General features: G+C 42.4%; 1 protein-coding gene across 1 annotated transcript; it reads left to right on the forward strand.

Annotated features, from left to right (window-relative positions):
* The first annotated feature begins 5,111 nt into the window (after positions 1-5,111).
* On the forward strand, positions 5,112-54,206 carry KBTBD2 (kelch repeat and BTB domain containing 2). Its single transcript, XM_073678282.1, has 4 exons — positions 5,112-5,614; positions 48,323-48,816; positions 50,794-50,959; positions 51,153-54,206. Exons 2-4 carry the CDS (start codon positions 48,647-48,649, stop codon positions 52,683-52,685), a joined length of 1,869 nt encoding a protein of 622 aa, XP_073534383.1. The 5' UTR covers positions 5,112-5,614; positions 48,323-48,646; the 3' UTR covers positions 52,686-54,206.
* Positions 54,207-72,089: the final 17,883 nt, after the last annotated feature.

A 72,089-nucleotide genomic window follows, 5' to 3' on the forward strand; every position in this document is an offset into this window, starting at 1 on the left:
CATTAAAGCTCATTTGCCATTTATCAGCCCAAGCTTATAGTTTACATAGATCCTCCTGTAATATAAAATTGTCCTCCTCTGTATTGATTACCCTGCAGAGTTTAGTGTCATCTGCAAATATTGAAATATTACTCTGTATGCCCCCTACAAGGTCATTAATAAATATGTTAAAAAGAAGGGGGCCCAATACTGACCCCTGTGGTACCCCACTGTTAACTGAGACCCAGTCTGAGTGTTTTCCATTAATAACCACCCTTTGTTTCCTATCACTGAGCCAATTCTTAACCCACATACATATATTTTCCCCTATCCCCATTGTTCTCATTTTATGTATCAACCTTTTGTGTGGAACCGTATGAAAAGCTTTTGAAAAGTCCATATACACAACATCCACTGCATTTCCTTGGTCCAGACCAGAACTTGCCTCCTCATAAAAACTGATCAGATTAGTTTGACAGGAACGGTCCCTCGTAAACCCATGTTGATATTGGGTCATGAGGTTATTCTTCTTCAGATACTCTAGTATAGCATCTCTTAGGAAACCCTCCAGGATTTTACCCACAGTAGAGGTTAAGCTTACTAGCCTATAATTTCCAAGTTCAGTTTTTGTCCCCTTTTTGAATATTGGCACCACATTTGCTATACGCTAGTCGTGTGGTACAGACCCTGCTATTATGGAATCTTTAAAGATTAAAAATAATGGTCTATCTATGACCTTACTTAATTCCTGCAGTACTCGCAGGTGTATCCCATCCGGGCCCGGGGATTTGTCAACTTTAGTGGTTTTTAGACGCCGCCGTACTTCCTGCTGGGTTAAGCAAGTGACATTTAATGGAGAATTTTTGTTATCACTAATCATGTTTTCTGTCATGCGATTTTCTTGTGTAAATACGGTTGAAAAAAAATCATTTAGCATATTGGCTTTTTCCTCATCCACCATTTCACCCAGACTATTTTTAAGGGGGCCAACACTATCATTTTTTAGTTTTTTACTATTTATGTAGTTAAAGAATATTTTGGGATTATTTTTACTTTCTCTGGCAATGATTCTCTCTGCCTCAATCTTTGCTGCCTTGATTTGTTTTTTACATAATTTATTTAATTTTCTATATTTATTTAATGCCTCATCACTACCTACTCGGTTTAGTTCTCTAAATGCTTTCTTTTTGTCACTTATTGCGCCCCTTACAGCTCTATTTAACCATAGTGGTTTCCTCCTATTTGTAGCATGTTTATTCCCAAATGGTATATATTGTGCACAGATCCTATTCAGGATGCTAATAAATGTCTCCCATTTGCTTTTGTGTAGCTTTATGTCTCAGGATATCGGATATCGTCCCAGTTTATTGCACTAAGATCATCTCTCAACCGTTGGAAATTTGCCTTCCTGAAGTTTAGTGTCCTTGTAACCCCTCTACTACACATCTTATTAAAGGTTACATGAAAACATATTATTTTGTGATCACTATTACCCAAGTGACCCCCAACTCGTATATTTGATATGCGGTCTGGCCTATTGGTTAATATTAGGTCTAGCAGTGCCCCCCTTCTTGTTGGGTCCTGAACCAGTTGTGAAAGGTAATTGTCTCTCATAGTTGTCAAAAACCTATTACCTTTGCTTGAACTACATGTTTCTGTCCCCCAATGTATTTCAGGGTAGTTGAAGTCTCCCATAATAATGACTTTTCCTTGAGTCGCTGCTTCATCTATTTGCTTTACGAGGATATTCTCCGCTACTTCCATTATTTTTGGAGACTTATAACAAACCCCTATCAGTAATTTATTATTTTTTCCCCCTCCCCTTATCTCCACCCACAGGGACTCTACATTTTCATTAGATTCACCTATATCCTCCCGCAAGACTGGTTTTAAGGATGATTTTACATATAAACACACACCCCCCCTCGCTTGTTTGTACAGTCATTTCTGAACAGACTATAGCCCTGTAAATTAACTGCCCAGTCATGGCTCTCGTCCAGCCACGTCTCAGATATCCATACCATGTCATAATTATTTTCCAACAAAATTAATTCTAATTCCTCCATTTTGTTGGTGAGGCTTCTGGCATTAGTGTACATGCATTTTATGTATCTCTCTGTACTTCTATTCCTTCTTACTTTATTGACTGTTCTAACCCCACCCCCAATTTCTTTATTTGTGCCCAGGTCACTATCTGCACTATCTTCCCCACCTATAAAATGAATACCCTCCCCCCAATCCCTAGTTTAAACACTCTTCCAACCTTCTAGCCATTTTCTCCCCCAGCACAGCTGCACCCTCCCCATTGAGGTGCAGCCGGTCCCTAGCGTAGAGTCTGTAGCCAACTGAGAAGTCGGCCCAGTTCTCCAGGAACCCAAATCCCTCCTTCCTACACCAGTTCTTGAGCCACTTATTTATCTCCCTAATCTCCCGTTGCCTCTCTGGCGTGGCACGTGGTACTGGTAGTATTTCAGAGAATACCACCTTGGAGGTCCTTGCTTTCAGCTAGCAGCCTAATTCCCTGAAATCATCTTTAAGGACCTTCCACCTACCTCTAACTTTGTCATTTGTGCCAATGTGCACCATGACCGCTGGGTCCTCACCAGCCCCTCCCAGTAATCTGTCAACCCGATCAGCGATGTGCCAGACTCGAGCGCCAGGTAGGCAGCACACTGTTCGACGATCCCTGTCTTTGTGACAGATTGCCCTATCTGTTCCTCTAATAATTGAGTCCCCCACTACCAGCACCTGCCTGGCCTGCCCTGCTCTCCTATTTCCCTCTTTACTGGAGCTGACACTCCTCCGGCTTTCAGGGGACATGCCTTGCTGCAGCAGTGCTACCCCTGTACCGTCACTCCCCTCATCTGCCAACTTTGCAAATTTATTGGCGTGTGCCAGATCAGGACTAGCCTCCCTGGCACTCTTCCCTCTACCCCCCCTTCTAACTGTCACCCAACTAACGGCCTCACTGTCCTGCAGCTCCCGACTACCACCCTCCCCCACATCTACCCCAGTGAGGTGCTGCTCAGTGAGCAGCAGACTCCTTTCCATATTGTCAATGGATCTCAGTGTTGCCAGCTGCTCATTTAGATCCAGTACCTGGGCTTACAAACGCACAACGTGCACACATCTCGCACAGCAGTAAGCCACCCCGACCGGCTGTTCAAGGAATGCATACATGTGGCAAGATGTACACTGGATAGCATTGTCAATAATGGAGCTCATTTCCTAATGGGGATTGCAATAGACAGAATGTTAAGTAAAAAGAAAAGTAAAGAATTAATAAAATACAGACAGCAATTCAGTCCAAAGTCCTCCCTTCCAAACTCCCTGAATCCAAAGTCACTGAATCACAAGTCACACACTTACTTTCGTTCGCACGTATGCTCCGATCACACTCGCAAACTAAGAGATTTAAAGAGTTGTTTTTCGTTTTTTCCCCCCCTTTTCCAGCAATGCACCCTACAGCTCAATGCACTTCCAAAAAAAATGGTAAAATGAATGGTGTCATTCAAAAGTACAACTTGTTCAGCACAAAAACAAGCCATCACACGTCTATGTGGATGGAAAGACAAAAAGAAAACAAAGGATAAAAGACCTTTATCCGCTAAATGATGATTTACTGATCGCTGCGACCACAGCCACCTCTACAGTCCCATAGACAATGAGTGGAAATCGAGTATGCGCACCTCCACTCCAGGGCTCTGCAGAGTATGGTGTCCAGGGCTCTGATCTCGGGATCGCTGGGGTCCAGTGGTCGGATCTGCAGTGCTCAGTCAGCAGTCCTGTGATACCTCGATCATGTCAATATGGAATCGGTAATACCATTTAAGTGTTGCTTTTTTACTTCCACTTAAACCTTCTATATCTACTTTTCCTTTATTCTTATTCATTCTTTATTCATATGTCGCTCTATATTCTGCTCAATTAGTCTAGGACTCATTTTGGGTGGGTAGGTGGGGTGGTCATCTGTATTATTGCCACCAATGCTATAAGGTATGTCTTCGATGAATGCGTGAGAAATAAAAGGCTCCAGGGGTGGACATATCATTGGTGTATCCACCCAGGGGCCCAAGAGGTAAGGGGGCCACGTTGCAGAAATGAAGCAGAAAATTTCTGCTTCATTTCTGCAAGTCCTCTCCCGGAAAAACGCATGCGGAATTCCGCAAGCGTTTTTCGCGCGTTTTCGACATGCGGAATTGCCTTGCGTTTTTTCATGCATTGAATAAGGCAATTCCGCTTGCGGAAACGCAAAATTAATGAACATGCTGCAGATTTTTGAACGCAGCATAAACGCTGCGGAAAAATCCACAGCGTGGGCATAGAACTTGCGGATTCTCATTGGGGACCATGGGAGGCGGATTACTAAGAGTTTTACAAGCGTTTCCGCTGCGGAAATTCCGCATAAAAAACGCTTTTAATCCGCAACGTGGGCACGCAGCCTTAAGCAGCTTCTGTCATAGACACATCATTGGACTGCAAAAGGGGCCATTTACTGTTCTTGCATGGGAGCCCTGTATTATGTTTGCCCCTATAAATAATCTTTTTATTTATATAGTGCCAACATATTCTGCAGCGCTTTACAATTAAATACAGACTTTAATCGGCACTGTCCTCATTGGGGCTCACAATCTACATTCCTTTCCAGTATGTCTTTGGAGTGTGGGAGGAAACCCATGCAAACACAGGGAGAACATACAAACTCCTTGCAGATGTTGTCCTTGGTGGCATTTGAACCCAGGACCACAGAGCTGCAAGGCTGCAGTGCTAACCACTGAGACACCGTGAGGCCCCTGACTAACGCCACCTTCAGCGAGGACTGCAGCCCACAATTCAGTGCAGGACCCCAGAACAAAGCCAGCAGAGGTACAGCGCTGAGTATTCCCGATGACTCATGCACTGGGCTAGAACCCTCCACACGCGGGAGGAGGAGGGGGCGGCTGTTGCCAATCACGTGCTCATGAAATGACGTCAAAACAAAGCCTGGAGGAGCTGAGGGGACGACGCTCGGAATGTCGTGACGTCACGAGCGCAGCACTCCATTACTTCCACACACCAGAGATGACGCTGCGGTGTCCCCGCCCAGTCACTACTGGCGCCATTTTAGTGTAGGCGCTATTACCGCGCTCTAGTGGCCGCTGAGGGAAGTCGGCTGTGTACTGTATGAGTGTGCCGGCGTTGCCCTGGAGCACGACGTTAGCACAATGCCTTGTACGCTTAAAAACGCACGGGGACGTCCCCTAATCAAATATGTCCGCCGCAGCACTGCAGCTCTGAAATGAGAGGTGCCACACGCAGCAATCAGTGGGCGTGGCTGAGTCCGGGGCCATCATCAATCACTGGCTGCAGACGCTCTTGCGCACTTCCGAAAGCTTCTTCCGATTTTTTTTTTTTTATTTTATTCTGCGAAAACTTTATTGAAAATTCACAAAATAGTCCCAAAATTGCACCACCGCCTTCCTGCTTTCTCCGCCTCGGTGTTTGTCTGCTCTCTTCCTCTCTCACGCAGCGCTGGTTGGTGGAAGGGGGCGGCGGTGGCAACAACGGCACAGCGAGGTCACACCCGGAAGGAAGAGGAAAAGAGACAGAGCGCCGGGGAAGTGTCAGGACGTGAGCGCAGCGCCGCCAGCACCCGGTGAGTATCATCATCATCAGTGGCTGCGGCGAGCTGTGCTTCTCTGGTGATCGCAGGGCATCAGCTGGGGGTATCGGGGTATGATACACAGCTGCGGTCTCCCCAGATCACACATTATACCGGCGGGATAGGTAGCAGGGGTCCACGCTGTGCTCCAGGAGCTGAGTACAAGACTGCCTCCTCACAGTGTGCTAGTAATGCCGGCTGCCTCCTCACGGTGTGCTAGTAGTGCCGGCTGCCTCCTCACGGTGTGCTAGTAGTGCCGGCTGCCTCCTCACGGTGTGCTAGTAGTGCCGGCTGCCTCCTCACGGTGTGCTAGTAGTGCCGGCTGCCTCCTGGCCACGGTGTGCTAGTAGTGCCGGCTGCCTCCTGGCCACGGTGTGCTAGTAGTGCCGGCTGCCTCCTGGCCACGGTGTGCTAGTAGTGCCGGCTGCCTCCTGGCCACGGTGTGCTAGTAGTGCCGGCTGCCTCCTGGCCACGGTGTGCTAGTAGTGCCGGCTGCCTCCTGGCCACGGTGTGCTAGTAGTGCCGGCTGCCTCCTGGCCACGGTGTGCTAGTAGTGCCGGCTGCCTCCTGGCCACGGTGTGCTAGTAGTGCCGGCTGCCTCCTGGCCACGGTGTGCTAGTAGTGCCGGCTGCCTCCTGGCCACGGTGTGCTAGTAGTGCCGGCTGCCTCCTGGCCACGGTGTGCTAGTAGTGCCGGCTGCCTCCTGGCCACGGTGTGCTAGTAGTGCCGGCTGCCTCCTGGCCACGGTGTGCTAGTAGTGCCGGCTGCCTCCTGGCCACGGTGTGCTAGTAGTGCCGGCTGCCTCCTGGCCACGGTGTGCTAGTAGTGCCGGCTGCCTCCTGGCCACGGTGTGCTAGTAGTGCCGGCTGCCTCCTGGCCACGGTGTGCTAGTAGTGCCGGCTGCCTCCTGGCCACGGTGTGCTAGTAGTGCCGGCTGCCTCCTGGCCACGGTGTGCTAGTAGTGCCGGCTGCCTCCTGGCCACGGTGTGCTAGTAGTGCCGGCTGCCTCCTGGCCACGGTGTGCTAGTAGTGCCGGCTGCCTCCTGGCCACGGTGTGCTAGTAGTGCCGGCTGCCTCCTGGCCACGGTGTGCTAGTAGTGCCGGCTGCCTCCTGGCCACGGTGTGCTAGTAGTGCCGGCTGCCTCCTGGCCACGGTGTGCTAGTAGTGCCGGCTGCCTCCTGGCCACGGTGTGCTAGTAGTGCCGGCTGCCTCCTGGCCACGGTGTGCTAGTAGTGCCGGCTGCCTCCTGGCCACGGTGTGCTAGTAGTGCCGGCTGCCTCCTGGCCACGGTGTGCTAGTAGTGCCGGCTGCCTCCTGGCCACGGTGTGCTAGTAGTGCCGGCTGCCTCCTGGCCACGGTGTGCTAGTAGTGCCGGCTGCCTCCTGGCCACGGTGTGCTAGTAGTGCCGGCTGCCTCCTGGCCACGGTGTGCTAGTAGTGCCGGCTGCCTCCTGGCCACGGTGTGCTAGTAGTGCCGGCTGCCTCCTGGCCACGGTGTGCTAGTAGTGCCGGCTGCCTCCTGGCCACGGTGTGCTAGTAGTGCCGGCTGCCTCCTGGCCACGGTGTGCTAGTAGTGCCGGCTGCCTCCTGGCCACGGTGTGCTAGTAGTGCCGGCTGCCTCCTGGCCACGGTGTGCTAGTAGTGCCGGCTGCCTCCTGGCCACGGTGTGCTAGTAGTGCCGGCTGCCTCCTGGCCACGGTGTGCTAGTAGTGCCGGCTGCCTCCTGGCCACGGTGTGCTAGTAGTGCCGGCTGCCTCCTGGCCACGGTGTGCTAGTAGTGCCGGCTGCCTCCTGGCCACGGTGTGCTAGTAGTGCCGGCTGCCTCCTGGCCACGGTGTGCTAGTAGTGCCGGCTGCCTCCTGGCCACGGTGTGCTAGTAGTGCCGGCTGCCTCCTGGCCACGGTGTGCTAGTAGTGCCGGCTGCCTCCTGGCCACGGTGTGCTGGCGACGCGCTGAGGCAGTGGATGAGTTCTCCTGTGTATTTGTGTAAGGCTTTTTTTGCGTCACTGTCAATGGTGTGATGTCATACAGGCCGATCAGTGGTCCCTGGAGTGCGGCAGGTCTCCCCCATTAACATGGGAGGTCTCACAAGTGTCCACCATCCCCTATTTCATGTCTACATGACAAGTTATAACCACCGTCCAAGAGGTGCAAAGCTGGTGTTCTGCCCAGTGCATAGCCCGAGGGGGCAAGGATGCACATCAGAGAGAGCCCCCTGGGTCCCTCACCCATGTACCACCTGGCATAACCCACCCATTATGTTATAGACCAGATGGAAAGGTATTGTCCGGTTACAAATAATCCATCCCAGCATGCTATTAGGGCCATGGATAAAGGGGGCACTTAGTTACGCTGCCCCTTTAAGACTACATAATTTCTGCCTGGTATGTGATGTCAGCAGCCTAGTGCGAATGTGTTTAATATCCAGTATTTTTAGAGTTGATATGCTAAAGTTTGGAGCGTTGAGGACCCTCCGCCCACCCGTCATTAATTGACGGGTCCTCCCTATTGCTGTAAGGAGAATGTATTAATCAGTGACGGGGGGGAGGGGAGTCACATATCAGGAATACACCGGACGTCTGGCTCCCAGCGAATTCCTCGCTGGCTGCTTTCTGTGAGGTTTTGTGAGGCTGGTCATACAGATTTGATACCGTTTTTATCATTTGTGTGATGTAACTTTCTTATGCCAAGCATTCTTATGTTCTCTATGGGGAGAGAGGGGTAAGCCATTCTCAGAATCATCTGGCAGCCATCCATCTGCACACAGAACAAGAGGATCAGCCGATTGCGTTGTAACTACCCGATCCTCATCTCCCCCTGCGTAACTTGTCAAGGAGAGTCAGGAGGCCCCCCATGCACATCAGATAGATAGTCGGCTGACACTTATCTGTGCATGGGGGGGTCTTAAAGAGGTCCTGTCACTTGATTCATAGGCACCAAGAATCGGAGCTTGTATGGAGGACTGCAGCCAGTTATGCTTTCTCAGAAACACTCTGGCAGTTGAAAGAAAACATTGAGGCTGTGTGCCCACGATGCTTTTTTTAAGCGGCAATTCCGCTGCTGAAACGCTTAAAAAAACGCATGGTGGAAGGCCTGCCATGTTTCCCAATGATAATCCGCACGTGCTGTGCACATGCTGAGGAAATTTCCGCTGCGGATTATCATTGCGGAAAAATGTGCAGCACTACCAATTATTTTGCGGAAGCGCATCGTTTTCGCCGCCATTGACTTGCACTGAATCGCTTGGATTCCGCATCACTGTATATGTACATGCGGAATCCATGCGTTTCAATGTGCGGATGGTACCCAGGTCTGGAGGAGAGGAGACTCTCCTCCGGACCCGGGACCATAGAACCTGTAAAAAAAAAAAAGAATAAAATAAATACTATATTTACCTTCTGATGGCCCCTGCTCTCCTTGTCTTCACTTGCCGGCAGATTGCGGTGGACTGAAGGACCTGTTTTTCTTCCATAGGGCATGTGTGTTGTGTGACTGGTTAGACTGTTCGCATGGGAGTCACAAGAGTATGTCGCTTGTTTTTCCTATGACAGCCATGATGCGGCTGCAGGTCGGGGGGGTGTAATGCGAGCTCTTTGCTATTCTTTAGATATGAAGATGGCTGCATTTTACTGCGATATCCTATTGCATAACCAGTGTCGCATTGTAGCCCTGGCTAAAGGCCAATTAATAAGCTATGTCATCAGTGTATGATAAAAACAGAATTGCAGCCATACTGGAAGTGCCAATTTATCATGGATTATTATAAGTCAGTTCATACACATTGTAATGGCACTTCCAGCCTGATGAAGGATAGCGCCATATTAGCGGGAGGAGATGAATCCAGGCATCTTACCTTTCTATACCCCTTTGCTCACTTGGTTCTGGCTTTTTTTTACACTGTCTGCTACACTGTATTACTGTGCCGAATCACTTGGTGCTTGTTACAGGTATCGGCATACTTGCCTTTATTACCACATATCTATTACTAGTGGATAATATATTCTTACATTTACAGTGCTTCATCTCCTCTGCATGTTATGTCGCCTTCCTCTGTGCAATCATCTGATTTTATTTTTAATCTTGATGACTTTTTGTAATGTATCTAATAAAACATACTCTTTTTGTCTACCTATGACTGTAAATCCTTTTGTGTATAGGCCTTTTATAAATGTATGGTAGTTTCTGCCTGGTTCCACCCCAAGAATACCCTGATTTATCAATTTTCCCAGTTTATAGCCATTGGGAATGGAGATGTATCTTCACATGCCTGGTAATATTGCTCACTGTTGCAAAGTGTCATTAAAATGAATAGGACTGGAATATAAAACACATTCTAAAAAACGCAAGGCACGTGGCCAATACATCAGTTTTACCCCAGTTTTCTAGCATAAAAGCACTTAAAATGTCACAATTTTTGGGCAACTAGTAGTAAAATTTAGCAATTTTTGGTGTTTACTCTCGTCCCGGCCAGATCCTCCAACATCTTGATGTGACTCTAGTCACTACTCATGGACAAGCTGTGAGGCTGGGTAGTCTAGGTCCGGGGTCAGATACAGAGAGGGCTCGTAATATTCAAAGAGATAAGGAAAAAGACATAGTCAGGTCACGGTCCAAGTGCGTCAAGACAAAAGGGGTAATATAAATGGGTATTCAATAGGAAAATCCAGGGTCCAGCAACAAAATATCAGAATGCTGAGAACAATGCACAGAGGAAAAGCCACACACAGCTGAAGGCTACGACTGGCAGCTATCTGGAACAGACAGCTTGGTTAAGTAGCTGAGTAATCACTATGAACGGGGAACAGCTGAAGGAAGCTCAGCACCTCCCAGTCCCAGACTCGACAGCCAAGCTGTCTATCAAAATAGCGACAGCTCAGCACGCTCCTGCACTAGCTCGGACGACTGAGCTGTCAGTCACTGCCTCCAAGACACTGAGTGGTGGAATCGGGACACTTGGATTAGTGTGTGCAGTTCGCCTGGGCCAAGCACAGTTAACAAATAATTTATGTACAAAATTAGCTTAAATTACGATGCAACTGTATGTTAGTTTCCTGACTAGTGTACGTTTCTTGCTGTACTACACTGCAGATGAAAGATGTACCAAATTCTTCAACAGGCACATGCCTCTTAGTCTTCACTCAGACGTCCATGAATTACGTATTTTAGTCTTGGTTTTCATGGATATCATATGTACCCATTACAATAATAAATAAAAATCAGACATTTGCTATTTGATTTTGATCGGAATCACGGATCATTACCCATACAAGTCTGAGTCCATGAAAATCATTGATGGCCCACAGATGCCTGTGTCTGCTGGTATTCCGCAATTAACACTATAATATATAGGAGATGATTTGCAATTTATTCATTTTATTCATGTGAAAAGCACTAATGAACAACTTTTCATGTTTTATGTATGAGAAAATCATGTGAATGAGGCCTTAAAGTGGTTGCCCAAAATGAAGTGAATTTCATGCTGTATTTCTATTTAATAATCTTTACATTTTCTAATGTATGATACTTCAATTCAAAATTCTCTACCCCTCCCTCTCTCCTTTAAGTTCCTGTCTGGTTTTCTTTATTTTTTTTTCTTCTGATGACGGTTGGTGTGCGTCTCCCAGGCTGCACTGGGGTTGCTGCCATTCCCGCTGCTTCCTTTTCCGTCGTTACTTACCACAGCTTCTGTCACTACCATCCCCTGAGGACGTCCTGTTTCTGTAGTGGTGAAGGATGAAAGAAAACGCAGAGTTAGCGCAGAGAGGGAACGGTATAGAATTTTAGATTGAAGTAGATTGGAAAAAAGTGGTTAGATCATTACATGAAATAGCTTGCATGTAGTATGAAATTTGCCTAGCTTCAGACAACCCCTTTAATGAATTTGGCTCATCTTACTCCAGCGGACACATCATCAAGATTGGCATACAAAATGCTAGTCTTGGTGAATCGGGGACAGTGTGTTGGGTTAACAATGTAGAGGATGTGGTGCTCACTGAGGTGGCTTCGTATCCTCAGTCAGCTACTGGCGGTGCGTGCTGTTGACACTCCATTCATCTTATTGGTGGCATATACTGGTAAAATATATGCCTAATGATCTATGCAATGATCACTATACCATGAGTTCTATTAATGCAGAGAGTAGAATAGAGGGTGATATTTCATGTAAAGTAGTTATCTGACACATTGCCTATAGACATTGACAGCTTTTAGCGACTGTCACCACACAGTACTTTTCATGCCTGGATTTCTGTATGAATCTAGTGTAGTTTCACCACCAGCCTGTGCTCCAGTGTGGGTATGTGAGGCGTTGGACTATGTGGCGAGCCCACTTCTAGCTACACAGATTCCTTGGCACATGGTCTACATGAATCTTGGGTATTATCCAGTCCATAGATGGATATCTTGTTTTAATCAGTAATCTGATTTCACAGATAATCAAATACTTTGGATGTTTCCATGGAATGTCTGTCACTGCATCACCTATAGGTTCCCATTGTAAAAATACTGTGCGTGATATGCAGTGGGTCAATTAAGTATTGAACATGTCACCTATTTTGTAAGTAAATAGGTATCGAAATTTAATATTGCCATGAAATTCTCACGAGATGTCTGTAACAACCCTTTCAATCCAGACAGGCAAATAAATCAAACCATCAATGTCCATAAATTACATTTTGTGTAATAATGAGAAGACACAGGGAAAAAGTATTGAACACTCTTACTGAGATTCATTTAATACTTCATACAAAAGCCTTTGTTGGTGATAGATTTAAGACGCATCCTGTATTAAGAAACTAGTCGCATGCATTGCTCAGGTGTTACTGTATTTTGTCCCATTATTCATCACAAGCACTCTTCAAATCCTGAAGGTCCCGTGAGCTCATTCTATGAACTCTGAACTTTAGTTCCTTCCATAAATTTTTCGATTGGATTTAGGTCAGGTGATTGGCTGGCCCATTCTAGCAGCTTTATTTTATTTCTCTGAAACCAATTGAAAGTTTCCTTGACTGTGTGTTTGGGATCATTGTCTTGCTGAAATGTCCACTTTTGTTTCATCTTCACTAGCCTGGTAGATGGCAGCATGTGTATTTTTATCAAGAGTGTCTCTGTACATTGGTCCATTCATCATCCTTTCTTCAATTATATGAAATTTGCCAGTGCTGTATGCTGAAAAACAGCCCCACAGCATGATGTTCACATGTCCAAACTTCACTGTTATGGTGTTTTTGGGGTGATATGCCGTGCATTTTGGCCTCCAAACACGGTGTGCATTATGGCATCCAAATAATTCAATTCTGGTCTCATCCAACCAGACTATATTCTCCCAGTATTTCACAGGCTTGTCTAAGGCTGAGTTCACACGATGCGTATTTCATGCGTTTCCGCGGCGTTTTTGCAGTTGCGTAAACGCCGCGGAAACGCATGAAAAACGCATGGTAGAAGGGAAGCAATGTTCCCCAATGGAAATCCGCATGTGCTGTGCCCATGATGCGGATTTTTCCGCAGCGTTAACGCTGCGGTCAAAAATCCGCAGCATGTCAATTAATTTTGCGGAAACGCGGCGATTTCGCCGCCATTGACTTGCATTAGAACGCGCCAATTCCGCAAGACAGCATTTGTACTTGCGTAATTGGTGGGTTCTAATGTGCGGATGGTACCCGGGTGTAGAGGAGAGGAGAGTCTCATCCACACCCAGGTACCATTAAAAAAGCTGTAAAAGAAGAATAAAATAAAAAATAAATGTATTCTTACCATCTGTCGGCCCGCGCAGCGCTCCCGCTTGGTTCCCGGCACTTGCAGTGAGTTGTAGGACCTGCGGTGACGTCAGAGTCATGTGACGGGTCACGTGACGCTGACGTCGGCAGGTCTTTCAATTCAAAGTTGCCGGCGAGGGAGAACAGATTGAGCAGGACAGCGCAGGCCATCGGAGGTAAGTATATACACTCTCTCGGTTCACACTGTATAAATCCATGCTGTTTGCATGGATTTATATAGTGTGACCTAGTTATCAAGCACTTTCCAGGTGATGCTAACATCGCCTGGAAAGCGCTTGTCAATCTGCATGCGGAAACGCATGTGAATCTGCATGTATTCTGCAGGAAAAACGCATGCACAATCTGCATGCGTTTTTTCTGCCAGGGAGATGCAGAAATGATGCAGAAATTTTCTGCTTCATTTCTGCATCGTGTGCACATACCCTAAATGTTGATGAGAAAACTTTAAATACTCTTGAACATTCTTTTTGTTAAGCAATGGAGTCTTGTCTGGTGAGCATGCATACATAACCAGAGGAAAATCAATACACTAGTGATGAGCACACCTAAGAAAAGCATGCATACAGGCAATGGAGGTTGGGTGCATTACTTAGTTTTCTTTGAAACGATTGTAACTGCAGCTACCAGGTCTTTTGTAGCTCTCATCAAGTGGTACTTGGCTCTTGGACAACTCTTCTGATAATTCTTTTCAATACTATGTCTGGAATCTTGTGGGAAACACCTGGTCGTGGCCGATTTATAGTGAAATTATGTGCTTTCCACTTCCAGATTATGGCCCCAACAGAGCTCACTGAAATTCTTCTGTAACCAATGCCATCAGTATGTTTTGCAATAATAAGGCTGCGAACGTCTTGAGACAGCTCACTGGATTTACCCATTATGAGATCTTTTTTGTGTGGCATGTTGGTAATAGCCTATAAAAAGGTGGGTCATCTGTTGAACCAGCTGATATTATTTTTCACTAATTGGCAGGATTGCTTTCTAATTACTGATAGATTTGAAAGGGTTGTCCACTACTTTTTTTTATCCCCTAATGTATTCCCCCCAGGGCCCATAAGGGTTTTTGTAAATACCTTGCATTGCAGTTACTGCCTGTGAGCCGCGCTATCACTGGCCGCTCACAGGCATCACATGACCCCCGGCTGCAGTCGGCTCTGACATCCGCTGTTGTCACGTCAAGTTCCCGCTGCAGCCAGGGAATACTTCTGTGTTCCACGGTGAGTGATGGGCTGCGGGCGTGGTCACCCCGCGCGTCATATCCGGCATCCACCGCACGCTCTCCCTCTCCCCATTCATTGGGAAAGCGCGTGGAGGATGCCGGGTGTGATGCGCGGGGTAACCCCGCCCACAACCCAGCATCCACCGCAGGGACCGCGTCACTGATGTCACACCTCACTGATGTCACACCTCACTTGACGTGAAATTAGTGGCGGGTCACACCTCACTTGACGTGACATCAGTGGTGGGTCACCTGATGCCTGTGAGTGGCCCGCGATAGCGCTGCTCACAGGCAGTAACTGCAACGCAAGGTAATTACAAAAACACTTATGGGCCCCGGGGGGGATAATAAGCTATGGACATCTTCTTTAAGCTGGTGTCATGACTTTCCATGGCTTTTTGCACCTCTTTCTTCATGTGTGCAATACTTTTTTTTTACCTTGTGTTATGCCTTGTTATTGCACATAATGTATGGACTTCTATGGTTTGATCTCTTTGCCTATGTGGATTGGACGGGTTGTTACCGACACCTGGTGTGAATTTCATATCAATAGCACCTCTAGAAATATATTTACTTAGAAAATTGCTGACGTGTTGAATACTTATTTCACCAGCTGTATGTTCATTACTCCATGCCTCTGTATAGAGGAGAGCAGAAGTCCATCCTCTATATTAGGAAGAAAAATGAATGTCAAGAGTCTTTTCAGCTGATAAAATGAACATAGTGAAGAAATAAATATAGCCTATGGCTGTGTGCCCACAATGCATTTTTTAAGCGTTTCCGCAGCGGCAAAAGCGCTGCAGAAATGCTTAAACGCTTGGTAGAAGGCCTGCCATGTCCCCCAATGATAATCCACATGTGCTGTGCACATGCTGCGGAAATTTCAGCTGCGGATTATCATTGCGGAAAAAAACCCAATTATTTTGCAGAAGTGCTGCGTTTTCGCCGCCATTGACCTTGCTTTGGAACGCATGGATTGTGCTACACACTGCATATGTAGATGCGCATTCCACGCTATTCAATGTGCGGAGGACAGGAGACTCTCCTCCAGACCCGGGTACCATAGACCCTGTAAAAAAAGAAAAAGAAAAATTAAATGTTATATTTACCTTCTGATAGCCTCCGCTGCGCTCGTCCTCCCATGCCGGCAGATCGCGGTGGACTAAAGGACCTGCGCTGACATCATTTAGTCATGTGACGGCAGGTCCTTCAGTGTAGTGTACCGTGAGCTGCCAGCAGCCAGGACGGAGCGAAGCAAGACTGCGGGGGCCATCAGAAGGTAAATATAATATTATTTTTGTTATTTTTAACCATTCTTTAGGTCACAGTATATAAATCCATGCCGGTTACATGGATTTATATAGTGTGACCAAGTTGTCAAGCACTTTCCAAGTGATGCTAAAATCTCTTGGAAAGTGCTAGACAACCCGCATGCGGAAATGCAAGTGAAGAACTCTTCACATCCGCATGTCCCTGGCAGGAAAAACGCATGTACAATCCACATGCATTTTTTCTGCCAGGGAGATGCAGAAACGCTCAGGAAAAATCCTGAGCATTTCTGCATTGTGGGCACATAGCCTAAATGCTGACATAAATAGGATTGTATGACTTTATTAAAGGGTAACTAAACTGATATATTTTATTTTCAAATAATTTTCTCCAAAATGGAAAGTTATGACATTTTGCAAATCACTTTAGGGGGATTTGTTGTCATTCCTGTTAAAGGAAAAAAAAAAAAAAAAAGTGACTCTCCAACCCCTGCTTTTTCCCAGTCTATTTGCCTATCTTCAGAATGTACTTATTTGGAGTACTGATGCTTGCAGTAAAAGGGTCTTCTCCTCTGAGTGTCTTGCTAATCAGAATGTTCTCCTGCAACCGCTTATCATCAGTTGGGGTTCCTTTAGATGTCTGTGATTTGTCTCGTACGCAAAAAAAAATTGGTCTGTTTCATCAGTGTTTTGATAGGCGTGTCATCAGTTTTGTCAGTGTGTTTCATACGCTTTTCTTGGATAAAACTGATGGAGGTTTCTCCTATCAAACAGTCCATGAAAAATGGACAGCACTCAGATGGAATTTAAGTGCTATCCAATATTTTGCACGGACCCATAAACTTTTATTGGCAAGTTTAATCCGATACTTGGATCAAAATCAGACATCTCTCCGTGATTTTGTGTGGACCCCTCACTCGGTCTACAAAAGTACACACGCATATGAACAGCTACATAAACTACAATAGGTACTAGTTTTATCCGCGAAAACCACAGAGAGAACTCGTAGAAGACAAACTGACGTCTGAATGAGATCTTAGTGAGACACAGGTCATGAGCTAAAACTTTCACTGCCATCATCTGTACTCCAAATGAGAACGTTCTGATATTTATGCAGCTAAATGGAGACAAATATATTGCAGAAAATCAAGGGTTTGAAAGTTAAACATGATATTTTTTTACAGGAAAGAAGACCAATCCGTAAGTCCATGTTCACCAACGCCAGTCCTCAGGGCCCCCCAATGCCAGTCCTCAGGGCCAATGAACAGATCATGTTTTCAGGATTTAGTATTGCACAGTTGATGGATTTATCACCTGTGCAAGACTAAGAAAATCCTGAGAACATTATCTGTTGCTGGGCTTTGAGGACTGGAGCTGGGACTTATTTTTGTGGTGGTCTCCATATAGTACAGACTGCTAAATAAATTGTGCTCAGATGGAGGCCAGAAGGATGATCTTTTGTCTGGTGAAAGGGGGACTATGGCAACATAATGTATATCCAGAAGCTTATTACGGCATAGACCTTCGGCTGAGTGCGCAGACGCTGCCTAAGATCCACTGCTAAATCTTTGGCACATACAGTATATCCTAGATACAATAGAAACACAGCTTTTGCAGGATCTCAACATTTACAGCCTGTCGTTCATATAATATGGGCCTTTTCTGTTGTAACCCTAAACTGCAACTAAACCTTATGTATTAAATTACTTTGTGACTGCACGCTTATGTGCACTATTTTATATTAAATACAAAGGATGATCCTGATACACAACCTCAATCCTAAAAAAAAAAGTTGGAACGCTCTGTAAAATGTAAAGAAAACAAGAATGTAACAATTAGAAATCTCTTCTAGCCATATCTTATGCAGTACATAGAACACATATCAGAAGCTGAAAGTTACTTAATTTTTTCAAATGAAATGGAAAAAATAACTCCTTTAGAAATTGATGACAGCAAAACATCTAAAAAAAAAAAGTTGCTGGAAAAGTGGTGCCAATGAAAAACCGCTTTTCAAGTAAGTCGCATGACTGTGTATTAAGGGAATGTTAGAGAGGCAGAGTCTCAGAAGCAAAGATGGTCAGAGATTCACCAATCTGTGAATAACTATGTAAAAATTATGGAACAATTTTAGAACAAATGTTCCTCAAAGTAAAATTGCAAAAATTTTGAATATTCCACCATCTAAAGTACATAATATCATCAAGAGATTCTGGAGAAATCCATGTGGACAAGAGACAAGGCTGATGGTCAATACTGGATGCTCATGATCTATGGGTCCTCAGGTGGCACTGTTTTAAAAATGGGCGCAATTGAGTGGTGCAACTCTCTGCATGAGCTCAGGAATACTTCCAGAAATCATTGTCTGTGAACACAGTTAACCCTGCAATTCACAAATGCAAGTTAATACTCAATCATGCAAAAAATAAGCCATATATCAATACAATCCAGAAAACCTGCCGTCTTCTCTGGGCCAAAGCTCATTTAAAATGTGCGGAGACAAAATGGAAAAATGTTCTGTGGTCAGATGAGGCAAAATTTGAAATTCTTTATGGACACCTCCGGTCTCAAGAGCAGGGCTGTGGAGTCAGAGTTGGTATAAAATGGACCTACTCCTAAAATCTATAATAAATTGGGTTGAGTAGTTCAATGCAGGATGTGCTGGAAATGTTTCCATAAGAATTTGGGAAAGTTATGAAATGTCCTATAAAATGTCTGTCCTATTCCTGATCTAAGGGTCTAGACTTTTAGCTGAGATGAATCTGTGCTACAGTAAATTTATCACTTAAACATGAGCCATGTATGAGGAAGTCCGAGTCGTGGAGTCGGTGTCACACAGAAATTGAGTAGTCGTAGTCGAAGGTTCGGCTTACCGACTCCACAGCTCTGCTCAAGAGGAAGAGGCCATTCAGCTTATCAGTGCATAGTTCAGTCCAAAGTTTTCTGGTATGGGGTTGGATTAGTGCCTATGGCATGGACAGCTTACCCACCTTGAAAAGCACTATCAAAGCTGAGCATTACATAGAGGTGTTAGAACAACATATGCTTCCATCCAGACAGTGTCTATTTCAGAGAATAGAAGGACTTTGGCGCATTAAGAATAAAAAAATAAAAAAAAAAATCCGGTAAAGAAGGACTGTTGACTAGCTAGAATCCTACATCAGACAAGAATGGGACAACTTTTCTCTTCCAAAACTCCAGAAATTGGACTCTTCAATTTTGAGATGTTAACAGCTTGTTGTAAAAAGAGGACATACTGCACAATGGTAGATATGGCCCTGTCCCAACTTTTTATGAGATTTGTTGTTGCCATCAATTTCTAAATGAGTTAATATTTTCGAACGAAATGTAAAAATGTCTCCATTTTAGCTTCTGATCTGTGTTCTAGGTGAACAAAATATGGCTTTAAGAGATTTCCAAATTTAATTCTTGTTTTCTTTACATTTTACACAGCATCCCAATTTTTTGGATTTGGGGTTGAATTTAATTCCATGCAAACTTTATTAATCAGGATGTATAGAACAGGATCTTTTTCTACACATGGCAAATTTAAAAACTACTATTGATTTTTGAAGTCCAGGACAAGGGCTAGGCTGACTGGAGGTGTAAGGGGGTGGGGTGGCGTGGGGTTCATGTAGTTCCATACTTTGCTTTTTATGTATCCAGGAAGCAGAATGGAGCTGTGTGTGGGAGAGGAGATCTTGCATTACGTCTCCACTCTGACATTTCAATGGATTGTTTTATACCGTTTAAAAGCTTCATCTCTCTTGCAGCATGACATGAGGGGCCATGTAAGGACACCACTTATGTCTATGCTATAGATGGGTGGTGTGATCTAGGCGGGCGTTTAAGGACGCTGTGCCATGTCTGTTTATACACGGATAGTGTCATATGCCAGAATTTTACTTCTTTGAGCTTTGACTCTTTTGAAGTGTTTCAAATGATTGAAGCTACACATCTCTATACAACAGCCAGGATTCCCACACAGCATTTCTATCTTCATATTATTAACACCTGAAAACAGAATGTGGGGCAGAAATGCTGATCCCATTCTAATGAGTAGATAACATAAACTTAGACTAGCCAGTAGATAATACACCTTTGCCTTACATTGCTGCATTTATTGGTTAACTTAGTTTTTACAAATATTTTTGTGCCAAAATATACAAAATATTAGGGCAAGCAGGTGGGAAGGTGTATATACAGTACGGGCCAAAAGTTTGGACACACCTTCTCATTTAAAAATGTTTCTGTATTTTCATATCTATGAAAATTGTACATTCACACTGAAGGCATCAAAACTATGAACACATGTGGAATTATATACTTAACAAAAAAGTGTGAAACAACTGAAAATATGTCTTATATTGTAGGTTCTTCAAAGTAGCCACCTTTTGCTTTGATGACTGCTTTGCACACTCTTGGCATTCTCTTGATGAGCTTCAAGTGGTAGTCACCGGAAATGGTTTTCACTTCACAGGTGTGCCCTGTCTGGTTTAATAAGTGGGATTTATTGCCTTATAAATGGGGTTGGGACCATCAGTTGTGTTGTGCAGAAGTCTGGTGGATACACAGCTGATAGTCCTTCTGAATAGACTGTTAGAATTTGTATTATGGCAAGAAAAAAGCAGCTAAGTAAAGAAAAACGAGTGGCCATCAGTACTTTAAGAAATGAAGGTCAGTCAGTGTGAAAAATTGGGCTAACTTTGAAAGTGTCCCCAAGTGCAGTTGCAAAAACCATCAAGCGCTACAAAGAAACTGGGTTACATGAGGACCGCCCCAGGAAAGGAAGACCAAGAGTCACCTCTGCTTCTGAGGATAAGTTTATCCGAGTCACCAGCCTCAGAAATCGCAGGTTAACAGCAGCTCAGATTAGAGACCATGTCAATGCCACACAGAGTTCTAGCAGCAGACACATCTCTACAACAACTGTTAAGAGGAGACTTTGTGCAGCAGGCCTTCATGGTAAAATAACTGCTAGGAAACCACTGCTAATGACAGGCAACAAGCAGAAGACTTGTTTGGGCTAAAGAACACAAGGAATGGACATTAGACCAGTGGAAATATGTGCTTTGGTCTGATGAGTCCATATTTGAGATCTTTGGTTCCAACCACCGTGTCTTTGTACGACACAGAAAAGGTGAATGGATGGACTCTAAATGCCTGGTTCCCACCGTGAAGCATGGAGGAGGAGGTGTGATGGTGTGGGGGTGCTTTGCTTGTGACACTGTTGGGGATTTATTCAAAATTGAAGGCATACTGAACCAGCATGGCTACCACAGCATCTTGCAGCGGCATGCTATTCCATCCGGTTTGCGTTTTAGTTGGACCATCATTTATTTTTCAACAGGACAATGACCCCAAACACACCTCCAGGCTGTGTAAGGGCTATTTGACCAAGAGGGAGAGTGATGGGGTACTACGCCAGATGACCTGGCCTCCACAGTCACCAGACCTGAACCCAGATGGTTTGGGGTGAGCTGGACCGCAGAATGAAGGCAAAAGGGCCAACAAGTGCTAAGCATCTCTGGGAACTCCTTCAAGATTGTTGGAAGACTATTTCCGGTGACTACCTCTTGAAGCTCATCAAGAGAATGCTAAGAGTGTGCAAAGCAGTCATCAAAGCAAAAGGTGGCTACTTTGAAGAACCTAGAATATAAGACATATTTTCAGTTGTTTCACACTTTTTTGTTAACTATATAATTCCACATGTGTTAATTCATAGTTTTGATGCTTTCAGTGTGAATGTACAATCTTCATAGTCATGAAAATACAGAAAAATCTTTAAATGAGAAGGTGTGTCCAAACTTTTGGTCTGTACTGTAAATGATTGGCCACACCATAATGCAACAAGCGCCTATACTGGGTTGAAACAGTCATTCTGTGCCGACAGTCCCTTTTAAAATCAAACTTCCTGCCCCCCCCTAAACTTGGTTATTAGTAACATTTACACAATTTCTGCAGTTTGCAATATAGCATTAAAGAAAACTATTTAAATACTCAACACAACTAATATAGTAAGTGCTTACTCCAAAATCCACAGTAAATGATACTTGTAATGCCTTCTGCAGTCTCAGAATTATTCAACCTTTCCATAAGCATCTTTAATGCTGAGAGCCCCCTTTGGCTGAGTTGCGGCTAGTGTCCCTGAGAAATCTTAGTACAGGCATTTTCCAATTTAGGAACATTGGACTTTCGCACCACCCCTAGTTACAGATGACAGATGTTCAGAAATAAAACCTAATGTACTCTCCTCACTGCTGACCTGTCTGGTCTTTTTCCTTCTGATGTCGCGCATCTCATCTCTGGACTCCAGGCCGGAGCGTGCTGTGCGTAATTAGGTTGTAACACTGTAGGCGGCCTGCAGTCCTGACCTATAGTGAAGAGGCCTGAGATGCGACACAGCCACTCAATGTTGATGTTGCAACCTTATGATGCACAGTAACCTTCAAGTCCTGGATGCTGCCATAAGTCTTGGCCTATGGTGAACAAGTCAAAGATGCAGTGCACTTGATGACTGAAAGCTGAAGACAAAAGAGGTGAGTATTTTAGTTTTTAATTTCTTTTTTTTTTTAAATTTTAACTATGCTTCTCCGGTGGCCTTGCTGTTCGACACTCTGTCCTAATTTTTGCATTATTGCGCAGCGTATCTTTAAAACTTCCTGCTGCGTCCAGACCTTGGAGGTCACCGCGTATCATAACCTCCAAAGCCTGGACACGTCAGGAAGTTCTGGTCTATAGAGAAGAGGCCAGAGATGCGGTGAGTGACGATGGAAAGAAGAGGACCGAATGGCAGGCGGCGAGCAGCAGGGCAGATCAGGTGAGTATTAATTTTTTTGTTTTTCCCTGGCCTTGATCCAACTTGCATACATATCCGGGTTGGTAACAAATCTATAGAAAATATCTAGTTCATAACCTGGGACCCAGCAAATATTCTGAGAACCACTGCAAAAGTGGTTGACCATGCACACCTCTGCTTCTTCAACCTCTAGGGGCCTGCCAAAGATGGCAGTGTACAGCACTAGGCAATCTTGGGCAGTTGTATAGAGAATGATTGGAATGGAGGTGTGCATAGTCAACACCTGCAGAGCCCAGTTCTCTGGATCAGCGGGGGCCCAACATTTTCACTTCTTGTGATCAGTAGGTTATGCGCTAGCCAATGGGTAGCAGATAACTTAGCAACTTGTACAAGACTTTTACATGTTGTGTGCAAGTCACATTTGCATTTTACTTAGTCTATGGGAGCAAAGTGTTGGGCAACCTGTGTCCAAAAACCCAACAGTTTAAATTCTTGTAAGTGTTGAGTCACCTGGGATTCCACTGACAAACAGTATATGCATTTACAGTGCAGTGACTGATTTAAAGTGTACAAGCGTGATATTTTATTAAATGGTGGATGTTCAGCAGGATGTAATGTGGGGGCCTTAAAGTGTTAATCGCAAAATCACAATGTGATCTCTTAAAAAATGTACACACACTTTTATGCATTTGTTTCAATATAACCTATTTTTAAATCTGCCCCAGTTTGCATTTATAACCCCCTCCTCCAGGATGCCCTCCCACGCTCTATTTACCCTCAGATGCCATTGAAACTGACCTTTAGTAGTTCCAGATCATGCTCAAAGCTACGCCGTGCCGTCTCTCTTAGCTGGTTTCCTACCAGCATAGCTCTGTATCTTGAATGGAGTTTCTCCTGTGAGGGATGATGTCACAGAAATGAGTGGAACATCTCACACTACAGTACAGAGCTCATACCAGGAAGTATTGGTGTGCATGTTCTGGTAACAGAGTGGAGCATTATACTGCAGGATGGGGCTGTGTATATAGGGAAAGAAAGGAGAGACACTCTGGGATGGGCAGTATAAAGAGGGCTCAGAGAGCATTTGTACTGCAGGATGGGGCTTTGAATAGAGCGTTGACGGGCGATCGATACTACAGATTGGGGCTGAAAGGAGCAATGGACTGCAGGAACTGACTTTATGGAGGGTCTGAGAGGTTGATATACGGAATGATGGGACTGAGATTAGTTGAGCTGTTTTTGTTGCCTGCTGGTGAGAGGCCAGTAACTTGAAATTGCAAATGCTGAATTATTGATGTGTATGAATTATTAGCACATGCTTTGCAGTTTTACAACACTGATCTCTCCACAACAGCTCTGTTCTGCCATTGTTGAGTAATGCAGGAGAGTTGAGCTCTACTTTTACCATCTAAGTGCAGTGCGGTGTGGTTTTACATCCTGATTTAGATGGCCGAAAATAAAATCGGACACACATGGTAATGTACATGAGCAGACCAAGCACCGAGGCACAATGGCAATTCTACACTTGGATTATATTGAGGATAAATCGGGTAGGGCTAGTCAGCAGTCCACAGGAGGGGTCTACAGCACTGAGGAGAAGCAAGTTCTCCTTGTAAATGTAGCTTTAGCCAGGGCCGTGGAGTCGGTAAGCCAAACCTCCCACTCAGACTCCTCCATTTCCCTGACTATGACTCCAACTCCCACATACAAGTCTCGTGTTTACGTTATAAATTTACTGTAGTAAAATGGGAACATCAGGCTTTTCATCACCATTATGATACAATAATCAAGCTATTTCCTGTTTACTCTAGCAGTTCTGAGATGAGTGCAGGCTTTCCTTCCCAGCGCCTTTTTTCCTCTGATCTGTAGAGGAGCTTCACTACTGAATCTGTGCTGCACTTTATGTACATGCTCATCTCCACTAAAAGCCGAGATCCTTAGATCAGGAATAGCACAGGCATTTATAGGACATTTCATAACTTTCCCAAATTCTTATGAAAAAATATTCAGCACATCCTGCATTGAACTGCTGAATGTATTATATATTTTCGGAGTCTGAGTTGGTCCATTTTATACCGACACCACTGAAATGGACTCTGAGTCCACAGCACTGTGTTTTGGCATTTCAGAGAACACCATATCTTGAAGAGCTATCCAGGGACTATAGGGAGGGACCCGACTACCCCCTGAGCGGCCCTCTATCTTCTCATCACCTTGCTCCAGTTGATTGACAGGTTTCTCCCTTTGGACACACATGATAGAGACCTGTTAATTGGCTAGAGGCTGGAGCTTTTCAGAGAAAAACATACTTTTCTGCCATCATGCAGGCAGGCTCTGATTCATGCTCATCATGGTTTGGGCAGCATAAATAAAGTACAAGTTCCCTTTTAAGCATTTTGTACATCCTTCGTCTGTAAATGGGATGATGATAAAAACCCAGATACTTGTATTTGGGCTCAAATTAAAGAAGTATTCCTGTTTCCTAGGTAAGTTCCAGGTGCATTACTGGTTACATTACAGTGAGCATTTTAAGAAGTGTCCCACTGGACTGCATCCATAAACCTATCCTACAGCCGCGGTGTAACCTTCCTAGCACTTGAAACACTATCATCTGCCGATAATCTAGTTCAAATCTGTCAGCATAGTTCTCCCTCCACTTATGTGAGAGTTTTTCACAAGTGTCACCCATCAGACCTTGGAGTTTGGTTGCAGGAAGCGGCCTGTTCAATTTTTTTTTTTCCCTCTCCAGCATTCCTGGCAACAAGTTGTTCTGCAAATAATGTAGGAGAAGTTTTAATCATTGGCTCCTTGTTTATAGATATTGAGAAAGGAAGTCCTGTGTTCCCAGGAGTTTTCCGACTGAGCTTTTACTGATTATGTTTCAGGCCAAGCCTTGTCTAGTGTATGACTATAACAGTATTGTCTCTTCTTCCACTCCTAAAGTCTGATGCAGACATACACTATAAATGTTTACAAGTGTATTGCTTCTCGCCAAAAATGTCTACAGGATGATGATCTATGCATCTGCCTAAGAAGAGTTCACATTTAAACATCTGACATATCATTGATACTGTAATGCAGCGACTTGCTGGCATTACGGTAATGGTCCAGGATGTGTTTTACCTGACCATGTACCTTCCACCTCAGGTGACTGGTCACATGACTGTGACATAGCACAGGTCCTGCGCGCACAGAATGTCTGTCTGATCACATGACTGTGACATCAGCAAGGTACTGTCTGTGTGTGTACGGGATGGATATATAAACCCTGCTTGATGGGAGACAGGTGTGAGAGGCATGAGGCCTGTTCCCCATGTGTGTGGGACACCGTTCGTGTGAGGCCTAGTGAGGCTGAGTGAAGCCTGGCAGCCTGAAAGGCCGAGACTGGATCCTGTGAGTGGATGCTAGTGACCTTGGAAGGCAGAGGCTTGCCGAAGAGTCCTGAAAGGCGCAGGCTGGATGTGAGTGAAAACATACCAGTAGCCTTCGAAGGTACGAGGGCTGGAGACCCCCACCTGGGAAGCCTAAAAGCTGAAGTGGTAGCAAACTAAACCTGAAACCGTAAAGACCCTGCAAAAGGTAAAAGCGGTACGTTATATGGACATTGTGATATATGGACATTGTTATAGTTTGCTGAAGCCAAGTGTTATAGTTTACCTGGAGCCAAGTGGGCATAGCTGCCACTGGAAAGGCTCGTGGACATTGTGTGTGAACAGCGGTTTATGATAACATAATAAACTGCTGAATTGTGAAATACCGGAAGGACATTGCACGTGTGCTTAATTTACCCGGTGCAGCGAGTATCCCCCAGTATGATGACTAGCGCTGCCTTACAATACACATAAAATATCTTCACTATTATAAAGGAGTATTCCCAAAACTCATTCCCGTTTATGTACAAGATTTTTAGACTAAGTGAAGCTTCACATCCTTTGAGATGCAATGGTTTTTGAAGCACTATAGTGCTGTAATTTTGACCAAAAAAAAATCCTAATATAGTGAGATATTACTCATGCAATAGGTGGTGCAAAAATAGTTGAAGGCACTGCTTTACCTCTGTCTACATGTAAACCTGGAGCCAGTCTAGAGTCATGACCTGGACAGTTTTCTAGATATCCACTCATTAGAGAATACTCTGATTTACTGTACAAGCAGAAGCAGAATTCAAATGGCATGGGTGGTGCCAACCCTGACTAAATGCGAGGCATCACACCCCTATGACTAAACTAGCAGGTATGATATAAATTTACAAAGTGGGTTTTACACATATTAGCACCGATTTTAATGAAAAAATCGTGTTAGTGATGCACATTGCATCATGAACAATACAGTGAGGGCAGTTTAGATACTACACAGGACATGACGGGTTCCCTTTAAATGCTGCCTTCATAGATTGGCAGTGACGTATAACAGGTGAACGCCCTCGGTGGAGCACCGCCCTACAAACAGCCATTAGAGGCAGATGATGGCTGCCTACTACAGCCATCATCTGTTGCCGAAGCTGCAGACTCAGTTCCAAAGCGAGGGAGCCAACATATATGTTATATGTTGGTAAGGGGCTACATTGCCTTTTTATTCATGTACAGCAGATGTCAACAAAAAATCTTTCACATGTTGTCCTTTTTTTTAACGTGTGCATTATATACATACATGTTGTAAGGTGGCTGTCTGACTCATAGTGGATGGGAGATATGTATCACAGAGGTGGATGTCCTCTGTGATGTAAAACCTGGAGTAATGCTCTATTATACACAGTACTGAGAGGGGTTAATCTGCCATGACAGGGCTGGGTTATAATGTGAGCATCTGAAGAGTTGGGTGGGACAGCTGCCCATCATATCTCCACCCCTGGGTGTGGTTCACGTTGTAAAATGAGGCCTGTTTGTCTCACACATGTCTTTGTGTATGGAGGTGTGCAGACCCCCAGGATTGTGTGTCTTTGCTAAAGGACTAAACAGCTGGACTCAAACTCAAGCCTGCGAATCTGCACTATTGTATGGACTTGTTACTTTGTGTTTCACTTTGGGCCAGACAAGGGCTGTATTTAAGTTTTCCTGTGATGAGGTTTATATACACTGCTCAAAAAAACAAAGGGATCACTCAAATAACACATCCTAGATCTGAATGAATGAAATATTCTCATTGAATACTTTGTTCTGTACCAAGTTGAATGTGCTGACAACAAAATCACACAAAAATCATCAATGAAAATCAAATATATTATCCAATGGAGGCCTGGATTTGGCGTCACCCCCAAAATTAAAGTGGAAAAACACACTACAGGCTGATCCAACTTTGATGTAATGTCCTTAAAACAAGTCAAAATGAGGCTCAGTATTGTGTGTGGCCTCCATGTGCCTGTATGACCTCCCTACAACGCCTGGGCATGCTCTTGATGAGGTTGCGGATGGTCTCCTGTGGGATCTCCTCCCAGACCTGGACTAAAGCATCTGCCAACTCCTGGACAGTCTGTGGTGCAACGTGACGTTGGTGGATGGAGCAAGACATGATGTCCCAGATGTGCTCAATCGGATTCTGGTCTGGGGAACGGGCGGGCCAGTCCATAGCTTCAATGCCTTCATCTTGCAGGAACTGCTAACACACTCCAGCCACATGAGGTCTGGCATTGTCCTGCATTAGGAGGAACCCAGGGCCAACAGCACCAACATATGGTCTCACAAGGGGTCTGAGGATCTCATCTCTGTACCTAACGGCAGTCAGGCTACCTCTGGCGAGCACATGGAGGGCTGTGCGGCCCTCCAAAGAAATGCTACCCCACACCATTACTGACCCACTGCCAAACCGATCATGCTGAAGGATGTTACAGGCAGCAGATCGCTCTCCGCGGCGTCTCCTGACTCTCACGTCTGTCACATGTGCTCAGTGTGAACCTGATTTCATCTGTGAAGAGCACATGGCTCCAGTGGTGACTTTGCCAATCCTGGTGTTCTGTGGCAAATGCCAAGTGTCCTGCACAGTGTTGGGCTGTGAGCACAACCCCCCCCATCTGTGGACGTCTGGCCCTCATACCACCCTCATGGAGTCGGTTTCTAACTGTCTGGGCAGACACATGCACATTTGTGGCCTGCTGGAGGTGATTTTGCAGGGCTCTAGCAGTACTCTTCCTGTTCCTCCTTGCACAAAGGGTGAGGTAGTGGTCCTGCTGCTGGGCTGTTGCCCTCCTACGGCCCCCTCAACGTCTCCTGGTGTACTGGCCTGTCTCCTGGTAGCGCCTCCAGCCTCTGGACACTACGCTGACAGACACAGCAAACCTTCTTGCCACAGCTCGCATTGATGTGCCATCCTGGATGAGCTGCACTACCTGAGCAACATCTGTGGGTTGTAGAGTCCGTCTCATGCTACCACGAGTGTGCAAGCACAACCAACATTCAAAAGTGACCAAAACATCAGCCAGAAAGCATTGGTACTGAGATGTGGTCTGTGGTCCCCACCTGCAGAACCACTCCTTTATTGAGGGTGTCTTGATAATTGCCAATAATTTCCATATATTGTCTATTCCATTTGCACAACAGCATGTGAAATTGATTGTCAATCAGTGTTGCTTCCTAAGTGGACAGTTTGATTTCACAAAAGTTTGATTTACTTGGAGTTATATTCTGTTATTTAAGTGTTCCCTTTATTTTTTGAGCAGTGTATATTACACACACTCTCACTCACTCACACTCATGGCCGCAACTGTTGACAACATTGAAATTGTTCCAGTAGATGAATTATTTCTCCCAGAAAAATATTGCAATTACACTATATTTCTTTTGTGTGTATTGGAATAACACAAAAAAAAGAGAAGAAAAGGCAAATTGGACATCTTTTCACACACAACCCCCAAAATGGGCCAGACAAAATTGTTGGCACCCTCAACTTAATATTTGGTTTCACACCCTTTGGAATAAATAACTGCATTCATTCGTTTCCTATAACCATCAACCAAATTCTTATACCTCTCAACTGGAATTTTTGACCATTCTTCTTTTGCAAACTTCTTCAGGTCTCTTATATTTGAAGGGTGCCTTCTCCCAACAGCAATTTTAAGATCTCTCCACAGGTGTTCAATAGGATTTTGATCTGAACTCATTGTTGGCCACTTCAGAACTCTCCAGCGATATGTTTCCATCCATTGAGTGCTTCTTGGGGCATTGTCCTGCTGGAAGACCCATAACCTAAGAAGCCAACCCAACTTTTTGATACTGTGTGCTACATTACTACTGAAAATCCTGGTAATCTTAAGATTTCATGATGTGTGGCACACAGTCAAGGCACCCAGTGCCAGAGGCAGCTAAATAACCCAAAAATATCGTTGAATCTCCACCATATTTGACTTTAGGAACTGTTTTCTTTTGTTTATAGGTCTCATTCCATTTTCGGTAACCAGTAGAATTATTATAGCCCCATTTATTCCATGGTGCTTTACATATGAAAAGGGGTATATATAATAAAAAGCAAGTACAATAATCTTGTACAATATAAGTCACCGACTGGTACAGGAGGAGAGAGGACCCTGCCCGTGAGAGCTCAGTCTACAAGGATGTAGAATGTATTTTACCAAAAAGCACTATCTTGGCCTCGTCTGTCCTCAAGACGCTCTCCCAGAAGGGGTTTTGGCTTACTCGCGTAGATTTTTTGTGTCTGTCAGCAGTTAGATGAAAGAGAAAAACCAGCAACACTGTCCTTATGTTTAAAAAAATATAGTGTGCTTGAGGAAGAGACTTATGGTCCAGATTAATTGAAGTTGGAACCTCAGCACCACAAAAGAAAATGAGACTGTAAGTGTTGCAGTGTTAATTTATTTGATCCAGCAAGGAGTCAAAAAACAGATATAGTTCAACGTTTTGACCAAGAGCAGTTTTTGTCAAGGACATCAAGCAGGGTGTGGCCGGTTTTATCATCTGCCATAATTTTCTTCTGTGTCAGCAGTGGGGTCCTTCTGGGTCTCCTGCAATTTCATTTCATTCAAATGTCGACGGATAGTTCACGCTGATACTGATGGACATTGAGCCTGCAGGACAGCTTGAATTTCTTTGGAACTTGATTGGGGCTGCTTATCTATCATCCAGACTATCCTGCATTGCAGCCTTGCATCAATTTTTCTCTGCCGTCTTAAATCCAGGGAGATTAGCTACAATGCCATGGGTTGTAAACGACTTGATTATGTTGCGCACCATGGACAAAAGAACATCATGATCTCTGAAAATGGGCTTGTAACCTTGAAACTGTTGATATTGTTCAACAATTTTGGTTCTCAAGTCCTCAGGCAGTTCTTTCCTCTTTCTGTTCTCCATGCTTAGTGGGGCACACGCAGACACACAATGCATAGATTAAGTCAACTTCTCTCCTTTTTATCTAGTTTCAGGTGTGATTTTTGTATTGCCCACACCTGTTACTTTTCACAGGTGAGTTTGAATGAACATCACATTCTTTATACAAAGGTGTTTACCCACAATTTTGGAAAGGTGCCAACAATTTGGTCAGGCCCATTTTTGGGGTTTGTGTGAAATTATGTCTAATTTGCCTTTTTTCTCTATTTCTTTGTGTTGTTCCAATGCACCCATAGGAGATAAACTTGTGTGATTTTCTGGATCCATTTAAGGGTGTCAACACTTGCAGTGATGTGTGTGTATATAATATATATTTATTTACATTTTCATTCTCTTTTAACGTTTCCCATTTAACCGCTTCCCGACTGCCCACTGTACATAAACGTCGGCGCTTGCTGGGCTATGTGCAGCGCCGACGTTTATAATCTGTCTGTGGTCCCACAGCGCTCAGGACCCCCAAGGTCCTACAAGTGCTTCGGGTGCGGTGCAGAACAGTGGCTCTGACAGGGGACATCATCGGGACCTGATTGTTAACACTTTGCTGTCTTCTAGATGCAGCGATCCATAGCGATCGCGGCATTTAGGAGATAGTGAGAGGAGAGGGGGGTCATCCAGTCACCTTTCCGACGGGCCCCGTAATAGCTGATGGGACCTGGCGTTGTCATGGGAGCTGGAGGTCACATGACCACCTCCGGGTCTGCATGCACGGTGTCCTGCTAGACCCAGCCTGCAGCTGAGCCTAGCAGGATATCTGACAGTGTAAAACTGTCAGGTCTCATGCAGTGCAATACATGTCTATTGCATTGCATGAGACCAGTGATCAGAAAAATGAAAATCGAAGTCTCATACAGGTACTAAGTAAAGTAAAAAAAAAAAAAAAAAAAAAAACCATAGAAAAAAAAATGAAACCAATAAATCTGTATATTTATGCAGAAACAAAAAATGTACGCATTGGGTTGTACGGACGAGGCAATACCAAATCTATAAAAGTCACACTAATTAACCCCTTCTATGCACACCCATAAAAAAAAAAAAAAGCGGAGCAAAAAACTGCTTTTTTCATCATATTGCCAAACAAAGTGGAATAAAATGCGATCAAAAAGCCAAATGTAAATATAAACGTTACCGCTAAAAATGTCATCTTGTCCCGCAAAAAAAAGCCGCCATGCCGCTCCATCAGCCGAAAAATAAAAAAGTTATAGCTCGCAGAACAAAGCGATACAAAAACAATTTTTTTCTATAAAATAGTTTTTATTGTGTAAAAGCGCCAAAACAGACTATATAAATGTGGTATCGCTATAAACATACTGAGCAGAAGAATAATGCTGCCTTATCACTTTTAACACACGTGGAACGACATTAAAAAAAAAAAAAAAAAACGCAAAAAGCAAAGCCTGAATTGTTGTTTTTTGTTAATTTTACCTCCCAAAAAACGGAATAGAAAGCGATCAAAAAATGTCACGTTCCCTAAATTGGTACCAATAAAAACGTCAACTCGTCCCGCCAAAAAACAAACAGTCACATGACTGTCGGCTGAAATATTGTACCTCATAATATGGTGATGCAAAAACTAGATTTTGCTGAAAAAAAGCGTCTTTTAGTGTGTGACAGCTGTCAATCATAAAAACCGATATCAATCTGGTATCTGTAATCGCACCGACCCGAAGAATAAAGTTGCTAATCACTTATACCGCACAAGGAACATTGTAAGAAATAAATAAAAACAATTCTTCACCTGCTGCTGATTTGTTCATTTTGCTTCCCAAAACAACGCTGTAAGCCGCGGCTCACGTTTGTCCTGCGTTGAGCGCTTACACCGGGTTTTCCGTGTAAATCTCTGAAATACGTGATTCAGATGGAACCCCCGGCGGATGTAATGAGGCAGATGGAGACAATGAATGGACGCTGCCTGCCCTGTGATCTGGTGGTGTACATCTTTTTAGGCATTTTTAAAAGCACCATTGGCAACAGTTTTGTGCACTTCTGAAAAAAAGGATACCGCTGAACAGAGGCCACACTGAGTCCAGAGTAATTCTGCTGCCTCATTATAGTGAATGGATCCCTCGGGGGTTTCATCTGAATTGCATCACTTGGAGATTCAGATGGAAACCCCGATGTAAGTGCTCAGCCTAGAGCGCTGGATAAACGTTATGTAAAATGTTCCCAATAAAAGCTTCAACTCGGTCCTCAAAAAAAGCAAGTCCCCACTCAGGTCCGTCTTCTGTTAACGGAAATATAAGGAACTTCCAAGTTACTGGTAGCACAAAGGCTCTGGAAAAACGAAATGGCCCTTGCCCCCCAAAAGAAATTCAGAAAATTCTGTGCTCCCAAATCCAAATCCCCTCCCTTTTGAGCCTCACAATGTGCCTAAACTACATTTAGGGTCCACATGTTTGGCATTACTGTAGCGATGAGAGCCTGCCTAATATACAGGTGCATGTCTCCAGAAGCAAGAGCTGGGCACAACGTACTGGTCACTTCATCGATAGTTTGAAATTTTCTCTCATCCGCTGCTGCTTGTTTTTGGAAACACCCACAAAGTCAAAATTGTCACTACACCTGTAGGTAAATTCAGAAAGAGGTATAATTTCCAAAATGCGGTCACTTGAGGAGGGATTCTGCTCTTCTACCACTTAGGGGCTCTGTTTATGGAGTCAGTATACCAGGGGTCGACAAAGTTGTTCAGAATCTAGGAGCCAGCCAGAATTTTTTTTAAGCAAACTTGGTTTTTAATTTAACAAAAAAAACATTACAAACGTTATAAACAACATTTTACTTTTAAAGATAATAAATATTATATTTTGATATTTTAGATTTTAGGCAAGATTCTAGTGTTTTTCACTTTGCTTTTTGTGGCCATGAACATGCCTTGTGATTTTAGAGCTGAAGTACCAGTGGTCCACAGCCTTGGCAGGATCAAACGCCTTCACAGATGGCCCATTCATGGTGATCATAAACAGGTCACTTAAACTTTCTTCTTGCATCCTTGATCTGAATTTATTTTTGACCATGTTCATCAAACTAAATCCTCTTTCACAACATGAGGTTGAGACAGGGAGCACCGCCACAATCGACAACAGGTTTCCCAGAACTGGAAATCTCTCGGTGTTGGAGAGTGCCAAATCCAGAAGCTCACACAGTTTCTTTCCTTTTCCAAGGACCTTAAACTCATACCACTCATTGAGGAGTGAGTGAATGCATTGGTCATCACTTTCAGGTGGAGATAGCTGTTTACGAAAATGATGAGCCAATGCAGTAATCTCAACCACACCGTAGTCTTGCAATGTTGTTCCTGCTGGCCAGGCAAAGGTGTCAAACACTGCGGTGGATCTTTCAATATTTATATCACTTAGAAATCGCACTGTCAAGTATTTAACTGCATGATTAATTAAATTAGCTTTTTCCTGCTGAATTGATGCAGCTACAGTGTTGCTCAGTCCATGTAGCTGTACATTTTGAAACAGTCCTTGAAGAGATGTTCCTGAGACAAATCTGGCCTCATGTTGTTTTGGTGCATCTCTAAGTGAATTGATTGTTGAAATTGTGCTTTTCACATGCAACTCAATTGTGCTTAAAAAAAGCTCTTCCCTTTGAAATATGTGACAAGTTTTTAAGAATTTCCAGATAGTCCAGTAGAAAATGGAGCATGTGAACAAATTTAAAATCTGTGAGCTTTCTCAGTAAACCATGGGCAGCTACAGAGGCACTGTCTTTTTCCACAGCCACACTTTCTATGTGGATTGTCACGCATTTCCAGTCTTTGACAAGTGCAGACAGAGCACCGACTTTGCTTGCTACCCATCTGACATTATGCAAGTATTGGAATTTCAGAATTGTAAGCTGCATTTTTTCTGCTACTTGCTTCAGCTGTCGCATTCTCTTAGGTGAGTATTGATGAAATTGGTAGAGTTTCTTTAAAATAGAGTCAAAATCATCAATTAATTTAGCTTGTTTTACTGAACTTAATACACTTAAGTTCAATCGGTGTGCAACACAGTGAATGCCAATTAAATGACTGATGTTTTGGCGTATTTTCTGCACCAAGCCATTTTCGGTCCCAATCATGCTGGCAGCACCATCTGTACCAATGGCAATCAAGTGACTTGAAGAAAGCCAGCCTACAAGACCAAGTGTTCTAAGTTCTTCTGTGAGCGCTTCTAAATATCCATCTGCAGTAGCCATTTCAAGAGGAGAAACAGAAAGAAATACTTCTTTGACCCTGTTGTCCTTGATGTACCTGACATACAGAATCAGTTGTTCAACCCCTGCTTTGTCAGTTGAGCCATCTAGCATCAAGCTGACATATTTTGCCTCTTTGAGCTCACTGATTAGGTTTTTCCTGATTATTTCTGCAATATGGGAAATGAATTCTTTGCATCTTTTATCGTTTGCATATTCCTGTCGCACAGCACTCCCTAATTTCTCTGTCAACTCTAACAACCCTTCAAAATCTGTGAAAGGTCTGTTGTTTTTGGCAATATAATAGGCCACATTAAATAGAATGGTCATATGTTTAAAAATGTCTTCATCCATTTTCCTTATACAAGCAGCCAATGGAGTAGCTTCTGGAGCCAACGCTGCATGTTTAGCCTCCACACAATTTAGATGCTGGAGAGACTTTGCTGCTTTTTGAAGGTTTCAAGTTTAAAGGGTCCTGAAAATCCTTTTACTATCCTAGATGCTTGGTCAGCAATGCCAGGGAAGGAAGCACAAATCTCGCATATAGCTATACCAGTTGTATGGTCAAATTTAAGCCATGCGAGTTCTTTACACCACTCTTGCCTAAATCTCCTGGGTCCAGCAGTTTGACAACGGCTTGTTGATGGGGACTCCTCTGCTGGTGGGTCAACTCTTGTTTCTTCAGTTACCTGTTGCCCGGCACTTTCTACCTGTTGCACTGCGCTTTCAAGAGAGGTCTTTGTAAAGAACTGTGTCATTTTCAGTTGCTTTTCATTTTCTGGTATTCTCTCTGTTGCTCTGCGCTTCATTTTTTTCCTGAACCCAGAAAAGAAAAAAAAAAGTGCACTTTGCTCTGCTATGCCAATTATAACTTACACATGATCTCTTTACCCTTCTTTGTCCGAGTGGACGAGGCAGTACTCCGCCTTCGTTCTCCCTGCGGCACCCGACTTTGTTCTTCCAGCAGCACTCCGCAGTCCGCCATATAGTACCCATATAATAATGGGATACACTGTGAATATACTGCCATATAGTAACCATATAATTACAGCATATACTGTGTATATACTGCTATACCCTACTTACAAAAAGATTTAGCAATGTAGGACACTCCATTCAGTGGTGGTCCAGCAGGATAGGGTCTCTCAGCACTTCTAGAGAAGATTAAAAATCAATCTGCCTTATTATCCATATATTTTATTTTCTAACCATAAGAAGTTTCAAATCCTTTTTTGTAGGAACAACACTTTTCTAAATCAATGAAACAACATACTCACCTTTAAATGTTTTTTGGAGGGAAAAGTAAAGATAAATTGTTGTTCCGTTTTTTTCTTGACATTTTTTTTTAAATTTTTACGAATGCTTTAAAAATTGCTTTTTAAAAAAAAATAAATAGATGTCATTACATTTATAAATTTTTTATATTCTCAGTTTTTTTCTCAGAAAAATCAAAGAAACTAATTTTTTTAAAAAAATGCCTGTTCTGTTTTTTTGTTGACAAACTGTACATATAGACCCCCTCACACACGGCGTCTCCCCGGGGAGCACGGCCTTTGTATGTACTTACACAGGTAGCGGGAGATGAGAACGGGCCCCCGGCCACAGCGATCCTTCCCCCGTAACCCAACTCTCCCTGTCCAGTCCCGGAGCATAAGGGGGGCGGAGCAAAGTGGAGAAGGCGGCCTGAGCGATACTGTCCCTGCTTCCTCCGATTGGATGACTCCGTGCAGGAGGTGGGATTGGATTGAGAGTATTTTTTTTTTCTTCTCAACTCCTCAAGCACCAGGCAACATTTTCTAGGCGCCTGGGTTTGTCGAGCCCTGCAGTATACTATTCTACAATAATTTGTTCTCCAAGAGTCAAATAGCGCTCTTTCCCTCCCGGGTCTCGCCGTATGGCTATGCGGTACTATGCAGCCACATATGGGGTATTACCACGTTTAGAAGAAATTGTGTGACACATTTCGGCACCATTTTTTCTCATTGCCCTGTGTGAAAATGTAAAATCTGAGGCTAAAACCATTTTTTTGTGGTAAAAATAGAATTATTTTTTCTTCACTGCTCAATGGTACAAATTTCTGTGAGTCACATGTAGTGTCAATATGATCACTCACCCCTAGATGAATTCATTGAGAAGTATAGTTTGTAAAATGGGATCACTTATGGAGGGGTTTCTGCTGTTCTGGGACCGCAGGGCTCTACCAGTGGGTCATGTCTCCTGCAAACCACACCAGTAAAATCTGCACTGTAATATGGCGCTCCTTCCCTTATGAGCTTTGTATTGTTCCTGAAAAGTAGTTTTCCACCACATATGGGGTATCAGCGTACTCAGGAGAAATTGCACAACAATTTTTGGGGTCTACTTTTTCCTCTTACCCTTGTGAAAATAAAAATTGGGGCTAAAAGATCATTTTTGTGGAAAAAGTTTTTTTTTGTTTGTTTTTCACGGCTCTACGTTATGAAGTTCTGTGAAGCACCTGTGCATTCAAGGTGCCTACCACACATCTAGATAAGTTCATTGAGGGGTCTAGTTTCCAAAATAAGGTCACTTGTGTTTTTTTTTTCACTGCTTATGCATATCAGGGGCTCCGTAAACATGAAATGGTGTTCGCTAATTATTCAAGCAAATTTTACATTAAAAAAATCAAATGCCGCTCCTTCCCTTCCAAGCCTTGCCGTGCGCCCCAACAGTGGTTTTCTCCCACATATGGGGTACCAACGTATTCAGGAGAAATTGCCCAACAAATTTCATAGTGCAATTTTTCCGGTTACCCTTGTGATAATGCAAAATTGGGGCTGAAAACATTTTTGTGGGAAAAATGTGAAAATTTTATTTTTGCTACTCAATGTTATCTTCTGTGAAGCACCTGGGGGTTCAAGGTGCTCACCTTACATCTAGATAAGTTTCCTGAGGAGTCTAGTTTCCAAAATGGAGTCACTTGTGGGGTTTTTCCACTGTTTAGGCACATCAGGGGCTCTCCAAACATGACATGGCGTCCGCTATTTATTCAGGCAAATTTTACATTCAAAAAGTCAAATTGCGCTCATTCCTTTCCAAGCCCAGCCGTGCGCCCCAACAGTGGTTTTCTCCCACATATGGGGTATCGGCGTACTCAGGAGAAATTGTACAAAAAATTTTGTAGTCCATTTTATCCTGTTACCCTTGCGAAAGTAAAAAAAAATGTGGGTCTAAAGTAAGTTTTGTGAAAAAAAAGTTAAATCTTCATTGTTTTCTTCCACATTCCAAAAATTCCTGTGAAGCAACTAAAAGGGTTAATAAACTTCTAGAATGTGGTTTTGAGCACCTTGAGGGGTGCAGTTTTTAGAATGGTGTCACTTTTGGGTATTTTCTGTCATAAAGGCCCCTCTGTCACTTCAAATAAGATGTGGTCCCTAAAAAAAATGGTTTTGTAAATTTTGTTGGAAAAATGAGAAATCAATGGTGAACTTTTAACCCCTATAACTTCCTAACAAACAAAAAATTGGTTCCAAAATTGTAACGATGTTCATGTGGGAAATGTTATTTATTAACTATTTTTTGTGTGACACATCTCACTGATTTAAGGGCATGAAAATTCAAAGTTTGAAAATTGCGAAGTTTTCAAAATTTCCGCCAAATTTCCGATTTTTATTTTTTTTTCCAAAAAGTAACGCAAGTGATATCGAAGAAATTTTACCACTATCATAAAGTACAAGATGTCACGAAAAAACAATCTCAGAATCAGTGGGATCCATTGAAGCGTTCCAGAGTTATTACCTCATAAAGTGACACTGGTCAGAATTGAAAAAATTGGCCCTGGCGCGAAAGGGTTAAAGTCAGATCATGTGATATATCTGGGAATGTCTGTAATTATTTTCAATATTTCTTAAGGCTTCCTCATTCGAGTGTCCTGTTACTCAGAAATGATCCCTCATCTTTTGGCAATGGTTCTTTCAGGGTTTAGCAAATCTCTGAAGGATCTTGTTACAGTCCTTGTTGCATCTGATACCTCGACTGCTGATGACATTCCACACATGTCGTCAAATTGTAAATGCACATGCTGGCAGTATTCATAAAATATTTTGTAATTTTTTTAAAATTTATTGTATTTTTTTTTTTTTTTTTACCCTGTCAAAATTAATTTCAGACATGTAGTTAACGCTTTCACCACCTAGCCTGTTTTCACTTTTCTGAGCCGGCTAAATTTTATCATTCTGCCCAATGTCACTTTGAGGTAATAACTCTGGAATGCTTTATCAAATCCCAGCGATTCTGATATTGACACATTTGTATTTTATGTTAGTAGTAAATTTAAGGCGTTTATTTGTGAAAATATAGGAAATTTGGTGAAAATTTTGAAAACCTCACAATTTTCCAACTTTTATGCCCTTAAACCTTAGTTATATCACAAAATATTTAATAAAGAACATTTCCCACGTCTACTTTACATCAGCATTAGTGTTGAGCGAGCACTAAAATGCTCGGGTGCTCGAAGCTCGGGCTGAGCTCACCGTGATACTCGGGTGCTCGACCCGAGCAACGAGCCCAATGTTAGTCTATGGGAGACCCGAGCATTTTTGCAGCGGCACCCCCGGCAGTCTGTAGAAAGCCTAAAAAGTGCCCAAAACGATAGTGACAGTGCTCAAATGACATGGGGACAGCATGGGGATCGCCCCAGGAAGCATTTCTGACTTCCAGGTCACTGCTGTCAACAACGTGGTCAGAGGTGTTAAGCCACTTCTATGGGCTCACAATAAAACGTTAAAAAACTAAGCAAACTGTTTTCCTGTGAAATATGTTAAGGAACATCCTTTCCAGGGTAAAGACTTGTGTATAAGGTAAAATAAATAACCAAAAACAAAAATACTCCTCCACACCTTGGGCTATGTTCACAAGTAGCATTTTTTATGCGTTTTTGCACTTTTTTGTATTGCTTTCAACTGTGACAAATGCATTCACTGGGAAATGTCATTTTAACATTTTACAATCTTATCTGGCCATGTGCTGTGTGACACATGCATACAGTGCTTAAAAGACATGGGAACATCATGGGGAAGACCCCTGGAAGCATCTCTGACACCCAGGTCACTGCCTAAAAGTGTGCCCATCAGAATTGATCCTTGCCGCATCAGAAGATGCAGACTTGCAACTATATCCCCGTGCAAGTTCTTGTCCCAGGGCAATGTTCAATTGTACCTCCCCCATTCCTTGCAATGCAAGTGCAAGTATGCAGCCTGCCACCCACCCCCAGGCTGCAATACCATACTGCTTGCTTGCTTGCATTTGAAATTGGGCCTTTTAGGCATGTGGAGGCGGAATCTGGCTACCACGTCATGACTGCATCGGCGGCCTGGTATCCATACTCAGTCCCCAGCCGTCAGGGGGCGGCCGGGTGTCCACGCTCGGTCCCCAGCCGCCGCGCGGCCGGGTGCCCACAAACGGACCCCAGCCGCCCCTATTTGTCCCGGTAACCTTCCCCACACTTTTCTTAGCCTGGCCTGCTTTAAGGCAGCATTGGACGAGCCCACCAGACAACCAGACTCCTCGGGTGGGCCCTGGCTTCTCCATCAGGGGAGTTGAGAGTGCCAAGGTGAGGAGCATGATGATGATAGAAGTTAGCATATGCTTTGTTTTCTTGGAATGCAAGCGCAAGTATGCAGCCTGCCACCCACCCACCCCCAGGCTGCAATACCATACTGCTTGCTTGCACTTGAAATTGGGCCTTTTAGGCATGTGGAGGCGGAATCTGGCCACCACGTCATGGCTGCGTCGGCGGCCTGGTATCCATACTCAGTCCCCACCGCTCCGCGGCCGGGTGTCCTCACACGGTCCCCAGCCGCCTGTGGGCGACAGGGTGTCCATAAACGGTCCCCAGCCGACCCTATTTGTCCCGGTGCACCTTATACACAAGCGCGCATACCAAAACATTACCTGTGCCCTCCCCAGTACATTTAGTGGGAAGGACAGCCTAACCACAAACATGTGGACAAATGAATGTGGCCAGGGATGGTCCATCTCACTGACTCCTTCACACTGGGTAAATATTGTGGAAGCCGGGACACAGTTGAACACTGGGATGCAACACGTCCTCCAGACATAGAGGATTGTGGGTCCTGGGTCAATCAGGCTTCAACACAAAGTTCAGAAGGTAGACAGCAGCAGTGGTCGGCCTCCTACACAACGAGTAAATTATTCATGATCATGAGGCCATCCATCTCCTTAGCTTTCTGTTCCCTGGAATGCAAGCACATGTATGTAGTAGCGGCTAGGCCTGAGGTGGTCAGCGTTTTGGCGCATATCCTACCTCCTCCGAGGATTGCTGGATGTTTTCCTGCTACTATCCCAGTTCTATGACTCCCTTTAAAACAAAGCTTCAGGTGATGAATGATGGATGAGGTGGTGGCAAAGGAGAAAGAGCAGGAGGAACAGGGACCATTCCAATCAATATCAGGCCAGTCAACCACACATATCTTGTAAGATATGTTTCTGTACCAAAAGGAGCGGTTCGGCTACACAGTTATAGGGCATACAGTGAGTGCAATGCCTACCAAAAATTTTGAGTGACATGGAGGTCAGAGGGTCTTAACTAAACCGTTTTTTCCATTTATAGCAAATGGGTCTCCTGTACACTAAGCAGTGAATGGAAGGCTTTTCAAAAATTATGAGGAACTGCAATGCCCCTTGAAACAGACGTGGATTACAGCGTACTAAAAACCTTCTACCCATTATTGGGGAGTGGGTCTCCCTTAGTTTTCGCCTATGCATTGAAAAGCAAAAGCTGACTAAAATTAGGAAGAAATGCAATGCCCGTTGGAAGAGTCGTGGAGGTTAGAGTTAATTAAAAACAACATTTCAATGCCCTGTGGAAGAGCTGTGGAGTTCAGAATGGTTTAACAAGACTGTTTTAATGCCCCTTGGAAGAGACGTGGAGGTCACAGTAGCTTAACAAGACTGTTTTAATGCCCTTTGGAAGAGTGGTGGAGGTCCCAGTGGAATAAAAAGACAATATCAATGACCCTTGGAAGAGACGTGGAGGTCACAGTAGCTTAACAAGACGATTTTAATGCCCCTTACAAGAGCCATGCAGTACAGCATATTAAAAACATTATTCCCATTATTGGGGAGTGGGTCTCCCATAGTCTTTGCCTATGCCTTCCAAGCAAAAGCTGCCAAAAATTAGGACGGAGGAACTTGCAATGCTGGCAACACAGACCACGGTCACCCTGGTGGTATAGTTGTGGTGGAGGCTGAGGATAAGGAGAATTGCAAAATACAGCCGAAATGTGGAAGCGTATACTCATGTGTGGGTGTGAAGCGGTGCATGGGAATACACCTCCCAAAATAACACAGTGGATTTGACTTTGTTACTCTGCTGTCATTTGGTAATGATGAGAAGTCTGGCCCAATCCAGCCTTGTTCATTTTGATAAGGGTCAGCTTGTCAGCATTGTCAGTTGACAGGCGAGTGCACTTATCAGTTATAATTCCCCCAGCGGCACTGAAAACACGCTCCGATAACAAGCTAGCGGCAGGGTAGGCCAGGACCTCCCAAGGCGTACAGAGCGAGTTCATTCCAAGTGTCCAGCTTGGATACCCAATAATTAAAAGGCACAGAGGAATCACGGAGGACGCTGGTACGGTCAGCAAGGTACTCCCTCACCATCTTTTGAAACTTTCCACTCCTTGTGAGAGTACCCCGCGCCTCAGGGCCTATAAGCTTGGCGGGTCTCAGAAAACTGTCCCAGAACGTTGACAGTGTTCCCCTGCTGGATTGGAGTTGTGTCTCTCTCGCCTATACGCCTTGGTTGGGCAACGAACTGTGACCTCTGCCGCTAGCGTGTTCAGATGGGAATTTTTTAACCGTTCTGCAGCAAGGGCCTTCTGGTACTGCCCCATTTTTGTAGACCTCTCCACCTCAGGAATAAGAGAGTGAAAGTTAGCATTGTAGCGAGGGTCTAAAAGTGTCACCAACCAGTAATGACTGTCACCCAACATTTTGACAACGCGAGGGTCACTGTTAAGGTAGCGTAACATAAAGTCAGCCATGCGTGCCAGACTGGTAACGGGCAAGACTTCCATCTCCTCCTCGTCCTTCTCCTTGTGTGTAATCGCCCGTTACGGCTTCTTGATCCATCTCATCATACTCTGGCTGCAATGCCTCCTCTTTAATTCTCTGCAGAGAGCATTGCAAAAGGTTAATAAGACTGGTATTTGTACAGTCTGACGGAGGGAAAAAGAGGATTTAGATGAAAAAAAAAAAATGGATTTTTCCTGGCCCCCGAGACCTGGGACTAAGTCTAGCAATTTGAGCAGCAGGAGCACACAGGACTGTAATGCACTGTTTGTTTTTTTATAACCACTGCGTCTCCTATACAGCCTGCCTGCCTGCCTGATATCTGGGATGGATATTAGTCCTGAGAAGGACTGTTTGTTTGATTTTGCAGGCTTTAGAGACCCTACACTACGTATTTCGCAGTATAAATCTCTCCCTAGCTCAGCAGCACTCTCCCTACACTGTGTGATCCGGAACTACTGTGTCCAAGATGGCAGCGCCCGGTTTTAAATACTCGAGGTGACGCTGTGCGGCCAGCCAATCAATGTAATGCCCACAACCAACATGGCTGCGGCATTACAGTGACTGGCTGGCAATCCCTGCATGTTCATTGGCTCTGTAAAGAGCGCCAAACATGCAGGGCGGAGACCCGAGCTCCCGCCCGAGTAACCCGGAAATGCTCGGTGCTCGCCGAAGATCCAGAGTAGCGAGATGCTTGGGCGAGTACCGAGCAGCGTTGAGCATGCTCGCTCAACAGTAATCAGAATAGTTTTTGAAACCTAATGTTTTTGTTAGGAAGTTAGAAAGATTAAAAGTTGACCAGCGATTTCTCATTTTTCTAACAATTTACAAAACCAATTTTTTGAGGCACCACATCACATTTGAAGTGACTTTGAGGGGCCTATATTACAGAAAATACCCAAAATTAACACCATTCTAAAAACTGAACCCCTCAGTGTTCAAAACCACATCCCAGAAGTTTATTAACCCTTTTAGGTGCTTCACAGAAATTAAAGCAATGTGGAGGGAAAAAAAATTAACATTTTATTATTTCCCACAAAAATGTTATAGCCCCAAATTTTTTATTTTCACAAGGGTAACAGAGAATGGATCGTAAAAATTTGTTGTGCAATTTCTCCTGAATTTGCCGATACTTCATGTGTGGTGAGAAAACTACTGCTTGAGCGCACGGTAGGGTTCGGAAGGGAAGGAGCACCATTTGACTTTTGGATCACAAAATTGACATGAATTGATAGCGGACTCCATGTCACGTTTGCCGAGCCCCTTATGTGCCTAAACAGTAGAAACCCCCCACAAATGATCCCATTTTGAAAACTAGACCCCTCCACAGAACTATTCTAGATGTGTGGTGAGCTTCACAAAATTTTATAACGTTGAGCCATGAAAATGAAAAAAATACATGTTTTCCTTCACAAATGTTGCTTTTGACCTCAAATTTTCACAAGGCTAACAAAATGTACCCCAAAATTTGCTGTTCAATTTCTCTTGAGTACAATGTTACCCCATACTTGGTGGAAAACTAGTTGTGTGAGGTATATCAGGTTGTCATATGAGTTGTGTGGAGTACAGCAAGTCGTGCAATAAGTCTTTTTTTTATACACAGGCCAGGTTTTTCGGGGCAAGTGTCGCATTGCCAAGTGGTGTCCTTTCTTATCCCTCCTCTGTAATACACTTTGCACATTTTTGTGACTTTCCTTTCTTTGCAGTTTGAAGGACCTCACCTGGTAAATGTTGCTCTGGTACTATACGTGCATCTTGAGTTCCAGAAGTACTGGAGCCCACTCCTTCCTGACTTCCAAATATTAGGGCATTGATCACTAGCTCCTGAAACTGGAGGAAGGTCTCCATATTGCCTGCATATCGTGATAGCATGTAAGCATTATACGTTGCCATCTATACGATGTGCACGCCAGCTTCTTGTACCACACCTTTAGCTTTCCACATGGCATTGTAGGGCTCGAGGACATGATCAGAGAGATCAACTTCCCCCATGATGTTATTGTACCCTGGTTTGGAGACCTGTTTAGAAGAACCTCGTACAGTGGTGGGGTTGCTGCCATTGCCATGTATTGTGGACAAGAAAAGGACAATCCCTCTTATACTTGTACTTGTACTTGACCATCAGCATGTGGTCGCTACAATGGCCTCTACTCTCGCCCTTTCTGATCAGTTGCCCAGTTAGCAACCTAGGGAGGTCTCTCTGGTTTCAGCGCACAGTACTGCGTGGTGCGGTAGCTCTGGCACCCCTCATCCTGGTATGCATGGCACCCTTCATATCCCTCATCCTGGTATGCATGGCACCCTTAATCCCCGGTATGCATGGCACCCCACATCCTCATCACGCTGCATACAAAAAAAAATATATAGGATTCTGCTCACCTTCCTTCCCTCTACTCCAGCGTTTCGTCCTCTTCTGTTGCCAGCATCTGAACTCGCCTTGTGAGCCGTTCATGACGTCATGGTGAGATGAGCTGCCCCCCACTTCTGGACTATGGGCGTGAGGAGTAGTGACTATTAATTCTCCTTAATAGCGGGTGCACACTGCAGCCACTGGCTCCTGCAGCAGATTGACGATCACGTGTGCCCGCTATTAAAGAGCATGAATATTCATTCCTCTCCGCTCCCATGGGCATGGGGAGTAGTGAATATTCATGCTTTTTAATAGCGGGTAGATGTGACCGTCTAGCCGTGGCTGCTGTTAACACTGTGCACCTGCTATTAAGGAGAATGAATATTCAGTGCTCCACACGCACATGGGCGTGGGGTGCAGTGAATATTCATTTTCTTTAGCAGCAGGCACATTGTATGCTGCAGCAGGCGGCTCCTGCCTCCCGTGCTTCGCCGCTGCGGCTCCCCCACCATCCACAGCAACAGTATAGTACATTTGGACTATAAGACGCACCCGCCACTTTCCTCCAAAAGTTTGGAGGGAAAAAAGTGTGTTGTAGTCCGAAAAATACGGTATATCCTATGCTTTCCCTATACACTATACATTAATCACAATACATTATATTATTCACATACATTAGTGCCTATGGAACTATATGCAGATTCACACATTAATACAGTCACAAATACAGTAAAACCATACACTTGGTACAAAGACTGTTTAGAGAGGGAGATACATATGACAACTCATGTCACACCCTTACAACTGCATTATTGTTGAAATGCCAGAATTTTGTGAATGGTCTCAAAGCGTTTCCAGGACATAGCCATGCGGAAAACTGGAGTGTTATGTAAAACGTCAGCACTCTAATATTGCCAAACTTCTGTTTCTTTTTCACTATCCCCATATGAATGACAAGGCCCCAAAACGTCATCATTTCTACGCCGTCTATGGGTGTCCAATTAGCATATGATGAACTGGGGTTGTGAGCAAGAAATTGTTGGGCATATAAATTTGTCTGGGCCACCACGAGGTTTACAAAATCTTAAGGGTATGTGCACACTGTCCGGAGCTGCCTGTGTCCCCGACACTGCGGGATAGCTCCCGGTGGCTTCCGCTCATTATGCAAATGAGCAGCGCCATTTTTTTGTCATTTACAGACTTTCCTCATAGAGGTTAGGTCTTTGGGGAAAGCCCCCATGCGGACCCGCAAGAGAAATTGACATGCTGCGGTCTGGAAAGACGCGCTGCATGTCAGTTTCCGCGGGTGATCCGCAGACGCATAGTGGACATGAGATTTCTAGAAATCTCATCCACTGTACTGTAACATCTGGACGCTGCGGGTTTGCCTAAGTCTACAGCTTCAAACCCGCAGTGTCTCCTGACCATGTGCACATACCCCAAGAGAAAAAGACTTTGAAAAAAATCGATTTCTGTGAGGCCAGCAGTGTCAAATTGGATTCTTGATTGGGCCATAAAATCAGGAACCTGATGTTCAGAAGAGGAGGAGGAAAAGTAGAGGAAGATGGCTTCCTCTCCCTCACTATTAGTGTCGGGCAAGGAAGGAGTGCGCCTCCTCGACAGAATACCATCTTTGGAAAAAGCAAGACATTTTACTAAAATATATAAAAAAAATGTACAAAATGGTAAACGCATAACAGGAAAAATAATTACTGATTGCCCACAAATAAATTACACTAATCGTAATTCTGTGCAGAAGAAAAAAACGGTAGTATAAGTACTACAGGAATTTTCCACTAAAATTCTGATACAATTACTAAACCGACTTCAGTAAAAAAAAAATGACTGAGCACCCGCAACTATCTGATGCTAATTTTGATTTGAGAGTATACTTTTAGGCTATGTTCACACATGTTGTGTTTTGCTGTAGATTTTTAGTCAAATTTTTAGCTGCATCTAGCAGTACCAGCAAAGTCTGAGAAACCAGAATTCTCTGTTCACACATGTTCCTTTTTGTTTGCAGCGTATTTTCTGCCTTGCTTGCGTTTTTGGAAAATGGAGCATGTCACTTCTTTCAGCTCTTTTTTTTCAGCGTTTTTTTACCCATAGGAAGTAATGGGTGGTAAAAAAAAAATGCTGCAAAAATGCACGTGTTTTTTCTGCGTTTTTGATGGCAAAATAGAATGGGATTCTTTTTTTTTCTCCATAGGACTTTATGTACACTCCTCAATGGAGACAGAAGAACAGTGGAAAAAAGACACTGCAAAAACATAGGAAATGTATTTTTGACGCAGCTGTTTTCCTGCCAGAGAAAAGTTGTCAGCAGATTTAGCTGCAGAAAAAAACACGTGGGTGAACATAGCCTTACTGTCCCTAATCTAGCCCTGTCCCTGTTTTTTATTTTTTATTTTTTTTTTATTTCTCCTTCTTATGGACCCAATGATTTGCAATGCTGATTTTAATCCAACCCTCTGATCAAAATTAGACGTGTCTGTGTTTTACGCTGACCACTTGGTCCTCGGAAAATCATAGACATATCAACGATCCCATTCACTATTATAGGTGCGAGTGCTACCCGTTAAAAACGCAGAACACGCTCACGCAGAAAATGGACATCTGAATGAGCCCTAGAAAGAGCAGGGAGCCAAACAAGTTGGTCATTGTATAACAACTCTATTAAAACAGAATTGTAATATCTAATATATTAATCATTTTTGTTTTCTCTTCTAGGTTCCAAGAATGGCAAGATTTAATTTCCATCAAGTCGCAATCATGTGGTTTACTTTCTAAAGACACTCTTGCTTAAAATTGTCACTGGATTTTACACCTGGGTTTTTAAAAGATTTTACAACCAATCATGGATTCTGAAATACTTTGGATCAATGTTTTTAAGCCGCGTTCTACATCGCACTGCTGATTCAAGCTGCTAGGAACAATTGATTTATTTATTTTTTTAACACCTCTGAAGTATTGATATTTTTCCTCTTGGTATTTCTGACTATATACAGTCAAATTTTGATTTTTGATCATTGTAACTATTAATGGAATGCAATCATGTCCACCCAGGAGGAAAGGCAGATCAATACTGAATATGCGGTCTCCTTACTGGAACAGCTGAAATTGTTCTATGAACAGCAGCTACTAACGGACATTGTATTAATTGTGGAGGGCACTGAATTTCCATGTCACAAAATGGTTCTAGCTACATGCAGCTCTTATTTCAGGTATTTTATATGCTTTATTTTATCTCTACCTGCTGTTAAGTGTCAAAAAAAAGGTTATGGGTGACCCTTATCTTTTTAATGTACTTCTTATTTTATGTTATAGTAATATAAACATATCATTATTTTTAGGAATTGGATTGTGATTTCAAATAGAAGTGCCCAATTATCCTCCACATATCTAATAGCAATACATGTATGAAAAGAGATTGTGTATCTTGTCTGTAGCTACAGCAGCAATATGTAGGGTGTACTTAGTTTTATATAATATGACTCACTGATTTGCTTTATTAGGATATCTGCTGTCATCGAAAAGGGTCTCTTTAGTGACAGACTCCCTAAAGGAGTGTTCCTCAACTCCAGTAACTGGTGATGTCTTCAGGATTTCCTTAGTATTTCCCAGGTGATAATTGTATCTCCTACACAGGCAATAATTCCATCACCTGTGTAATAGTAAGGAAATCCTGAAAACATGACCTCTGGAGGGCTGGAGCTGGGGAACACTGCCCTAGAGTTCCAGTTCCATGATGTGTCCTTGTTTAAACACACCATACGTAGTAGTTTCACAATGTTTTTTTTCTTCCAATTTTACAACTGAGGTCCATTTTGTATAAGGATGTGTGCCCACGATGCGTTTTTTTAAGCATTTCCGCAGCGGCAAAAACGCTGCAGAAACGCTTAAAAAACGCATGGTAGAAGGCCTGCCAAGTCCCCCAATGATGATCCGCATGTGCTGTGCACAGGCTGCGGAAATTTCCACTGCAGATTATCATTGCGGAAAAAAAACGCAGCACTACCAATTATTTTGCGGAAGCGCTGCGTTTTTGCTTCCATTGACTTGCATTGAATCGCTTGGATTCTGCATCACTGCATATGTAGATGCGCATTCCAATGTGCTTATGGTACCCGGGTGTGGTGGAAAGGAGACTCTCCTCCGGACCCGGGTACCATAGAACCTGTGAAATAAAGAAAATAAAAAATAAATATCATATTTACCTTCTGATGGCCCCCACTGCGCTTGTCCTCCCTTGCCGGCAGATCGCGGTGGACTGTAGGACCTGCGCTGACCTCAGTCATGTGACGGCAGGTCCTTCAGTGTAGTGTACCGCGATCTGCCGGGACGGAGCGAAGCAAAACTGCGGAGGTCATCAGAAGGTAAGTATAGATTTATTTTTAAACATTCTTTCGGTCACACTATATAAATCCATGCCGGTTACATGGATTTATATAGTGTGACGTAGTTGACAAGCACTTTCCAAGTGATGCTAAAATCGCTTGGAAAGCGCTTGACAACCCGCATGCGGAAATGCATGTGAAGAACTCTTCACATCCACATGTCCCTGGCAGGAAAAACGCATGTACAATCCACATGATGCAGAAACACTCAGGAAAAAATCCTGAGCATTTCTGCATCGTGGGCACATAGCCTAACAGTTAGAAAACACTTTTGGCCTTTTTCTCATAGATTCCCCTGTACAGTAGAGGACTTTTTTGTGGATACGAATATAACCAATAATGCCAAACTTACATTTATGTTTGTTACGTATAAAGGAACAGACAAACTGGTTATTGCTGCTTATAGTCGATTAGTTGCTGAAAAGAACAGGAATTATGCAACTTATATTAGGTCAAGGTGTGTTTTTTTTTTCTTTAAGATATCTGTATAAAAAATGAAGTATCAAAAATGTTTAAAAAAAACATTTAACATGAAAGTGTCATTTAAACAATGACATTTTCTGATAACACGTTCTTTTAACATGGGAACTCATAGGCAGCGTATACTTGTACGGTGATGTATGTCAAAGGTTTATAGATTTAACACCTGATGGAGCGTGCATACCCCCATAGCCATTAAAGGCTATGTCGGTTTTCATGTCTTTGTATTTTTTTTCTTATCTACAGTAATTGTCATGGTTGTTTTTTAAACTACATGATACTCCCACTTTTTGCTTTTAAACTTTTTTCTCCTTCCTTTTGCAGGGCAATGTTTATGAGTGGACTGAGTGAAAGTAAGCAAACACATGTACATCTGAGAAATGTGGATGCGGCTTCTTTGCAGATTATTATAACATATGCATACACGGGTAATTTGGCAATAAATGAAAGCACTGTAGAGCAGCTATATGAGACTGCGTGCTTCTTACAGGTAAGCTTTTACATTTTCCTTTTTTGTTTTTAGCAAAGGGTCGCAATTGTCAAAGCTAGAAAAACTGCCATTGTTGCCATAGCAAACAAAGCCAGTTTTTCTATACCTTTTTGATAATTAAGGCCAATTGCATATGGATAATTTTTTTTCTACTTAATAGAATGATGCATGTAACCTGTGCTTTATGTTACAGGTGGATGATGTATTGCAGCTCTGTCGAGAATATTTAATTAAGAAAGTCAATGCCAAAAACTGTGTTCGACTGATGAGTTTTGCTGACCTGTTCAGCTGTGAAGAGTTGAAACAGTGCGCTAAAAGGATGGTAGAGCACAAGTTTACTAGCGTGTACCGCCAGGATGCATTTATGCAGCTATCCAGTGAACTTTTGATAGATCTTGTAAGCAGTGACAATCTAAATGTGGAAAAAGAAGAGACCGTTAGAGAGGCTGCAATGTCATGGCTAGACTACAACACAGTGTCTCGCTCACAATACTTGTCCACCGTGCTAAGTCACCTACGCATTGATGCTCTATCGGAGGTTATTCAGCGGGAATGGTTCCAAGGTTTACCACCAAATGATAAGTCTGTTGTAGTCCAAGGACTTTATAAATCAATGCCCAGATTCTTTAAACCAAGGCTTGGTATGACAAAAGAGGAGATGATTATAATAATCGAAGCTGCTCTGGAAAACCCTGGTTGTTACTCCATCATCTGTTACAGCCCTCAGGCAGAGAAGGTTTACAAACTTTGCAACCCACCTTCAGAGCTGCTTAAAGCGGGGGCAGTTGTGTCTCCTGATAATGATATTTATATTGCTGGAGGGCAAGTGCCCTTAAAGAATGCCAAAAGCAATCACAACAAGCCGGGCAAGTTTCAGGCTACCTTCAGGATAGTGAATAGTTTTTATTGGTTTGATGCCCAGCAGAATACTTGGATTCCAAAGACCCCCATGTTGTGCGTTCGTGTAAAGCCGTCTTTGGTATGGTGTGATGGATACATCTATGCAATAGGAGGAGATAGTGTTGGTGGAGAACTGAACCGAAGGACCGTGGAAAGATATGACTGTGAGAAGGACGAGTGGACATTGGTGAGCCCTCTTCCAAGTGCATTTCAGTGGAGTATTGCTGTTGTGGTCCACGATTGCATTTATGTAATGTCTTATAATCTGACATATTGCTTCATTCCACGGTCTGGTATCTGGGTAGAAATGGCAAAGAGGCAAACAAGTAAATGTTTTGCATCTGCCACAGCCTTTGATGGCAAAATCTTCTACCTCGGAGGCCTGCCAACTGACAACAACTCTGGCATAAGGCTACCATCCGGCACAATGGATGGTTTTTCCCCTGCGGTTGAAGTGTACGACGTGCATAAGAACGAATGGTATTTGGCAGCCAATATTCCCGCCAAACGATTCGTTGACCCCTATGTTCGAGCAATGGTCATCTCAAATTCCTTATGTGTTTTTATAAGAGAGTCACACATGAATGAAAAAGCAAAATATGCCATTTATCAATACAACATGGACCTCGACCAGTGGTTTCTGCGCCAGCCGATATCTGAGCGTGTGCTGTGGGATTTGGGCAAGGAGTTTCGATGCACTGTAGGAAAGCTCTACCCATCATGTCTAGAGGTATCTCCATGGAAACCTCTAACACATGTTTTTTCACAAGATGGTGCCAATGACTTTGAACTTGGTGGAAACATGGTTACGTTACCCCCAGTATAGCTATCTTCTAGCAAGAGACTGCGTGTATGCATGGCTCTGTTCCGCAATGAGAATTCCTAAGAACTAAATCAAGTGGGCTTTGGAGAACGAAGTTTGCATTGCTTACTATTCAGACTTTATTTTTATGCCCTACGTAACATTTGTAATCTTTAATGCATTTATATAGGGAGATATGCTTCCAGTATCAGAAATATTTGACCAGCTAATGGGAAAAGAAAACTTTATATATTCCAGCCTTAGCATTCAGTTTACGAAGAGCATTTAAATTGTATCCCTGTGATGGTTTTTTTTTTTCCCTTGCCCCCTTCCTTTGTTGCAAAAAGGTGCAAGTTTTTAGATACACAAACTATTATTGGGATTGTAAGTATAGATGCTTTCTGAGAAATATCTTCCATTATCCATATTCTTTTTTAGTTGGCTAGCCAGTTTGTGTGCTGGACTATACATACAAATGTGGAGTGTGACCCCATCTACTATGTATCTGTCCATCTCTCCAATTTTAAACGTGCTTGCTGAAATAAGACCTTATACCTTCTTGAAACCTCCTCGGTACACTTACTACTGTATAAACAGCTTTTCCTTCACATATTTACTCCTAAAAGAAGGCTAACTCTAGTGGCGTGATCTCCTCTCCGGGAAGGACATCTCTCAAGCTTTGTAATCTCAGTGCTATGTAACAAACTGAAGCGTGTGATGTAGGCTAATGACCCAGAGCAAGCTCGACTTGGAAGTAATCGATGAAATATGCAGATAACCTGCAAACCTTTTATTTTTTACAAAGTGATTTATCACCAAAGTCCCACTTTAACACATAACCTATATATATTATATATAAATATATTTTTTGCTAAATTCCGACTTTCCTGCTGGGGAAATGTAGTGTTTCACTTGGTAACACAGGTCAATACAATGACTGCAGGCTCAGTCAGGCTGTGCAAGGAGCATGTGTATATGTTGTCAATAACCTGTACCTTTCTGTTGTAGAATACAGGTCTTCCAATATGGCCTTGTAACGTTCCTTCTGGCGTCACCAGGCACCCAACCTATTTGCCAGCCCCTCGTCGTACAGGTCCCTGTGGAGCTTTAACCCTTTTACCGCAACTTTGCTGTGAAGGGATTAAACAAATGGAGCTCTCGCCCCCTAATAGTGATGGGAGCTCACTCATTAAAAAACTGCTGCTGTCTTTCTTTCCCTTCCCACATTTGTACATTTAGTGCTGGATTACCAGCTCTTATATCAATTTTAACTTAACAAGCATTTACTGTAGTGTGATTGTGTATTGCTATACCCTAGACTTTTTTTTTTATATATATTATTTTTTTGGGGGAAGGGAAACAAACCGTTCAGGAATAACTTGGCACGAGCGAGCAGATGCCCTTGTGCTGCTCTGGCATTACTATCAATCCCAGGAACCACTAGCAGTAGAGGGGCACCGCCGCCAACTCAACATGAGCACAGGTGCTTCATGACAAACCCTACTAGCATGTTCAGCTGCATCATGTTCTGGCACTGTATTTTGAATGAACTTAATTTATTAAAAAATATATTAAAATGATTGTTGTGCTGTGATTTATTTCATGATCATCATATTTCCTACATCGTAACCCACTTATCACGATTCGGTTGATTTTATATATTGTTTTCATAACCGTGTTTATTTGTAAATTAATGGTTAACCCCTTAGTGACCAAGGGTTGACCTTAATGACCTGGCCAAATTTTTTTAAATCTGACCAGTGTCACTTTATGAAGTAAGAACTCTGGATCGCTTCAACATGTCAGAGATTCTGGGATTGTTTTTTCATGACATATTATACTTCATGATAATGGTAACACTTGTTTGATACAACTTGCGTTTATTGATGAAAATTTTGGGGAACAAATTGCAACTTTCAATCTTTATAACTTTAAACCAGTTAATCATGCTGTACAAAATAATTAACATTTCCCATATGTCTACTTTACAGCTGCATCATTTTTCAAACGTCATTTTGTTTTGTTAGTTTGTTAGAGGGTTGTTAAGTTTAGAAGCAATTTCTCATTTTTTCTTCAAATTTACAAAACCATTTTCTTTAGGGATATATTAAGATTTCAATGGACTGTGAGGGGCCTATATATTAGAAACTCCCCAAAAGTGATACCATTTTAAAAACCGCACCCTCAAATACTTCAAACCTGTTGTCAGGAATTTTTTTTTTCTTCAGGTGCCACACAGGAATTAATGCAAAGTGGAATGAAAAAAATGTAATTTTACCTCTCAAATGTGGCTTTAGCCCCAATTTTTTCACTTTTGCAAGAGGCAATACCAAAAAGTGGACCCTACAGTTTGTTACCCACTTTCTTATGAACACAGCAATTCCCTACATGTAGTCAAAATGTTCTGTTTGGACAAACGGCCGGGCTCTGAACGGAAGCAGCAATATCTGAATTTTGAAACCTATATTTGGCCGAAGGAGATTGTGGGCACCTAAGGTGCCTAAACAGCAGAACCCCACCTGCCACAAGTGACCCCATTTTGGAAATTACACCCCTCAAGAATTTTAGCTAAGGGGTATAGTGAGCATTTCGAGCCCACAGGTACTACACAGAATTTGGTAACATTAGGTCGTCATTGAATATATCGTAACCTTTTTTTTTGTAACTTTTCAAAAAACCCTAAGCCTAACCCTAATCCTTACGACAAAGAATGAAAGAAATGTAATCTGACTAAGGGGATAATCAAGGTGATGCACAGCCGAAGGGTTGTCCTATTTACTAATTATTGGGCTTTTGATCACTGCAAGGTTCTATCACAGCAAACAAAAGTCAGGAACCAATAGGAAAGATCACTGCGCATGCGCCCGCCACTTTGCTTCATGAGGAGGAGGAGGGCCGGGGATGGCGGATCCGATACTAAGGTACCGTGGGATGTTATATCATGTCAGTGGAGAGAGAAATGATTTTTACACCAGATCTCACTTTTTTTTTTATGTATGGTGATCACGTAATCGGGGACTGGAAAATCCCGTCCTGATCGCGTTCTCCAGGGTCTCGGCTACCCTTGTTAGCTGAAACCCCGAAGATTTTCTGACTCTGGAGGGTGCTATTACCTTATTCTTGATTGCCGTTTGAAAATGGCAATGATGGAATAAGGCCTCTTAGTGTCCGCCATTTTTGTGCGTATCTGCGGTTTTTAGGGGGCTAAAGTCAAATACAACTTAGTAGGTTATAGTATTGTCAGTTGTATCCTTGACTATAGATTTGCTGAACAAATGAATTTCCTGTAGTTTATTACCATAATTATTCTCCAGTATGAAATTTGGAGGGTTCTTGTAGAAAAACTGAACTAGAGAACGTTCTAAAAGCAATTATGATTTTTGCTCTAATTTTATGCCCAATGCTTCCCTGAGTATCCCATGTCTTTGGTTGTGGTGTTTTATTTCTAACCCCTTAACCGCCAATACGCATTAAAACGGCGACCGCTTAAGGCCCTTATTCTCTCATCGCTGTTTTAAAATGGCAATTGAGAAATAAGTCTATAGCGCCCCCCAAAGTCCGAAAATCTCTGGGGTCTCAGCTGTCGGGTGTAGCTGAGACCCTGGAGAATACGATCAAGGCTGATATTTTTCCGGTCACATGATTGCTGTTATTCAATGAACAACAGCAATCTCGCAAAACAAAAATGTCCGCTATAAAAATCATTTCTCCCTCTTCTGACGTGATGTAATATGTCAGAGGAGAGAGAAATGATGTTCCCAAGCCCCCCCACCCCCGATATATCCATCATCCCCCAGGCCCTCCTGCTCCGTCAGCCAGCCCTCCGCCTCTTCATGAAAAATAATGGCAGGCGAATGCCCAGTGTGCCCACTGAGATGCCGGCCTTCACCCAGCAATTTTCGTACTGGTTCCAGACTTTTGACCACTGTGTTAGAAACTAGCAATGATCAAAAGCCCAATAATTAGTAAATTATCCCGTGTCATACCCTTTAATCTTTTTTTTATTTTATAATTTCTTTCATTCTTTGCTGTTAGTGTTAGGGTTGTAGTTTAGGGTTTTTCAAAAGTTAAAAGAAAAAAAAAATATGACGACTAGTGTTGCGTGCATGTGCTCGCTACTTGAGTTTGCCTAGGGTGCTCGGGTATGCACCAAGTATCGCAGGTGCTGGAGTGACATGCTCAAGTCCTCGCCTCGCCTCGCATGTCTCGCGATTGTTAGACACCCAAAAAACATGCGGGGATTGCCCATGTTTGTCAGGCAATCTCAACTTTTTGGGGGTGTTTAACAGCCACGAAACATGCGGGCGGGACTCGAGAATGTCATGGCACATGCGATATTCGGTGCGTACCCGAGCACCCGATGCAAACTCGATTGCACTCAACACGAACGACGACATATGATCACCTTAAGGACCTTGCAAATGTTACATGTCGCCTGCAATCTATTTCAGCCAATTTGTGTTCCAAAATTCAGATATTGCGTCTTCCGTTCAGAGCCCGTCCGTTTGTCCAAACAGAACTTTTTGACTACATATGGGGGTATTGCTGTGCTTGAAACAAAGTGGGTAACAAACTATGGGATCCACGTTTTGGTGCTACCTCTCTTGCAAAAGTGAAAAAATTAGGGCTAAAGCAAGATTTTAGAGGTAAAATTTAAATTTATTTTTTTGCATTAATTCCTGTGTGAAGAAGGGTTAAAAAATGTTCTGACAACACATTTGAAGTATTTGAGAGGTGCGTTTTTTAAAATGGCATCACTTTTGGGGAGTTTCTAATATATAGGCCCCTCAAGGTCCATTGAAATCTGAATAGGTCCCTAAAGAAACAGGTTTTGTAAACTTGTTGAAAAATGAGAAATTGCTGCTAAAATTTTAACCCTTCTAACATCCTAACAAAACAAAATAACGTTTGAAAAATGATGCAGATGTAAAGACATATGGGAAATACTATTTATTAATTTTGTACAGCATGACTAACTAGTTTAAGGATATAAAGTTTGAAAATTGCCATTTTTGTTTTTTAAATTTTCACCAAAATTGCAATATTTTCACAATTAATCGCAGGTCATATCAAACAAATTTTACCACTATCATGAAGTACAAAATGTTACAAAAAAACAGTCTCAGAAGCTGTGGGATCCATAACTCTGGAAGCTTCTATCTCCGTGACACTGCTCAGATTTCTAAAATTTGGCCTGGTCATTAAGGTCAAAATAAGCTCTGTCACTAAGGGGTTAAATCTGTCATGCGGTTCCAGAGATATGGGTCTTTTCATATAGTGCTGATTTTGTATGATCTAGACTATGAAAGAGCATTGCTCACAGGATAGCAAGGCAGAGCAGCTTAAAACATGCCTCTGGACCTTCCCATAAGTAACACCCCCTTGGTGAAGACTATATAAATTTACACTAAATGAAAGGTCCATATGTCTGGAACCATATGGCGGATTTAACCCCTTCACAACTCTTGACTTACTTATACGCCATAGTCAGGAAAGGGTTCCCAACTCGTGAAATTACGTCATGGCGATTACTTTCTCCTGATACCTTTTTGAAAGTGCAATATTTTTGTGGAAAAAGTACAATTTTTACTCTTTTTCCTTTCACACTACTTTAATTCCTATGAAGCCCTTAAAGGGTTAAACTTCTTGAATGTCGTTTTAAGCACTTTGAGGGGTGCAGTTTTTAAAATGGTGTCACTTTGGGTTTTTTTTTCTGTCACACAGGCCCCTCAAAGTCACTTCAAATGTGATGTGGTCCTTTTTTATGATATACCAATACTCATGGTTTTCCTCATGTAGTTACCTTCGTCAAACGTCATCACAAAAATGTCACTTTTGTCTTAACTACTGGGTTGTCTTTTTTCCAAACAGGTTTCTTTAGTAGCTTCCAATTTTTTTTCAAATGCTGAATGTATGAGTTTTTTTTTCCTTGAATCGTTTTTGGTAGCAGATGACTCGCATAACAAAGGAAAGCGTTCAATTAATCTGACGGACATTCATAGACTGGGACAGACGGAATGGACAGGAGCAGGGGAGAATAAACAGACAAGTAAAGACCCAAAACAAACAAAAATAGAATATGGAATTGACTAATAGACGGAAAAAGAATCTAAAACAATTGGTGAATATATAAAAAACAAAACACTCTAGCACATGTAAAAACTAAGGAGAAGAGGAAACAGATGCAAATCAGTCTATAGTGAAAGATGTCTTAAATCTGAAATGTTTATATTGGGGAAATGTATAGATATAACAAATAGGCATGTAACTAGACTTTCATTTTTTTTTTTTTCAGAATTTTGTCCAGCATGGAAAGTTATGACACTTTACAAAATACTAAGGTGATTTGTCTCCATTCCTGTTAAGATTTTATACAGGTGGCTTCCAGATCCCTGCTTTTCTCCAGTGAATTATCAGAATGTGCTAGAGAAACCATCCTAAGGAAAAGCAGAATTAGGAAGATATTTACATGCACACCTCTTTTTTACTGAAATGAACACAAATTCCCTAATAAAGTGATTTGAAAAGACTCGTAACTTCATTTGCTGGACAAAAATAAAAAATTATTTTAGTCCCGTTTCAAAAGTTGTCAGTGCCATACTGAATCAATTACATCATTCAAACTGTGCAGATGTAAAGTGCATTTTGTACATCCAATAGGATTTCCTTTTATTGAGGGAAGAATTATTTAAAGGGCTCTGTTGGGCTTGTGCACCCTACTGACTTCCCCTTTCTACTCTTGTAGGAAATCATTCATTTCCTTGCTTTCTACTATATGGTCATATTGTAGCATATAACATAAGCCATTAAATGATTGCAGGTTTATGACCCTTAGGGAGGCTAAAAAATAAAGTGAAAATGAATAATAAAAAAAGCAGCTTTTGAAAAATTGTATTTAAAAAAAACCCAGAAGTTTCAATCACCATCCTTTTCCGATATAAAAAAAAATATTGGTATTGCAGCATCCATAAAAGCCTGATCTATGAAAATATAAATTCAGTTAACCGAAGGGTTGACAATTAATTTTCATGTAGCCCCTTGGGAGAGACCATGACTGTTGGGAAGGGCAGAAAATAATTCTTACAGTCATATGAAAAAGTTTGGGCACCCCTATTAATCTTAAGCTTAATGTTTAATAAAAATTGGTGTTTTTGCAACAGCTATTTCAGTTTGATATATGTAATAACTGTTGGACACAGTAATGTTTCTGCCTTGAAATGAGGTTTATTGTACTAACAGAAAATGTGCAATCTGCATTCAAACAAAATTTGACAGGTGCATAAGTATGGGCACCTCACCAGAAAAGTGACATTAATATTTAGTAGATCCTCCTTTTGCAAAAATAACAGCCTCTAGTCGCTTCTTGTAGCTTTTAATGAGTTCCTGGATCCTGGATGAAGGTATTTTTGACCATTCCTCTTTACAAAACAATTCCAGTTCAGTTAAGTTTGATGGTCGCCGAGCATGGACAGCCCTCTTCAAATGATCCCACAGATGTTTAATGATATTCAGGTCTGGGGACTGGGATGGCCATGCCAGAACATTGTAATTGTTCCTCTGCATGAATGCCTGAGTAGATTTGGAGCGGTGTTTTGGATCATTGTCTTGCTGAAAGATCCATCCCCTGCGTAACTTCAACTTTATCACTGATTCTTGAACATTATTATTAAGAATCTGCTGATACTGAGTGGAATCCATGCGTCCCTCAACTTTAACAAGATTCCCAGTTCCGGCATTGGCCACACAGCCCCAAAGCATGATGGAACCTCCACCAAATTTTACTGTGGGTAGCAAGTGTTTTTCTTGGAATGCTGTGTTTTTTTGCCACCATGCATAACACCTTTTGTATGACCAAACAACTCAATCTTGGTTTCATCAGTCCACAGGACCTTCTTCCAAAAAGAAATTGGCTTCTCCAAATGTGCTTTTGCATACCTCAGCCGACTCTGTTTGTGGCGTGCTTGCAGAAACGGCTTCTTTCGCATCACTCTCCCATACAGCTTCTCCTTGTGCAAAGTGCGTTGTATAGTTGACCGATGCGCAGTGACACCATCTGCAGCAAGTTGATGCTGCAGCTCTCTGGAGGTGGTCTGAGGATTGTCCTTGACTGATCTCACCATTCTTCTTCTCTGCCTTTATGATGTTTTTCTTGGCCTGCCACTTCTGGCCTTAACAAGAACTGTCCCTGTGTTCTTCCATTTCCTTACTATGTTCCTCACAGTGGAAACTGACAGGTTAAATCTCTGAGACAGCTTTTTGTATCCTTCCCCGGAACAACTATGTTGAATAATCTTTGTTTTCAGATCATTTGACAGTTGTTTTGAGGAGCCCATGATGCCACTCTTCAGAGGAGATTCAAACATGAGAACAACTTGCAAGTGGCCACTTTAAGTAGCTTTTCTCATGATTGCATACAACTGGCTATGAAGTTCAAATCTCAATGAGGTTACAAAACCAAAAATGTGCTTTAGTAAGTCAGTAAAAAGTAGGTAGGAGTATTTAAAACAAGAAAATGATAAGGGTGCCCATACTTATGCACCTGTCAAATTTTGTTTGAATGCAGATTGCACATTTTCTGTTAGTACAATAAACCTCATTTCAAGGCAGAAACATTACTGTGTCCAACAGTTATTACATATATCAAACTGAAATAGCTGTTGCAAAAACACCAATTTTTATTAAACATTAAGCTTAAGATTAATAGGGGTGCCCAAACTTTTTCATATGACTGTATATATTATTGTTTCATATTAATTTTTAGCACTTAACTCACCATGATGGATATATCTCAAGAATAAGGGCTTTGCAGGGAGCTCAGAACCAGAGCCCGCTCCACACAGGGCAGATGCTGCCTGGATTATATAGATGAAATTCATAGGAACAATAGTAGGAAGAGCAATATATATCAATCATAATAGTATAGTACTAGGATCCTACCATATATTAGGACTAAATAACATGGCCAATCACCATAACATTACCAACAGAAACGGAGAAAAGACGATCTAGAGGCCATATTGTAAACTACATTAATCTTTATTCGCGTCAAAAATCAATCACATGGAAGTGAACAGAGCACAATTCAATAGGCTATGCATAAAGGTGCGCAGCGGTGAGGATACATAATAGAACAATGAATTACAGAATATAATTTATATAAATGTGTATCCCCCTCACATATCCAGGAATCAATGAATATACTAAATATAAGAATAAACTAATATAAATCGATCTTAGTATAGTGTGTCACTCTTAAGGGTAATATTAAACCACTTCAGTATGTGCAAGGCTCTATGCACCCACATACTGGTCAGATATTATAGGGTAAATCGCTTGTGGAATGAATTGTTACTGCTAACACTGGTCCTTATCTCTACCCACTTAATTAATAAAGGCTTACCTATAGTAAACCTAGAAGCAATGAAAATGGAGGGGATAAATGTATGCTCCAAACTGCCTTGCGACCGCCCCAACGCGCATTTCGGACCCCTTCATCAGGGGGCATACTAGGTATAGATAGCAGCTGTTTAAATAAGGACAGCATGTGACGTCGCGGTCCAGAAGTGACGCATGCGTCACCGCGGTAATCGCGATGCCAGCCGGCGTCCGTGTCATGTGACATCCGACGTCAGAATCACATGTGCACCACGTGATCCGACGTCAGGGAGATACGGAGAGCCGGCGGGGACCGCAGCACCACAGCGCGCATGCGTACAAGACCGTGAGGTATAAGTGCTAGTACAGGTGTATTCGTATCCACATACACCACTTTCATCAATGGCAATGGGTCAGATATGCCAGAATAATACCCTATAGACATATATCCCACAACAGGAAGGATAAAGGATGGACATAACATGTAAGCGGTACTGGTAGTATATAGGTTATAGTATTATCATTTTCCATCAATATATAGCATTAACATCACAATATATATGTAACAAGCGGTATTCGAAGAGTCAAACATGTACATAACATCAATGCAGTGTGTAGCAAGCACTGATTAATACATTTGTGAAATAACCATAAAACACAATATTGAATTAAAATTATCCAACATAGCATTCAGAAGACGTGACTATAAACGGCATGGGATGCATGGATACAGCATGGATGTCAATCACAACTCAGAAGTCCAAACTTGATGTAGTGGAAACCCTCATAATCCAAAAACCTAGACGTCCACATGATATCCTACAATAGATATAATGAATAAAATGATAAAAAACAACAACATTTAAAACAATCTATGCACCGCCAGGTGGGCATGTAAAGGCAGAAGATGTCATAGTTACGGAGATGGGCAATCACGGAAAGGCCGCAAAACTTATATTCTCTTTTAAGCCGAAAATAATTCTTATATATTATTGTTTCGTATTAATTTTTAGCACTTAACTCACCATGAAAGGCAAGGGCTTTGCAGGGAGCTCAGAACCAGAGCCCGCTCCACACAGGGCAGATGCTGCCTGGATTATATAGATGTTATCTACCTCTACCAACACCAATTATGGAATTTAAACGCCGTGATCCAGCCCAGAAGTTAGTTCGCAGGGCCATCAAATTCCCTGCGACGTGATCGCAGGAAGCTAATGGGTTGCTTTTACAGCCAATCGCCGGCTGAATGTTGTTGTGTGTGTGTGTATCATAGAAAACAGTGATTTTTACTATATACAGAAATACTATATATTCAAGGCGTTCCTAAGAGAACAAAGGGGAATTTTCCGGCACTCGCCTCCCAAAGAAAGTATAAAAATGTAAAAACTTTATTCAGTCAATATTGTATTTCAAAATAGGAAATCCTGAGCAAAAAAAAAATACCCCTTAACCTCTGCATTTGTGTCAGATATCTACTTGTATGGATGTTTCATTGACAATGTACTTCTAATTTGCAGAGGCGATGAGGCGTCCATACCTCTATTTGTCAGTTACATTAATCAAAATTCATAAAACTTGGATGTTCACCTGCAACTCACATCTTAATATCATCAATATCTTGGATGTATGCCTAAAGGGAAATAGTGAATCTGTGTATAAACACTTCCATATTTAGGCTATGTGTCCACGATGCAGAAATGCTCAGGATTTTTTTCTGAGTGTTTCTGCATCTCCCTGGCAGAAAAAAACGCATGTGGATTGTACATGTGGATTGTACATGCGGATTGTACATGCGTTTTCCTGCCAGGGAGAAGCGGATGTGAAGCTTTCTTCACTTGCATTTCCGCATGCGGGTTGTCAAGTGCTTTTCTAAGCGATTTTAGCATCACTTGGAAAGTGCTTGACAACTTGGTCACACTATATAAATCCATGCAAACGGCATGGATTTATATAGTGTGACCCGAGAGAATGGTTAAAAATAAATGTATACTTACCCTCCTATGGCCCGCGCTGTCTTGCTTCACCGTCCCGGCTGCCGGCAGCGGTGGATTGAAGGACCTGCCGACGTCAGCGTCGCGTGACACGTCACATGACTGACATCAGCGCAGGTCCTTCATTCCATCGCGAAGTGCCGGGAAGCAAGGAGGAGCGCACCGCGGGCCACCAGAAGGTAAGTATATATTTATTTTTTATTTTATTCTTTTTGTACAGCTTTTTTTAATGGTACCTGGGTGTGGATGAGACTCCTCTCCTCCACACCCGGGTACCATCCGCACATTAGAACGCATGGAATGCGCATCTACATATGCAGTGATGTGTAATCCATGCGTTCCAATGCAAGTCTGGCGGCGAAAACACAACGCTTCCGCAAAATAATTGGTAGTGCTGTGTTTTTTTCCGCAATGATAATCCGCAGCAGAAATTTCCGCAGCATGTGCACAGCACATGCGGATTATCATTGGGGGACATGGCAGACCTTCTACCATGCGTTTTTTAAGCGTTTCTGCAGCGTTTTTGCCGCTGTGGAAACGCTTAAACGCATCGTGGGCACACAGCCTTGCAAAACCATGACGGGTAACCCTGCCATATCACCCGTGACATGTAATACAGAATTTGCCAATTGGGGAATATACCAGGGCAACACTTATTTGTAGCAAGGACGACACATCGGTATGAATGTTCCATCATTGATCATATACTGCAACAATGTAGCTATAACACACAAGCTTTACAACATGTTAGGAAGAAAGTAAATACTCAAAGTAGAAATGAACATTTATCACCTCTTCCCACCCTGAAAACAGATCTTACACATTGCCCCAGTGTTAAATGTATCACCCCGTATAGTCTCCACTACAATCAAATTACTAACATTTATAAAAAAAAATAAAAAAAACACCCATTTTATTTACAGATAAATGTCTAGTTGCCATTTTAAATCCAGACTGCAACTTTGTAGCCAAAAAGGGATAAAGAGTGGGAAATTATCACCCAGCGTATACACACATCTTCTACTATTTACACAACCAATTGATACAGTGTTAAAATAAATATAAAACAACTTGTTGTACAACACACATTGTTTATCTTAATGTGAATATTACAATGTTCAGTATGTAGGATGCACCACTAGAGCATTGTCAGAGAATAAGGGCACATATAAGAGAAGTAAATAATCACAATACTTCAGCAGCTTCTAAACACTGCATAACACCCCATATCAATAGTTTAAAAAATTTAGGCTGTGTGCTAACAATGAGCATTAGGTGAGTTTTTGATGTTGCAAGTAAAGTAGGTTACTTGCATTTTTTAGTGCGTTTTTTTTTTTTCATGCATTATTACTTTTTGTCTCTTGTTTTTGTCATGTTTTAACCCCTTGACAACCTTTGACGTATAATGTGCCGAGCCCACATGTTTCCCTGCATATGATGACTGATTTAACAGCCACGGGTGGAGTGGTGCTCCGCCAGCGGCTGTTAACCATCTAAATCTTGCAGTCAGTCATTGACACCGGGATTTGACACACGCCGTCCGGAAGAGCGTCATTTATCCTGCTCATTGTCGCCCCTGTCACGTGATCGCAGGGCACTGATACATTCTCATAACAGCCGGGGGTTTGCTGAAGCCCCCCGCGCCTGTCATGACGATCCTCTGTGAATGCCAGCTCATGGCCAGCGTTCATAGATCATGATTTCTGAACCACTGCTATGTATACCAGAGACAATCGGACGTTCGCAGCTTCATGTCTCCTAAGAAGACTTAAACTCAGTGAAAAGTATTAAAAAAAAAAAAAAGTTTTTAACCGGTTCCTGACCGCCCACTGTAGATAAACGTCGGGGCTTGCTGGGCTCTGTGCAGCGCCGACGTTTAAAAACGGTGGGTGGTCTCGCAGCGCTCAGGACCCCCAGGTCCTGTAAGGGCTGCGATTCCGGTGCAGAGCGTTAGCTCTGACATGGGACATCATCGGGACCTGATTGGATCAGGTCCCAGTGATGTTAACCCTTTGCTATGTTCTATATGCCGCGATCTATAGTGATCGTGGCATATAGAAGATAGAAGGAGGAGAGGGGGTCGTCTTACTTACCTCTCCGACGACCCCTGATAGCTTCCAGGACCTGGGGTTGCTACGGCAGCTGGAGGTCACATGACCACCTCCAGATCTGCCATATATTGTGTCCTGCCTGGCTCAGCCTGCAGCTGAAGCCAGGCAGGAGACTGACTGTGAAACTGTCAGCGAAGATCTCATGTAATGTAATACATGTCTATTACATTACATGAGATCAGTGATCAGAAAAATAAAAATTAATGTCCCATACAGGGACTATGTAAAATGTAAAAAAAAGTAAAAAAAAAAGTTTTTAAACTGTTAAAAAAAAAATCACAAAATAAATAAATAAAATATTAAACCAATAAATCCGTATATTTTTACAAAACCAAAAAAAGTACACATATTTGGTATCGCCGCGTCCGAAACAACCCGAGCTATAAAATTGTCACACTAATTAACTCCTTCTGTGCACACCGTAATAAAAATAAATAAAAAACGGAGCAAAAAAATATGCTTTTTCATCATATCGCCAAACAAAAAGTGGAAAAAAATGCGATCAAAAAACAAAAGTGAAATAAAAATGGTACCGCTGAAAACGTCATCTTGTTCCGCAAAAAAAAAGCCGCCATACAGCTCCATCAGCCGAAAAATAAAAGTTATAGCGCTCAGAATAAAGCAATGCAAAAAAAATATTTTTTTCTATAAAATTGTTTTATTGTGTAAAAGCGCCAAAACATAAAAAAAATACAGTAAGTGTAGTATCGCTGTAAACGTACTGACCCGAAGAATAACGCTGCCTGATCACTTTTACCACACGCAGAACGGCATAAAAAAAACCCTCAAAAAACAATTCCTGAATTGTTTGTTTTTGTTAATTTTACCTCCCAAAAAACGGAATAGAAAGCGATCAAAAAATGTCACGTGCCCAAAAATGGTACCAATAAAAATGTCAACTCGTCCCGCAAAAAACAAGCCGTCACATGACTCTGTCGGCCAATATGGAAAAATTATAGCTCTCAAAATATGGTGATGCAAAAACTAGATTTTGCAAAAAAAAGCGTCTTTTAGTGTGTGACAGCTGTCAGTCATAAAAACCCGATATAAATCTGGTATCTCTGTAATCGCACCGACCCGAAGAATAAAGTAATCTCATCACTTATACCGCACGGGGAACGGTGTAAAAAATAAATAAAACAAATATTATTCACCTGCTACTGATTTGTTTATTATGTCTCCCAAAGATCCCAGTAAGGCTCTGCTCACATTTATCCTGTGCTCTGCGCTGAGCACTTACACCAGAGTTTCCGTGTAAATCTCTGAAATATGTGATTCAGCCGGAACCCATGACGGAAGATTCCCTGTAATGAGGCAGATATAGGCCACTGTGGATGCCGTCTGGCCTGTGATCCCACGGTGTCATTTGTTTTAGGCGTGCATAAAAGTGCGGTTGGCCACAGTTTTGTGCACTTCTGAAAAAAAGGACACCGCTAAACAGAGGCCAGACGGAGTCCAGAGTAACTCTGCTGCCTCATTACAGTGAATGGATCCCGCAGGGGTTTCATCTGAATTACATCACTTGGAAATTTAGATGGAAACCCCAATGTCAGTGCTCAGCCTAGAGCGCCGGATAAATGTTACATAAAATGTTCCCAATAAAAGCTTCAACTCAGTCCTCAAAAAAAGCTAGTCCCCACTCAGGTCCGTCATCTGTTAAAAATATAAGGGACTTCCAAGTTACTGGTAGCAGAAAGGCTCTGGAAAAGCGAAATGGCCCTTGCCCCCCAAAAGAAATTCAGAAAATTTTGTGCTCCCAAATCCAAATGCCTATTCTACAATAATTTGTTCTCCAATTGTCAAATAGCACTCCGTCCCCCCCAGATCTCGCCGTATGGCTAAGCGGTACGATACAGCCACATATGGGGTATTGCCACTTTTAGAAGAAATTGTGTGACACATTTCGGCACCATTTTTACCCATTGCCCTGTGTGAAAATGTAAAATCTGAGGGTAAAACATTTTTTTGTGGTAAAAATATAATTATGCTTTTTTCACTGCCCAATGGTATCAATTAAAAAAATTAAAAATACTCACTACTTCCCTAGATGAATTCCTTGAGAGGTGTAGTTTACAAAATGGGGTCACTTGTGGGGGTTTCTGCTGTTTCGGCATGTCAGCGACTCTTCAAATGTGACATGGTGTCTGCTGCCTATCCCAGCCAACATAGCGCTCCTTTCTCTTCCGAACCCTGTCGTACACCAAAGCAGTGGTTTTCCCCCACATATGGGGTATCGGCGTACTCGGGAGAAATTGCACAACAAATTTTATGGTGCAATTTATCCTGTTACCCTTATGATAATACAAAATTAGGGAATGAAAATTTTATTTTTACGGCTCAATATTATAAACTTCTGTGAAGCAGCTGGGGGTGCAAGGTGCTCACCACACATCTAGATAAGTTCCCTAAGGGGTCTAGTTTCCAAAACGGTGGCACTTGTGGGGGGTTTCCACTGTTTAGGCACATTAGGGGCTCCCCAAATGCGACATGGCGTCTGCTAATTATTCAAACAAATTTTACATTCAAAAAGTCTAATGTGGCTCCTTCCCTTCCGAACCCTGCAGTGCGCCCAAACAGTGGTTTCCCTCACATATGGGGTATCAGCACGCTCAAGAGAAATTGCACAAAAAAATTTGGGGTCCATTTTTTCCTGTTACCCCTGTGAAGATAAAAATAATTGGGTCTAAAGTAACATTTTTGTGAAAAAAGTTAAATGTTAATTTTTTTCTTTCACATTCCAAAAATTCCTATGAAGCACCTGAAGGGTTAATAAAGTTCTTGAATGTGGTTTTGAGCACCTTGAGGGGTGCAGTTTTTAGGATGGTGTCACTTTTGGGCATTTTCTGTCATAAAGACCCCTCAAAGTGACTTCAAATATGATGTGGTCCCTAAAAAAATGTTTTTGTAAATTTTGTTGGAAAAATGAGAAATCGCTGGTCAAATTTTAACCCTTATAGCTCCCTAACAAAAAAAAAAAATTTGGTTCCAAAATTGTTCTGATGTAAAGTAGACATGTGGGAAATGTTATTTATTAACTATTTTGTGTGACATATCTCTCTGATTTAAGGGCATGAAAATTCAAAGTTTGAAAATTGCAAAATTTTCAAAATTTTCGCCAAATTTCCGATTTTTTCACAAATAAACGCAAGTTATATCGAAGAAATTTTACCACTATCATGAAATACAATATGTCATGAAAAAACAATCTCAGAATCAGGGGAATTCGTTGAAGCGTTCCAGAGTAATTACTTCATAAAGTGACAGTGGTCAGAATTGAAAAAATTGGCCCGGTCACAAAGGCAAAAACAGGCTCTGGTGCGAAGTGGTTAAATACGAAGAAAATAAAAAAAACATAAGTTCAAATCACCTTCCTTTGTCCCATTAAAATGAAACAATTAAAAAATAAATAGAATGCAAATATTTGATATCGCTGCATTTGTAAAAGTTCGATCTATGAAAATCTAAAATAAATTGGTGTGATCGATAAACCGCGTAACGGAAAAAAAATAAAACACCAAAATTACTTTTTTATTGGCTGCTGCAACATTGAAATAAAATGCAATAGGAGGTGATCAAAACATCGTATCTACCCCAAAATGGTATCAATAAAAACGTCTGCTCAGGGTGTGAAAAATAAGTCCTCACCCAGCCCCATATCTTGAAAAAGCCATCCACTATGTGTCTCGGAAAATGGCTACATAAGGGAACATTTTTTTCTTAAATTTCCGAATTTTTTCTCACCACTTAAAATAAAGAAAACCTATACATGTTTGGTATCTGTGTACTCCTACTGAGCTGGAGAATCATATTGCCAGGTCAGTTTTACCATATACTGTGCACGTTTAAATAAAAAACCAAAAAAACAATTGTGGAATTGCACTTTTTTTGCAATTTCAATGCACTTGAAATTTTTTCCCACTTTCTAGTGCATCACATGAGAAAATGTATGATTTCAAAAGTACAACTTGTCCTGCAAAAACCAGGCCCTGTTGACAGAAAAATAAAAAAGTTATGGCTCTGAGAAGAAGGGGAGCAGAAAACAAAAGCGCAAAAACAGAAAATCTCAATCTCATGAAGGAGTTGAACCCTTCCCCACCCACCTCAAAGCCTGTTTTCACTTTCATGACCAAGCCAAATTTTACAATTCGGCCAATGTCACTTTGATGCAATAACTCTGGAATGCTTCAAAGGATCCCACTGATTCTGAGATTATTTTTTCATGACATATTGTACTACATGTTAGTGGTAAAATTTCTTCAATATGACTTGTGTTTATTTGTGAAAAGAACTGAAATTTGGCAAAAATTTTGCAATTTTCCAACTTAATTGTTATGCCCCTAAATCAGAGAGTTATGTCACACAAAATAGTTCATAAATAACATTTTCCACATGTCAGCTTAACATCAGCACAATTTTTGAAACATAATTTTTTGTTAAGTTATAAGGGTTAAAAGTTGACCAGGGATTTATCAGATTTTTCCAACAAAATTTACATGACCATTTTTTTTATGGACCACATCACAGTTGGATTGACTGAGGGGTCTATATGACAGAAAATATCCAAACTTGACATCATTCTAAAAACTGCAACCCTTAAGGTGCTCAAAACCACATTCAAGACGATTATTAACCTTTCAGGTGCTGCACAGGAATTTAATCGAATGTGGAAGGAAAAAAATAACATTTTAACTTCTTTCAATTTTTTTTTTACTTTAGACCAGATGAGGAACAATCAGAGAAAAGGTATAATAGAAACAAGTGCACCAATTCTGCATTTATCACCCACTCCTGGTTTTGTCTCCCACTCCTGAGAAAAAATACTGACCAAATACTGACAGTGGGGCTGTGGCCTTAAGTACAAAATCTTTATACTAGTTTTTATTTCCATGGATTGGGAACATTGCACACTGTTTTCTAATTCAAAACCATGTAGAGAAATGTATGTAATTTTTAACTACTTTACAGAAAATAACAAATTGGGCTGTTTTAAAAAATAGTCGTGTCCTGCATTTGTCTTTACAAACTCACAATATGTACTCTTTTATCTATTTGTTTTTTTATTTATTTATTTTTGAATTTAGAATTTACCATTCCTGTGAATCACTAACCTAATATTTAGTTGTATAACCATAGTTTTTTTTTTTAGAACTGCTTCACATCTATGTTGCATGGAGTCAACCAACTTCTGGCACCTGTCAACTGTTATTCCAGCCCAGGATGCTTTGACTACATACCACAGTTTTTTGGCTTTTGTTGGCTTTGCCTCAGAAACGGCATTTTTTTATGTCATCCCACAAGTGTTCTATCGGATCAAGGTCCGGGGATTGAGCTGGCCACTTCATAACTTCAATTTTGTTGGACTGGGACCAAGATTTTGCTCGTTTAATGGTGTGTTAGGCTCGTTGTCTTGTTGAAACACCCATTTCAAGGGCATATCCTCTTCAAGTATTTTAATATATGCAAACTGGTCCATGATCCCTGATATGCAGTAAATAGGTCCGGGACCATAGTAAGAGAAACATGCCCATATCATGATGCTTGCACCACCATGTTTCACTGTCTTCAGAGTGTACTGTGGCTTGAATGCAGAGTTTGAGGGTCGTCTGATGAACTATCTGCGGCCCTTGGACCCAAAAAGAACAATTTTACTTTCATCAGTCCACAAAATGTTTATCCATTTCTCTTTAGGTCAGTTGATGTGTTCTTTGGCAAATTTTATGCGCTTCAGCACATGTCTTTTTTTTAACAGTGTGACTTTGCGGGGATTTCTTGCTAAGAGATTAGCTTCACACAGGCATCTTCTAACTGTCACGGTACTCACGGGTAACTTCAGACCAGGACTGTGGAGTCCGTAAGCCAAACCTCCGACTCCGACTCCTCAATTTCCATGACACTGACTCCACGACTCTGACTCCCTCATACATGGCTCATGTTTAAGTGATACATTTAGT

This window comes from Phyllobates terribilis, unplaced genomic scaffold, assembly GCF_046119375.1.
Source record: "Phyllobates terribilis strain yellow unplaced genomic scaffold, ASM4611937v1 Scaffold_4__5_contigs__length_816908805, whole genome shotgun sequence".
In the NCBI taxonomy this organism is placed as follows: domain Eukaryota; kingdom Metazoa; phylum Chordata; class Amphibia; order Anura; family Dendrobatidae; genus Phyllobates; species Phyllobates terribilis.

Excerpts from the sequence above, each read along its gene's own strand:
- KBTBD2 (XM_073678282.1), top strand. The coding sequence starts at position 48,647 with ATGTCCACCCAGGAGGAAAGGCAGATCAATACTGAATATGCGGTCTCC. Across the intron at positions 48,817-50,793 it reads ACATGCAGCTCTTATTTCAG|GGCAATGTTTATGAGTGGAC; the intron begins GTATTTTATATG and ends TTCCTTTTGCAG. Across the intron at positions 50,960-51,152 it reads AGACTGCGTGCTTCTTACAG|GTGGATGATGTATTGCAGCT; the intron begins GTAAGCTTTTAC and ends TTTATGTTACAG.